The sequence below is a fragment of the Gigantopelta aegis genome, chromosome 15 (assembly GCF_016097555.1).
Source record: "Gigantopelta aegis isolate Gae_Host chromosome 15, Gae_host_genome, whole genome shotgun sequence".
NCBI lineage: Eukaryota > Metazoa > Mollusca > Gastropoda > Neomphalida > Peltospiridae > Gigantopelta > Gigantopelta aegis.
The window spans coordinates 1,134,648-1,206,736 of NC_054713.1; positions in this window are offsets into that span (position 1 = coordinate 1,134,648).

The following is a 72,089-nucleotide window of genomic DNA, read 5'->3' on the forward strand; positions in this document are numbered from 1 at the left end:
GTTTGATTTGTTTAACGACACCACCAGAACACTGGGATACGTCTAGCCCTGTTACAATGTGAGTCTAGTGTAGTGATCCTAATATTTATATTTAAGTTATAAATCTGAATGAAAAAGACCGTATATATATATATATATATATATATATATATATATATATATATATATGTGTGTGTGTGTGTATGTGTGTGTGTGTGTATGAGTATGTGTGTGTGTGTGTGTGTGTGTGTGGGTATGAGTATGTGTGTGTGTGTGTGTGTGTATGAGTATATGTGTGTATGAGTATGTGTGTGTGTGTGTGTATGAGTATGTGTGTATGTGTATGTGTATGTGTGTGTGTGTATACAAACACACGTTGTATTAAGCTTGAGATTATATGATACAGATGTGTTTCGGTATCGTCAATATCATATACATGTACCAGTATTATGAATAAAACTAATGTATTATGCTCACCAGAGGCTCATATAATTTTTGACATGTACTCTTAGAAAGGAAACCCGCTACATTTTTCCATTAGTTCCAAGGGATCTTTTATATGCACTATCCCATATACAGGATAGCACATACCACGGCCATTGATATCCAAGTCGTGATACATTTGCTGGAAGGAAAAATAGCCCAAAGGGTCCACTGATGGGGATCGATCCTAGATCGACCAGCCATCATGCGAGCGCTTTACCACTAGTATATGGCCACAAATCACAATTATTATTTAGGCTATATATTTCTATACAACGTCAGTGGCTATAACGATTTCATTAATATCAGTAGGTCCGTACATGTTTCTATGCAGCGCCAGTGGCTATAACGATTTCATTAATATCAGTAGGTCCGTACATGTTTCTATACAGCGTCAGTGGCTATAACGATTTCATTAATATCAGTAGGTCCGTACATGTTTCTATGCAGCGTCAGTGGCTATAACGATTTCATTAATATCAGTAGGTCCGTACATGTTTCTATGCAGCGTCAGTGGCTATAACGATTTCATTAATATCAGTAGGTCCGTACATGTTTCTATACAGCGTCAGTGGCTATAACGATTTCATTAATATCAGTAGGTCCGTACATGTTTCTATACAGCGTCAGTGGCTATAACGATTTCATTAATATCAGTAGGTCCGTACATGTTTCTATACAGCGTCAGTGGCTATAACGATTTCATTAATATCAGTAGGTCCGTACATGTTTCTATACAGCGTCAGTGGCTATAACGATTTCATCAATATCAGTAGGTCCGTACATGTTTCTATACAGCGTCAGTGGCTATAACGATTTCATTAATATCAGTAGGTCCGTACATGTTTCTATGCAGCGTTGCCTGCCGGGGTGGGACGTAGCCCAGTGGTAAAGCGCTCGCTTGATGCGCTATCGGTTTGGGATCGATCCCCGTCGGTGGGCCCATTGGGCTATTTCTCTTTCCAGCCAGTGCACCACGACAGGTATATCAAAGACCGTGTGTATGTGTTGTTATGTCTGTGGGATGGTGCGTGTAAAAAACCCTTGCTACTAATGGAAAAATGTAGCGGTTTTCCTTGCTAAGACTATATGTCAAAATTATCACGTTTGCCATCTAATAGCCGATGATTAATAAATCAATGCGCTCTAGTGGTGTCGTTAAGAAAAACAAACGTTTTAAAAACTTTGCCTACCAGGGGTCAACATACCCTGAAAAAGACAACCCCTGTTGTCCAGCTCTTTCTCCCAGGATATTGGTTTAAACAAACACACCCACTAAACCTAACCGGAGTACACCCGTTTTACAACCCCTGTTGTCCAGCTCTTTCTCCCAGGATATTGGTTTAAACAAACACACCCACTAAACCTAACCGGAGTACACCCGTTTTACAACCCCTGTTGTCCAGCTCTTTCTCCCAAGATATTGGTTTAAACAAACACACCCACTAAACCTAACCGGAGTACACCCGTTTTACAACCCCTGTTGTCCAGCTCTTTCTCCCAGGATATTGGTTTAAACAAACACACCCACTAAACCTAACCGGAGTACACCCGTTTTACACCAACAAGCACTGCTTCTGCATGGGCCGGAATTACCACAAAAAAGTCTTCAATGTCAACAAATGACGCGTTTGCTCTCTAAACTAAATGCTCTCCCCTGTCAACTTCAGTCTAATAGTTGCCACTTCAAAGCTGCAAGCTCTTGACTACAATCGACAGGTACCGGCCTCGATGGTGTCGTGGTCGAGCCATCGGAGTACCGGCTCCCACCCAGAGCGAGTTTTAACGACTCATTGGATAGGCGTCAGGTCACTACACCCTCTTCTCTCCCACTAACAACTAACCCACTGTCTTGGTTAGCAGACCAGATAGCTGAAGTGTGTACCCAAGACAGCGTGCTTGAACCTTAACTGGATATAAGTACGACAATAATTTGAAATAAAATCCTTCTCGGGTACTTACTATCATGACTCCGTTACAGGTAATTTTGGACTCCGTCTGTGCAGATATACTGACTATGATAAATATATACTAATATTAATAAAAGTGTTAAAACGAGAAACGAAAGGGTAGCGAGTTTTATATCCTATTTATTGCCCATAATCAATCATAATTTACATCATTAATGACGTCATAGTGTAATGTCGAAGTGTTAGTCCCACTTGACGTTCTAGTGGGACGTATCACTTTGATATGAACCAAGATAAGTTTTAACCATATGGGTAATAATGACATATTTGTAATCGTCGTGAACGTCTCGCTTTCTGTTACACACTTTAAACATTTGATATTGTTGTCTAGGTGACTTTCTGATGGAACGATTAACACATAGGCTATTGGATGCAACACATTTGGTTATTCTTAGAGAGGAAACCTTCCGCAGTTTTCCAGTAGTAGCAAGGGATCTTTTATATGCACTATCCCATAGACAGGATAGTTCATACCACGGCATTTGATATGCCAGTCGTGGTGCACTGACTGAAACGAAAAATACCCCAATTTGCCCACAGACAGGGATCGATCCCAGACCGACCGCGCATCAAGCGAGCGCTCTATGATTGTCGCGGAGTGTCGTAAACCTTGTAGGAAAAATAAGCCCTTCAATTTGAGGACGAAGTTTCTTTAACTGGCAAGGGTGAGGCAAGGGTGGAGCAAGGGTGGGGCAAGGGTGGGGCAAGGGTGGCGGCGTGTCACCTTCAAGTATTTTCAAACAAACCCAAAAGACACTTATTCCGTATTGGAAAATACTGATTTTATTTATGTTTTAATATCCTTTCTAAACAAAATAATTGCAGAAGCTTCCCCCGTCGACGTCTCGACAATCATAATGCCAGATGACAAGAGGATCGGGCCATCTGTGTGACGTCAGTCTGAAAAAACACATAAAATACAAAATCAACCCTGCGTTTACAATGACGTCACAGTAGTGGTTTATACACTTTAAGACAATCTGATTGGATGAACGGGGGTATCGTGTCATACTTAATAAACCAAAACCAAAATACATGTAATAATAATAATAAAAAAGAAATACAATAATAGAAAAAATATATATATAAAAATAGTAATAATAGTAATAATAATAATAATAATAATAAATAAAATGAAAGTAAGTACTTACGAACAATTCGTAATTTATTGCATGAAAATATCAACAGCTACAACAACATTAAAACAAAACAAGAAGAACCAGCACCCCAAATCACCAAAAAACAAGAAAAGAAGACGAATAAAGAAACAAAAACAAGCCTTTACCCAATGACAAAAACAAACACGAAACATCAAAAACAGTGATGATGATGGTGATGATAATGACGACGACGATGATGATGAAAACAACGAAATCGATATATGTAGACACACACAGTGTTTTAGTAGTCCTAAAGTCTCCCATAACTCCGTAGGAGTGGCTTGTGTTCTTTTATGGCTGTATTATTGTTTATGGAATTGTTGTTTTGTTTTTAAAATATGTGCACAAACTGAGACGTAAATAAAGACGTAAATAAAGTTTTTCTTAACTCCATAGGAATGGCTTGTGTACTGCTGCAGTATTGTATCATTATTGTTGAACTCTATTTTTTTTTCTCTCTCTTGTTTTTCAAAACTGTACACAAGGTGAGACGTAAATATAGAATTTGTCTGATCGTTAGCGACATACTTGCAGGAGTGGCTTGTATACTTTTATTGCTGTATTATTGTACATGCATTACTATTGTTGAACTCTTGTTTGTTTTTTAAATCTGTAAACAAAATGAGACGTAAATAAAGAATTTGTCTGATCTTTTAATAATTCTAAAGTCTTTCATAACTACATAGGAGTGGCTTATGTATTCTTATTGCTACATTATTGTATTGTTATTATTGTTGTTCTTTTATCTCTTTAAAAAAAAAATCTGTACACAGTGTGAGTTGTACATAAAGAATAATTTGTTTGTCTGTCTGTAAAATTGAAAAATACTACCATTATCGTCCTCCCGGTAGAGCGATGGGGAGAGCCCCGGCATTCACGAGACCGGCGGTCTGCACGAGGGGGACGGAAATGGGGACGGGGATAATCTCCTCCGTCGACGACGACGACGAACAGCCACAGTGGTGACAACCGCCACACTTCTTACAGCAGCAACACGCCTCCGACTGAGTTGCCATGGCGACTGAAAGAAAAATCATAGACATGATGTTTATATTATAATATTCTTGTTAGAGGACAGTGACGTAGTGGAGGGACGGAGGTGTGTGTGTGTGTGTGTGTGTGTGTGTGTGTGTGTGTGGGTGTGTGTGTGTATGTGTGTGTGTGTGTGTGCGTGTTTGCGTGTGCGTGTGTGTGTGTGTAATGGCTCCACAATCAAACCTTTTTTTAAAACTGCATTAAAGTTTATAAAATCACACACACACACACACGCACGCACGCGCGCGCGCACACACACACACACACACACACACACACACACATACACACACACACACACACACACATACACACACACACATATATACATACATAGTGTGGGTTTCCCTCCTCAATATGGGTTGAACCCCAAGAAAAATTCCTGGCTACGAACGAATTACCAATGACAAGTGAAAATTATGACGGACTTGAACTTTGTTGTCTGTGCTGACGACAGGTGCTACAGGAAGCAGAGTATGCCATTCTTTCGCGAACTCCTGGTATTATTATTGTTTCGACAGTGGTTCATGAGTGCCTTTCAACAGAACTGTTTAAATATCCAGTGAGCATTCGACAGTGAATGGTAGGTGCGTGTCGAGACAATATTTAAATGTCCAGCGAGCTCTGTCGTGTAGATATTTAAATAAATTTCTCTAACGAGCCTTTGAGAGTGGCATTCCTCACATAGACAAACGATGTCCAGAGAAGTGGCAGTCCTCTTAATAGTGAACATATCTAGAGGAGTGTAACAGTCTCGGGTGGCAGTCCTCCTTCATGTTAAGTAGGACGTACGTGTCCTTCATGGGAGTGGCAGTCCTCTTAATAATGAACATATCTAGAGGAGTCTAACCAGTCTTGGGTGGCAGTCCTCCTTCATATTAAGTAGGAAGTACGTGTCCTTCATGGGAGTGGCAGTCCTCCAAACGACAAAACGCCTAACACTGACTCATGGGGGACATTTTAATATTGTCAGAATTTCCTTTTGACTCTACCTTGTCTGATTTGGCTAGATTAATTAGCATTTTTAAATCACTGGATGATTGACATGGGTGGATGTCCTTATTATTTGCTCCTATATCATTTTTCAATATCTAACGGATTGGTATATAAAAATATCTATTTATGTAAATTGGGTATTAATTTTAATAAAAACCCGTTGTGCCTACTTTGGATTCAAGTTATAACTCAAATTTTATTAAACACTTCTGTTAACATTAAATGCTATCACTGTTTATAATCGACTTGCTGTGCTTTATTCTATAAAATACCATAAATAATTAGTACTACAAGTATTATGTAAACAAATAAATGAATAGATAAATAAAAAAATAACATTAGCAGCAACAACATACCAATAACCACCAACTGCTAAATAAATGAATAAAAGTAATTAAATAGATAAATAGATAGATAGATAGATAGACAGATAAGTACATTAACCCCCCCCCCCCAAAAAAAAAAACCCAAACAAAAACAAATTAATAACAGCAGCAACAACTTACCAATAACCACCAATGCGACATGATACTACTACTAGTACTACTACTACTACTACTACTACTACTACTACTACTACTACTACTACTACTACTACTACTACTACTACTAAATAAAATAAAAAAAGATAAACAAATAAATAAATAAACAAATAAACAAACAAAATAACCCCAGCATCAACAACATACCAATGACCACCAATGCAACAATTCCAACAAATTTCATGACTTTTCGTTTACGGAGAAATGCTCTAACTTTCAATATTAACACAGAACAACTATTCTTCAACAAGACGTCTCCTTCAGTTTATATACAGCCTACGATTTACGTTCACTGCACTGAGTTTCTATAAATGTCCAAGCCGGTTGTGAAAACTGCCTCATACCAACAGTGAATCGTAGTACATCACAGCGAATCACAGCGCATCACTTGGCTTTCTGCTACGACAAGGTTCACCATTTTCCCCCTTTCTATTCTTCCCCGCTGTTAAACGCAGCGTTTCTGATCCAAAACGGTGAGTATACACAGCATGAGTCTCGACTTTCGTTTTCACGTGAATCAGGAGAGGTCGTAACATAAATAAACAATTACCTAAATCTGTACACTCTATACCACATGCAACTGAGATGTTATATAGTATCCACGAAGGCGCTTCTCTTAGGCCAAACAAAATAAATGTCTGGTCTGGTCAGCGCGTGTCGATTTGGACCCTCGTGTGTCAACTTAAAAAAAATAAAATTCCCATGGTATGACGTCGATTTTTGCAGGGCATCTCTTGCTATGATGTAAAACCGCATTTGGAAGCAAAAATGCCATCGCCGCAACTTTGGCCTAACCAGAGGCCTCCTCCTCCTCCTCCTACTACTACTACAACTACAATTCTGCTGCTGCTAAAACTACTACTTCTACTACTACTACTACTACTACTACTACTCCTAGTACTACTTCTACTACTCCTCCTCCTCCTACTACTACTACTCCTAGTACTACTTCTACTACTACTCCTACTCCTCCTACTACTACTACAACTACAGTTCTGCTGCTGCTACAACAGCTACTACTTCTACTACTACTACTACTCCTACTACTACTTCTACTACTACTTCTACTACTACACTGCCTACTACTACTACTACTACTCCTACTACTATTACTACCACTACTACAACTACAGTTCTGCTGCTGCTACAACATATACTACTTCTACTACTACTACTACTCCTACTACTACTTCTACTACTACTACAGTGCCTACTACTTCTACTACTACTACTCCTACTACTACTTCTACTACTACACTGCCTACTACTACTACTCCTACTACTATCACTACCACTACTACTACTACAGTTCTGCTGTTGCTACAACAGCTACTTCTACTACTACTACTACTACTCCTACTACTACTACTACTCCTACTACTTCTACTACTACACTGCCTACTACTACTACTCCTACTACTATTACTACCACTACTATAACTACAGTTCTGCTGCTGCTACAACAGCTACTTCTACTACTACTACTCCTACTACTCCTACTACTATTACTACCCCTACCACTACTAGTGCTACTACTGCGCTGCTACTGCTACTACTATATTTATTACTACGGAGTAAATTCTGTACAAATTAAATCAATAAATGGGTAACAGACGTTTCTCCACATTTCAGTTCGCCCCACACCCCAGTTTAACCAACTATTTGCTAGTTCGCTCCCCACACTTTGCTACTTCGTCCCCAAATATTGATTAGATCGCCCCCAACTATTTGTCAGTTCGCCTGTAGCTATTGGTTAGTTCGCCCCAACTATTTGTTAGTTCGCCCCTAGCTATTTGTCAGTTCGCCCCTAGCTATTTGCCAGTTCACGCCTAGCTATTTGCCAGTTCACGCCTAGCTATTTGCCAGTTCACCTCTAGCTATTTGCCAGTTCACCCAACATTACACCAGTTGGAATCACTTGTACTAAAGATGTCGTGTATAAAACTGAAAATTACTTGGAGAGTTAAAGTTTGTTTTCTTTAACGACACCATTAGAGCAAATTGATTTATTAATAATCGGCTATTGGATGCCAAACATTTGGTAATTTTTACATATAGTCTTAGAGAGGAAACCCGCTATATTTCTCCTTTAGTATGAAGACATATTTTATATGCACCATCCCACAGACAGGATAGCACATACCACGGCCTTTGACATACTAGTCGTGGTGCATTGTCTGGAACGAGAAATCGTGGCACATTGGCTAGAACGAGAAATAGCCCAGTGGGCCACCGACGGGGATCGATCTTATACCGACCGCACATCAGGCGAACGTGATGGAGGATCCGGAGTGGATTACTACTTTAGTTTTTGTGGTGTTGATGTCCAGTTTTCAAGTGTTGCAGTAGTCCCTGTACGTGTTTAACTGTTGTTGAAGGTATTCGGCTCGTGTCGCCAGTGGGGCAGTGTCAACTGATATCAGGATAACAATCAAAATTGTCTACTCTTTTATACAAAATTATGTTAAATGACCACCTTACTAACAGAACAAACTATAACTGAATTACCACTTAGTACCCCAACAAATTTAGCATTTTTCATAATATAATAACTAATGACTTTAAACGCCTACAAACACCATCAAAACCAAAAATATTTAATAAAATATTACCATTATCTACTGTACCATATATATGATTAATAATCTATTCGTTTATAATACTTGGATACCCGTATATCTGTATTAAATATATATATATATATATATATATATATATATATATATATATATATATATATATATATATATATATATTCCTCCTATGCCGTTGTGCAAGGCCCGAGTATAAATAAAGTCTTGTCTTGTCAGCATATATCTTAGTGAGTATATTCAAACCACGATCGCAGTATATATCAATGCCATAAGAATAAATTGACACACCTTCACAGTTAGCTGATTTCGGGAAACCTCTAAATCATTTACATATAAAGACAATAGAAGTACAGACAGGATTACCCCGTCTTATTGTGAAATATTCTAAAGTTTCCATTAATATTGTTACGTAACAATTTGGACCACAGTCCAACTCTCCAGATTTTGTCGAAAGCATGTTTTAAGTAATTAAATGCACATTACAGTTTCTTCTTTCTTTGTAGTGGAGTGACCTTTCCTAAAGTCTGCTTAAGCACCAGTAAGCGTTTTGTTCAACATATATAGTCAGTCTATTATTTAAAACATTCGTAAATAAATTGCTCAAACACGAGAGCAGATTTACCGGTCTGTAATTTTTCACATTAATTTTGTCACCATTATATATATATATATATATATATATATGTATATGTATATGTATATGTATCTATGTATGTATGTATCTATATCTATCTATCTATCTATCTATCTATCTATCTATATATATATATATATATATATATATATATATATATATATATATATATATATATATGTATATGTATATGCATATGTATCTATGTATGTATGTATCTATATCTATCTATCTATCTATCTATCTATCTATCTATCTATCTATCTATCTATCTATCTATATATATATATATATATATATATATATATATATATATATATCTATATATATATATATATATCTATATATCTATATCTATATACATATACATATACATATACATATACATATACATATACATATACATATACATATACATATATATATTTCTATCTCTATATCTATATCTCTATCTCTATCTATTTAATATTTAAGGTTTATTATTTTAATATTAAACTAATTTATTTTAAAATTTTGTAACTGGTGTCAGCCGAGCACATTCTCTCGGAGTTAACAAAATCTTAATATTAAGAAAATTTAAAACTGTGGTATGAGACGAGCAGATGCTTTTTGAGGTTAAGGCTTATAGTTATCCTGAATGAATGTTTAACGACACCCCAGCACGAAAAATACATCGGCTATTGGATGTCAAACTATGGTAATTCAAAACATGAAATGATGATCAACATCAATATAAACATTCAAGAGTTATCCTCGTCAAATATAAAAAACCCTAAATAATTATAGTAGATTTTAATATATTCAGATATAATTCCAACATGGCCAGCTACTTTGTTTATGTATAGACTCTTGTCAGCTTTGACAACATAACTGGTAATTGGTGTGTTCAGTATTTTCGTGGAAAATCAATACGGTTTTATTCATATATTTTGTTCAGTTTTAGTTCTTCTTCAGCATTATGGATTTTAATCGTATGTTTATTTTTCGACTTGCTTCTTTTAACTCATAATTACTAGTGTCACTCTTTTCGAGGTGATTTAAATACTCACAATAGTATTGTAATACTATGACTATCGTAATACTACTACAATAGTATTTTAACTATCACAATACCATCGCAATTGTCAAATTGACCGCAGTAATGATCCGTAATAAAACCACGTGGTTGCAATTGTCAAACTGACCGCAGTAATGATCCGTAATAAAACCATGTGGATGCAATTGTCAAACTGACCGCAGTAATGATCCGTAATAAAACCATATGGATGCAATTGTCAAACTGACCGCAGTAATGATCCGTAATAAAACCATATGGATGCAATTGTCAAACTGACCGCAGTAATGATCCGTAATAAAACCACGTGGTTGCAATTGTCAAACTGACCGCAGCAATGATCCGTAATAAAACCACGCGGTCGCAATTGTCAAACTGACCGCAGTAATGATCCGTAATAAAACCACGTGGTTGCATCTGCCCGTGCATGAGGGCGAGATGTAGCTCAGTCAGTTGAACACTCGTCTGATTTGCTGGAGTTACAGGATCGAACCATGGACCGGTCTCTAGGGTCACCACGAGTATTAGAGTACTCGGGCATGGGTCGAGTCTAGCAAGACTCGAGTCCGTTCAACGATATAAGTTACATAATAATTATATGATCATGCGCTCGTTTCTCTTTTTATACTGGCCGTCTGTCCGTCCGTCACAACACTGCACGTATCAACCGGTTTGTAAATGCAATGCAATCGCATGATTTGGCATCCATGCTCAGCGCTGGAATTAAGATGCATAATATTATTTTACTTTATTTTTTAATCTCATCATCATCTAGTGTAAGTGTCGAGTACTCAATTCCAATATTTTGGACTCATGGAGGCCCAAACAGTCTCTAATTGCGTTTCCTCATGACAACCAGTTCCCTACAACTTGTATATTAAAGGTCGTGGTATGTGCTGTCACGTTCTACAAATGAAACAAAATGTACTGGGCGTCCTCTGAAGTCTACGATTAAAAATGACCAAGTATTAGACATCCAATAGCCTGTGATCAATACATAAGTGGTGCCGTTAAAGTAAACTACGTTTTCCCCTGTGAAACACGGACAAGAGTGAAAAAGACTAGCACTCGACAACAACATTTGAAGGTCGAGAAGTCAAATTCACATTATTTTAGATTCATGATTTCAACTTTTTAGTAATCAGTTTTTCCTGTATGTCGAGCAATTCAACCGCTTTTCGTTTGTACCACATATCACAACTTCTAAGATACATTATGGTATGCTCATTGTATGCGGATTTCAAACAACGCCATATTCGTGGGAGAGGATACCTTTTGCGAACACCTGGTATCACCAGTTTTGACAGTGATTCATGAATGTATGTTATAGCTATATTTATGTAATTAGTATGAACGTGGCAGTCCTCTTTGTGATGGCGTATTATCCCGCAGTGGATCTCTTTGGGAATGGATGTCCTCTTATAGACGAGGCACTAGACAGAAATTTAAGGAATCATTAACTATTTTGCCAAATACCCATTGGACTCTGGATTGTGCAGACATGCTGTCTTGATCGTGGATAACGGTTTTGTCTTTCAGATGTGATGGTGTTTACTACACCCACCACAACACAACGAGCTGAGGTCGTCAGCAACAACAATACAACAGAGCAGACACTTTTATGTATTTTAATATTTATTGAATGCCAATATATATACAATATCTGTACACCCTCTGGAAGATCTCCAGTGAATCTGAAAAAAAGTTACTCAGCGTTATAAATATATATATATATTAAAATAATATGTAAAATAGATTAAATCACAAATTAGCGTACATCAGGAATCTTATACATTTATACATTCACATATTTTTTAGAAAACAAATCGTAATGTAAAAACTGGCGACATGGTTTGTGCTAAAAGTGACCACAAAAACTGGCAACAAAATATTTTATATTTCACAAAAAAAGAAAAAAAGAAGTAGAAGAAAGACGAGAAACATGAAAACTGAATTGTAAACTGACGGCGTTCTGTATTGTGATTGGTTAATTACATTATTTTTCCGGTATCAAATAGACAATAACACCCGAAAAGCTAATGACGTCATTAAAGGTGACGCCATTAGCAATTGGAACAGGCGAAGGTGACGATTCAAGGGTCTACAGTTAGACTGTAGCCAGGTGTTTTTTTTTCTCAAGAAATACAAATATACAGTCAGTTCCGTAGAAAAACGATTCAGTTTACAATGGACATAACCATATTGAGTTTTTAGATTTACGGGTGTTATGGTCTATTTGATGCCCGCAAATGTTTCATATTTGATCTCACACTAACGCCTTCGGTCAAAAATAACATTTCCGGGATCAAATAGACAATATCACCTGCAAATAAAAAAACTCCATATGGTTATCTCCTAATTAAAAGTGAAAGAAACAAAGAGTCCGGGGAAGAAATAAAATTAAACATAATAAAAAGTGACAGAAGCAAAGAAATCAGAGAAGAAAAAAGAAAAAACAAAACAAAACAAAACCCCAGAAAAGAAAGAAAAACAAAAACAAGAAGGAAAATAAAACAACAACAGACCCCCTATAAATCAACACAAAAACAAAAAACAAACAACAACACCCCCCCCCCTACCCCCCCCCCCCCCCCCCCCCCCCCCCAAAAAAAAAAAAAAAAAACCCCACCCCTAACCACTTCAACCAAAGCAAGGTGAATGTTGGAATAAAGTGTTTGAAATACTAACACTATCGTCCTCCCGGTATACCGATGGGGAGAGCTCCGGCGTTCACGAGACCGGCGGCCTGCACGAGGGGGACGGAGATGGGGACGGGAATCACTTCCTCCGTCGACGACGACGACGAACAGCCGCAGTGGTGACAGCCGCCACACTTCTTACAGCAGCAGTGAGCGTCCGTCTGAGCGCTCAGAGCAACTACAACAGCGACAAGTCACAATTGAGGATGATGATGATGATGATGAAAATTATGACGACAATAATAGTAATGATAATAGTAATAACAATAGTAATGATAATAGTAATGATAATTTTTATATATACTACTACTACTACTACTACTACTACTACCACTACCACTACTACTACTACTACTACTACTACTACTACTACTACTACTACTACTACTACTACTTGTTATAATAGTAATAATAATATGAAGAAGAATATTATTGTTAATAATAATAATAATAATAATAATAATAATAATAATAATATTATATTATTATTATTTCTATTGCTGTTGCTATTGTTATTATTATTATTATTATTATTATTATTATTATTATTATTATTATCATCATCATCATTACTATTATTATTATTATTATTATTATTATTATTATTATTATTATCATTAGCATGTATATTATAAACTGGTCTTCAATTCTCCAAAGTTTAATGGGTTTTTTCATGTTAAATTTAATTCCTATTCGATTCTTCTTCTTGAAAACAAACCTAAACTCTAACATATTTCAAATATAATTCATCATCTAAAATGCCTGAAATTTAGTTATTTCTGTTTAGATATAAACATGAAAATCAAACTAGAATGAAGATCGAAATGCTACAGACAGGTTTGACTAAACTTACCAATGAGAACAACAGCAATAATACACGCAGACTTCATTGTGATGTGAAAAGTGTAGACTGTTTTGTGTTTTGTAAATTACAGTAGAACTTGTTACGAGTGAACTGATGATGGGATCAATTTCGTTTCGTTTTTATAGCACATGAATTTACACGAACCGGAAAACGGATTTCTAAATTTGAAACGGCACGCGGCGACAGGAACTAACGGCATGCGATTTTACCACAGAGGTGAGATAGTGCAACATCCGCACTTCCGTTACGATCTTGTCCGAATCCTTTTACAAGATGACATTGTGTTTCTAGAATGGAGACACAAACTGAGATCCCACTGGCTGTTTTGTAAACAGAACGCGAGACACTTCCTGTCAAAGTCTACAAAACGGGGTCATACTGAGATATCAAAAGCTTGGTTATTTGTGATTTGTTATTGTTGAAAAGTCTTCAAAAGATAAAACACTAACTATATTAATTTATTTACGTTTCACTTTGTTTAAACAAATACAAGGTTATGGAACATTTGGATAACATTTGTAAAACGTTAAAGTTTACTTTGTTTAACCGTAACGACACCACTAGAGCACATTGATTTATTATGAATATATTGTGGATGTCAAGACATTTGCTTAAACTGGTTTGGTGGGTAAATTTGTTTTCAATATCTTGCTTTGTTGCTTCATTTATATAAATAATCGAAAACGTGGTATAATATATCTACGTTCTGAACGCAAAACAACTCTTACATCATTTTCAAAAAAGCAAAACTAAAATAAAAAGCATTAACGTTTGTTAATCAATTACCATTAACATATATCTGATTATACATTTTATTTTCAAGAATGAAAGCAATTGTTGGAACAGCCCAGTAGGCCACTGCACCTGACTTGTTACTAGTTACTCTGTTTTACATACTACACGCAGGCTAAAAAGGAAACTGCACAAGCAATAGCATTTCATTGGCTGATCAAGCAGTTGTCTTCACCCCAGTGTCAAAGAAAGAACTATTTAACTTGAGCAATTTAATGATGATGAGTTGTTGATATGTTTTACACGAGTTTACGGATATCAGAGGGAATGGCAGTCCTCTTCAAGACGGACACTTGATAGAGGACCATGGAAGCAATCACAGCTCAATGATGATGAGTTGTTGATATGTTTTACACGAGTTTACGGATATCAGAGGGAATGGCAGTCCTCTTCAAGACGGACACTTGATAGAGGACCATGGAAGCAATCACAGCTTAATGATGATGAGTTGTTGATATGTTTTACACGAGTTTACGGATATCAGAGGGAATGGCAGTCCTCTTCAAGACGGACACTTGATAGAGGACCATGGAAGCAATCACAGCTTAATGATGATGAGTTGTTGATATGTTTTATACGAGTTTACGGATATCAGAGGGAATGGCAGTCCTCTTCAAGACGGACACTTGATAGAGGACCATGGAAGCAATCACAGCTTAATGATGATGAGTTGTTGATATGTTTTACACGAGTTTACGGATATCAGAGGGAATGGCAGTCCTCTTCAAGACGGACACTTGATAGAGGACCATGGAAGCAATCACAGCTTAATGATGATGAGTTGTTGATATGTTTTACACGAGTTTACGGATATCAGAGGGAATGGCAGTCCTCTTCAAGACGGACACTTGATAGAGGACCATGGAAGCAATCACAGCTTAATGATGATGAGTTGTTGATATGTTTTACACGAGTTTACGGATATCAGAGGGAATGGCAGTCCTCTTCAAGACGGACACTTGATAGAGGACCATGGAAGCAATCACAGCTTAATGATGATGAGTTGTTGATATGTTTTATACGAGTTTACGGATATCAGAGGGAATGGCAGTCCTCTTCAAGACGGACACTTGATAGAGGATCACGGAAGCAATCACAACTTAATGCTTAACATCCTTTCGACTCTGCATTGTACAGATATACGAATTTGATCATTTAATACGGTTTTGTCGTTCAAACACAGTAATGTTCTTTATACATGTTAATTCCATGTTGATGGTGTTGGGGTGTCGTTAAACATTCATTCATTCATTCATTCCATGTTGATGGTGCTGGGGTGTCGTTAAACATGCACTGATTGATTGATTGATTGATTCATTCATTCATTCATTCCATGTTGATGGTGCTGGGTGTCATTAAACTCATTCATTCATTCCATGTTGATGGTGCTGGGGTGTCGTTAAACATTCATTCATTCCATGTTAATGGTGCTGGGGTGTCGTTAAACATTCATTCATTCATTCATTCATTCCATGTTGATGGTGCTGGGGTGTCATTAAACATTCATTCATTCATTCATTCCATGTTGATGGTGCTGGGGTGTCATTAAACATTCATTCATTCATTCATTCATTCATTCATTCATTCCATGATGATGGTGCTGGGGTGTCGTTAAACATTCAATCATTCATTCCATGTTGATGGTGCTGGGGTGTCATTAAACATTCATTCATTCATTCATTCATTCATTCATTCATTCCATGTTGATGGTGCTGGGGTGTCATTAAACATTCATTCATTCATTCCATGTTGATGGTGCTGGGATGTCGTTAAACATTCATTCATTCATTCCATGTTGATGGTGCTGGGGTGTCGTTAAACATTCATGCATTCATTCCATGTTGATGGTGCTGGGGTGTCGTTAAACATTCATTCATTCATTCCATGTTGATGGTGCTGGGGTGTCGTTAAACATTCATTCATTCATTCCATGTTGATAGTGCTGGGGTGTCGTTAAACATTCATTCATTCATTCATTCATTCATTCCATGTTAATGGTGCTGGGGTGTCGTTAAACATTCATGCATTCATTCCATGTTAATGGTGCTGGGGTGTCGTTAAACATTCATTCATTCATTCCATGTTGATGGTGCTGGGGTGTCGTTAAACCTTCATTCATTCATTCCATGTTGATGGTGCTGGGGTGTCGTTAAACATTCATTCATTCATTCCATGTTGATGGTGCTGGGGTGTCGTTAAACATTCATTCATTCATTCCATGTTGATGGTGCTGGGGTGTCGTTAAACATTCATTCATTCATTCATTCATTCCATGTTGATGGTGCTGGGGTGTCGTTAAACATTCATTCATTCATTCCATGTTGATGGTGCTGGGGTGTCGTTAAACATTCATTCATTCATTCATTCCATGTTGATGGTGCTGGGGTGTCATTAAACATTCATTCATTCATTCCATGTTGATGGTGCTGGGGTGTCGTTAAACATTCATTCATTCATTCCATGTTGATGGTGCTGGGGTGTCGTTAAACATTCATTCATTCATTCCATGTTGATGGTGCTGGGGTGTCGTTAAACATTCATGCATTCATTCCATGTTAATGGTGCTGGGGTGTCGTTAAACATTCATTCATTCATTCATTCATTCCATGTTGATGGTGCTGGGGTGTCGTTAAACCTTCATTCATTCATTCCATGTTGATGGTGCTGGGGTGTCGTTAAACATTCATTCATTCATTCCATGTTGATGGTGCTGGGGTGTCGTTAAACATTCATTCATTCATTTCATGTTGATGGTGCTGGGGTGTCATTAAACATTCATTAATTCATTCCATGTTCATGGTGCTAGGGTGTCGTTAAACATTCATTCATTCATTCATTCATTCATTCATTCATTCATTCATTCATTCATTCATTCATTCATTCATTCATTCATTCATTCCATGTTGATGGTGCTGGGGTGTCGTTAAACATTCATTCATTCATTCCATGTTGATGGTGCTGGGGTGTCGTTAAACATTCATTCATTCATTCCATGTTGATGGTGCTGGGGTGTCGTTAAACATTCATTCATTCATTCCATGTTGATGGTGCTGGGGTGTCGTTAAACATTCATTCATGCATTCATTCCATGTTAATGGTGCTGGGGTGTCGTTAAACATTCATTCATTCATTCATTCATTCATTCATTCCATGTTGATGGTGCTGGGGTGTCGTTAAACATTCATTCATTCATTCATTCCATGATGATGGTGCTGGGGTGTCATTAAACATTCATTCATTCATTCATTCATTCATTCATTCATTCATTCCATGATGATGGTGCTGGGGTGTCGTTAAACATTCAATCATTCATTCCATGTTGATGGTGCTGGGGTGTCATTAAACATTCATTCATTCATTCATTCATTCATTCCATGTTGATGGTGCTGGGGTGTCATTAAACATTCATTCATTCATTCCATGTTGATGGTGCTGGGGTGTCGTTAAACATTCATTCATTCATTCCATGTTGATGGTGCTGGGGTGTCGTTAAACATTCATGCATTCATTCCATGTTAATGGTGCTGGGGTGTCGTTAAACATTCATGCATTCATTCCATGTTAATGGTGCTGGGGTGTCGTTAAACATTCATTCATTCATTCCATGTTGATGGTGCTGGGGTGTCGTTAAACCTTCATTCATTCATTCCATGTTGATGGTGCTGGGGTGTCGTTAAACATTCATTCATTCATTCCATGTTGATGGTGCTGGGGTGTCGTTAAACATTCATTCATTCATTCCATGTTGATGGTGCTGGGGTGTCGTTAAACATTCATTCATTCATTCATTCATTCCATGTTGATGGTGCTGGGGTGTCGTTAAACATTCATTCATTCATTCCATGTTGATGGTGCTGGGGTGTCGTTAAACATTCATTCATTCATTCATTCCATGTTGATGGTGCTGGGGTGTCATTAAACATTCATTCATTCATTCCATGTTGATGGTGCTGGGGTGTCGTTAAACATTCATTCATTCATTCATTCCATGTTGATGGTGCTGGGGTGTCATTAAACATTCATTCATTCATTCCATGTTGATGGTGCTGGGGTGTCGTTAAACATTCATTCATTCATTCCATGTTGATGGTGCTGGGGTGTCATTAAACATTCATGCATTCATTCCATGTTAATGGTGCTGGGGTGTCGTTAAACATTCATTCATTCATTCATTCATTCCATGTTGATGGTGCTGGGGTGTCGTTAAACATTCATTCATTCATTCATTCCATGTTGATGGTGCTGGGGTGTCGTTAAACATTCATTCATTCATTCATTCCATGTTGATGGTGCTGGGGTGTCGTTAAACATTCATTCATTCATTCATTCCATGTTGATGGTGCTGAGGTGTCGTTAAACATTCATTCATTCATTCATTCCATGTTGATACAAACGGTCTCTATGTTTGTAATTGGACGTAGCCCAGTGGTAAAGGTTTGGGATCGATTCCCGTCGGTGGGCCCATTGGGCCATTTCTCGTTCCAGTCAGTGCACCACGACTGGTATATCAAAGGCCGTGGTATGTGCTACCGTGTCTGTGGGATGGTGCATATAAAACATCCCTTTCTACTAATGGAAAAAAAATGTAGCAGGTTTCCTCCATAAGACTATATGTCAAACTTACCAAATGCTTGACATCCAACAGCCGATAATTATAAATCAATGTGCTCTAGTGGTGTCGTAAACAAAATTCTTCTATGTATTTAATTATAATGATATATACTACATACGGATATACACACTGCTGTCAGATTATCTAGCACCAACAACTTAATTTTATCATTTTATTTATTCATAAGCGTACGAGACAGGGGACAACTACTGCCCCCCCCCCCCCCCCCCCCCTCCGAGCTGGAGCAAGTCCTTGAATTCAGGCAAAAACGATAGAGATATTCGGGCAAATTAAGCTGGCCTAAAACCTTTCCAGCGTGGCTTTCCATCATTGTACCCACGCTATTAGTTGGTAGAGCGCTCCACACCGTGGATTTCCATCATTGTACCCACGCTATTAGTTGGTAGAGCGCTCCACACCGTGGACTTCCACCATTGTACCCACGCTATTAGTTGGTAGAGCGCTCAACACCGTGGATTTCCATCATTGTACCCACGCTATTAGTTGGTAGAGCGCTCCACACCGTGGATTTCCATCATTGTACCCACGCTATTAGTTGGTAGAGCGCTCCACACCGTGGATTTCCATCATTGTACCCACGCTATTAGTTGGTAGAGCGCTCCACACCGTGGATTTCCATCATTGTTCCCACGCTATTAGTTGGTAGAGCGCTCCACACCGTGGATTTCCATCATTGTACCCACGCTATTAGTTGGTAGAGCGCTCCACACCGTGGATTTCCATCATTGTACCCACGCTATTAGTTGGTAGAGCGCTCCACACCGTGGATTTCCATCATTGTACCCACGCTATTAGTTGGTAGAGCGCTCCACACCGTGGATTTCCATCATTGTACCCACGCTATTAGTTGGTAGAGCGCTCCACACCGTGGATTTCCATCATTGTTCCCACGCTATTAGTTGGTAGAGCGCTCCACACCGTGGATTTCCATCATTGTACCCACGCTATTAGTTGGTAGAGCGCTCCACACCGTGGATTTCCATCATTGTACCCACGCTATTAGTTGGTAGAGCGCTCCACACCGTGGATTTCCATCATTGTACCCACGCTATTAGTTGGTAGAGCGCTCAACACTTGCTGCTAATGAAACAAATGTTGTGGGTTCCTCTGACGATTACGTATTAGAATTACAAAACGTTTGACATCCAATAGCCGCCGATTTGTTAATCAAAGTGATCTAGTGGTGTCGTTAAATAAAATAAACAAACTTTGTCCCAATGAATAAATGAATTAATGAACGAATGAATGAATGAATGTACTAATAAATAAAATAAATCTGAAACGCTACTTAAAGTTTGTTTTGTTTAACGACACCACTGAAGTACATTGATTAATTAATCATCGGCTATTGGATGTCAACCATTTGATAATTCTGACTCGTAGTCATCAGAGGAAACCCGCTAAATGTTTCCTACTGCAGCAAGGGATCTTTTATATGCACGTTCCCACCGACAAGAAAGCACATACCACGGCGTTTGTCCAGTTGTGGTGCAATTTTTGGAACGAAAAAAAAATTCCTAATCAGCTGAATGGATCCACCGATGTGGTTCGATCCTGCGACGCAAGTACCTCAAGCAAGCACTCAACCGACTGAGCTAAACCCCGCCCCTGAAATGTCAACTACCTGTGAACACTGGCATCCCTCTTCAACGCGGTACCGGCCTCGGTGGCGTCGTGGTAGGCCATCGGTCTACAGGCTGGTAGGTACTGGGTTCGGATCCCAGTCGAGGCATGGGATTTTTAATCCAGATACCGACTCCAAACCCTGAGTGAGTGCTCCGCAAGGCTCAGTGGGTAGGTGTAAACCACTTGCACCGACCAGTGATCCACAACTGGTTCAACAAAGGCCATGGTTTGTGCTATCCTGCATGTGGGAAGCGCAAATAAAAGATCCCTTGCTGCTAATCGGAAGAGTAGCCCATGTAGTGGCGACAGCGGGTTTCCTCTCAAAATCTGTGTGGTCCTTAACCATATGTCTGACGCCATATAACCGTAAATAAAATGTGATGAGTGCGTCGTTAAATGAAACATTTCTTTCTTTCTTTCCCTCTTCAACGCGAGAGCAGCGCGCTAATTAAAGAAAGAAAGAAATGTTTTATTTAACGACGCACTCAACACATTTTATTTACGGTTATATGGCGTCAGACATATGGTTAAGGACCACACATATATTGAGAGAGGAAACCCGCTGTCGCCACTTCATGGGCTACGCTTTTCGATTAGCAGCAAGGGATCTTTATATATTCACCATCCCACAGACAGGGTAGTACATACCACGGCCTTTGATATACCAGTCGTGGTGCACTGGCTGGAACGAGAAATAACCCAATGGGTCCACCGACGGGGATCGATCCCAGACCGACCGCGCATCGAGCGAGCGCGTTACCACTGGGCTACGTCCCGCTCATCACTACTAATTAACGACCCAAGCACGACAGCCCTGGACACAAACACTCACCTCATTGGAGACTTCAGTTCAGGAGACGATTTTCCATTCAGATTTATTATCCGTGGGGGTCAGGAAGCAGGCGAGTGGTCAGACCGCTTGCGTGGAGTTGTTGGATCAAAACGTCTTGAATTCTCCAGTGGTTGTTTCCTATCCCAGCCATTCGGTCCACACCTAGTATATGTCACATGTTGTGACACTGCGATAGCTTTCTTTGAGAATACTGAAAACTGCATGAACGGGTTGTTTGCTGCTGTTCGAAAAGAGTAGCTTATGTGGCAGTAGCGAGCTTCAGTATCTTGTTTCATTGGTGTCGCCATCATTGTAATTTTAGCTTTTTCTTTCCTCTCTCCTGCACAAGACTAATTACAGAAAAAACATAAACATAAAGAAACACTTCTAAATGTAACCTATCTTCATATTGATAACTATACGGTGTGATGTGGTTGTCGCCCTTAATGCAAGACTTAACCGACTCCCCACAGTCTTTTCACTGTTTAATAACCTATCACACAGACAAGACACGTTTCTAACACTAGCCGTGTTCGCAGAGGGCGGGTCCACAAACAGCGAATGTCTGGAGGGGTGATGGGTGGGAAACAGTGGCGTTGATAGGGTGGAAAGATTCCTAACACGACATGGAACTTGGCAATATCTTTATATACACCACAGCACGACTTAATATTCAATTACTTTGTATATATTCCGAGGCGCTTTGATAGCACGACTTAATATTCAATTACTTTTTTTCTATATACACGGATGCGCTTTGATACAACATGAAGCCTTATGTGGCCATTTTGTTTTTCGTTGGTGAGTCTTTAGTTTAATAACTGCATGAAATGTTGTCTTGTTCTATGTTTGGATTTCATTTTGGTAAAATATTCACCAAAACCCCCACAAAAAACCCCAACAACAACAAAAAACCAACAAACAACAACAACAAAAAACCAACAAACAACAACAACAACAAAAAGCCCAACACATATTAAAAACTAGCACACAACACAAATAAATCACCGTCAGTATGTATTTGAATAATTTGCACCATTGCTGATCACAAATTAAATGTCTTTTGAAAGCAATCTTGCGATTTGAAAGTGGATTTTTTGCTTCTTTTATTATTTTTGTTTTAATTAGTCCAGTTTGGTTTCCTTCGTTTGTGTTGCATTTTTAAAATTCTTATTGTTTTAGCATTAACTATTTATCGCTATCGATAGAATGGACATCACCATCAGACCAGTGGTACAAGTTTACCCGATTTTACCTTGTTACCAGTATATTTTAAGATGTTTCTGGCTTTAGGTCAACTAAAATAAATATGTCAATGTTTCGGTCCATACAAAATGTGATTTTTAAACCTAAATCATGTAATGTTTATTCAGTGTTTATTAGTTATGGATAACATTTCGACTTTCGAATACTTTTTGGTGAGATTTTGTAGACAAATTACTTCTTTTTTCATTTTAGTGTTCTCTTTAGTTATTACTTTACAAAATACAGCCATACTTGTCACAGTGGCAGTATTTAATTTAATGTTATAAACGTTTAAAATATGTTGTTAGGGATCGCGGTTCACGTTTTTTTTTCTTGGCAGCTTTATATCTAGTGTACGGTTTCGTCAATACACAGAATAGGATATATCCAGGAATCTAGTTTAGACACGAAAATACATTTACCTACATTTACACACACCCACACACACACACACACACACACACACACACACACACACACACACACACCATCATATGCGGTCATGTGGGATAGAAAAAGTACACCCGAGATGGTAGAAATTCCCACCCAGGACGAGGCTTTCCGAGTCACAGGGTCCAAATTTCCACCACCGAGGGTATACTTTTTCTATCGCACATGACCGCATATGATGAGGTCTATTAATCCCGATTGCATGTCATCACAGTTATATTTATTGCAACGAGCTCTATCATGTGCTAGGTTTGATTCAGTAAGCTAGTCTAGGAGTGGCAGTCCTCTATTGAGCGGTGTGGGAAAGATGTAGTGTCCAGTAAAGGATCTCCTCGAGAGTAGCTGTCCTATAGACGAGACACTAGATAGAGATCCATGGAATCAACCACTATTTTGTCAAATACCCATTCGACTCTGCATTGTGCAGAGATACGGTTTTGATTACGTATTACGGTTTTATTTGTTCAGATTTCATTCATTATTTGTAAGTAGATCCAGCCAGTTGCCCACGACTGGTATATAAAAGGCCGTGATATGTGCTATCCTGTCTGGGATAAAAGATCTACTGATGGGGGAAAAGTAGCGGGTTTCCTCTCTAAGACTATGTCAAAATTACCAAATGCTTGGCATCCAATATCAGATGATTAATAAATCAATGAGTCTAGTGGTGTCATTAAACAAAACACTAACTTTTAACTTTAGGTACTTGGACGACTGCGTCTCAGTTTAAGGATTGTTTGTTGTGTTACAGCTGTACTGGCCGCCATTGTGAGCGCGCATCACGGACACCACGGGCATCACGGACATCACGGACACCACCATCATCATCACGGACACCACCATCACGGACATCATCATCATCATCATGGACACCACCATGGCCATCACCACCACGGCCACCATCATCATCATCATCGCCACCATCGCCACCATCGCCACCACCATCACCACCACCACCATCATCATCACGAAGAATGCTGCTGCTGCTGTTGCGAGAGCTGTGGTAGCGGTCACTCTGGTAGCTGCAGTAGCGGTCACTGTGGAAGCTGCTGCTGTTGTGATAGCTGTGGTAGCGGTCACTCTGGTAGCTGCAGTAGCGGTCACTGTGGAAGCTGCTGCTGTTGTGATAGCTGTGGTAGCGGTCACTCTGGTAGCTGCAGTAGCGGTCACTGTGGAAGCTGCTGCTGTTGTGGTAGCTGTGGTAGCGGTCACTCTGGCAGCTGCAGTAGCGGTAGCTGCAGTAGCGGTAGCTGCAGTAGCGGTAGCTGCTGCTGTGAAAGTTGCTGCAGCTGCTGTTGTGAATGTTGTGAAAGTTCCAGCGAAAGCTGCTGTGACTGCTGCTGCTGTGGAAGCGGCGGTCACGGTCACGATCACGGGCACGGTCACGGTCACGCCGAGTGTTGCAGCGGGGGACATGAAGAGAACTGCGGCGACTGCGAGTCTTGTTGTAGTGAATCCTGTCATGATTAACCCTCCGAGAAGAGTGGACTCGTCCAGCAGAACATCTCCGCAGAAAGGTTGAAATCTTATTCTTTTCAAAACATATTTTATTTTATTTTTAATTAATTAATTAATTTCATTGTTAATTACGTATGTATATTTTAAAAAGTATTTATTTAGTTTATTAATTATTTATTTTAATTTTTAAATAAATATTTGACTGATGGATCTGTCTGTCTGTCTGTTTAACTGTATATCTGTCTGTCTGTCTGTCTGTCTGTTTAACTGTATATCTGTCTGTCTGTCTGTCTAACTGTATATCTGTCTGTCTGTCTAACTATATATCTGTCTGTCTGTTGAACTGTATATCTGTCTGTCTGTCTGTTTAACTGTATATCTGTCTGTCTGTTTAACTGTATATTTATCTGTCTGTTTAACTGTATATCTGTCTGTCTGTCTGTCTAACTGTATATCTGTCTGTCTAACTGTATATCTGTCTGTCTGTCTAACTGTATATCTGTCTGTCTGTCTGTCTAACTGTATATCTGTCTGTCTGTCTGTCTAACTGTATATCTGTCTGTCTGTCTAATTGTACATATGTCTGTCTAACTGTATATCTGTATGTCTGTCTGTCTAACTGTATATCTGTATGTCTGTCTAACTGTACATATGTGTGTCTAACTGTATATCTGTCTGTCTGTTTAACTGTATGTCTGTCCGTCTGTCTAACTGTACATATGTCTGTCTAACTGTATATCTGTCTGTCTAACTGTATATCTGTCTGTCTGTTTGTCTGTCTGTTTAACTGTATATCTGTCTGTCTGTCTAACTGTATTAACTGTATATATGTATGTCTAACTGTATATATGTCTGTCTAACTGTATATCTGTCTGTTTAACTGTATATCTGTCTGGCTGTCTAACTGCATATATGTCCGTCTAACTGTATATATGTCTGTCTAACTGTATATCTGTCTGTTTGTCTGTTTTACTGTATATCTGTCTGTCTGTCTAACTGTATATATGTCTGTCTAACTGTATATCTGTCTGTCTAACTGCATATCTGTCTGTCTGTCTAACTGTATATCTGTCTGTCTGTCTAACTGTATTAACTGTATATATGTCTGTCTAACTATATATGTCTAACTGTATATATATGTCTGTCTAACTGTATATCTATCTGTCTAGCTGTATATCTGTCTGTCTGTCTAACTGCATATTTGTCTGTCTGTCTAACTGTATATATGTATGTCTTTCTAACTGTATTAAATGTATATATGTCTGTCTGACTGTATATATGTCTGTATGTCTATCTGTCTATGTATGTATGTATGTATATGTGTTTATCTATCTATCCATCCATCCTTCCATTCATTCATCCATCCATCCTTCCATCCATCCATCCATCCATCCATTCATCCATCCATCTATCTATCCAAATATCTAAATATCTCTTTATCTATATAACTATTAAGCAATTTATTTAGATATTTATTTATTTCGGAACTGTTTCAAGAAAGATGATGTAAACAATTGTTTACGTTTGGTTTCTTGTTCTTTTCTATGTTTTCTTTCTTTTTCTTCCCCTTGTTCTAAAACAAATTGAAAAACAATTATTTGCCTAATTTTACTTACTACATGTATTTTTTTTCGTTTCTATTTTTTATTTTTTTATTATTATTTTTTCTCAGGCGAGAACTGGACTAATTTCGTAAGATATCAACCTACGTTAACAGAGTACTGGCTTGTGATAGAGAGGCTAAACGATACCACGGATTTCGATACTGGAACATTGCGTTTGACACTGTATATAATTTTGTCATGTATCAATACGCATTGCCTGTGTACATTTAAGTTTTAAAATAAAATATTCAAAATATATTTCGCTTTGTTACACGTTTTCAGCCTAACATATACTGGTCTGATGTATGTTTTTGTTTCTGTTTTTAATTGGGAATATCATATATGAAAGGCAAAACCATTTGTGAAAGTCAAAGTCACCAAAACATTTAGCTAGAGTTTAGGTTGATACGAAAGGCATCTTACTATCAACAAAACTAACCCATGTGATAGTCACTTCTCTCTTTATGGCTGCCTGTATGTTTATTTTCATCTCTCTCTTTCTGTCACTCTTTGTCTGTATCTCTCTTGTTGTCACTCTCTGTCTCTCTCTGTTTAACTCTCTCTCTCTCTCTCTCTCTCTCTCTCTCTCTCTCTCTCTCTCTCTCTCTCTCTCTCTCTCTCTCTCTCTCTCTCTCTCTCTCTCTCTCGTAACAGAAATCGTCAAGAACACGCATACAGTCTGACAACTGGATTGTATTTGTCCAGGAAATCACGAAACAAAACAAAACTTTATAATTATATCTTCCTACGACTTGTTCACTCCACGACCGGGGAAGAGTCGGTTAGAAGGTTAAGCCCTACATTATAATACTGTTTACTCCCCTCTGGAGATCGCACTGACATTACAGTGGCGGTGTAATCAAGAACGGTTGACTCAGTATATTTCTTGCTTTATAACTAGTGTGCGCGCAACAGACGGTCAGCGTTAATGCATGCACGGCGGCCAGTCTAGCGAGATAATTTGAGTGGTCGGTTTGAAATTAGTGCGTGAGAAAATCAGAAGGGGACATAACCTCTCCACCCGGTGATGGAGCAGACAGCGTTTGTGGTACGAGTTGTGGTTCTTGAACCGGTGACGCTCTTGGAGTAAGTATTGGCGACATAATCTACACGCGCGTTATTTGTCTGTCTCTTTGTGTGTATGTTTGTCTCCGTGTCTGTCTACGTTCTGTCTACTTTCTGTCTGTCTCTCTGTCTGCCTGTCTGTCTGTCTGTCTGTCTGTCTGTCTAATATTTGTCGAACTGACTGCGTGACTCGTGTCTCGCTATCTTCTTTTCTTTCTGTATGTCTGCATCTCTATCTGCCAGTCTAGGGGCGGAACGTAGGCCACTGATAAAGGGCTCATTTGATGCGCCTTTTGTCTAGGATCGAATCCCGTCGGTTGGCCCGTTGAATTATTTCTCGTTCCAGCCAGTGCACCACGACTGGTATATCAAAGGCCGTGGTATGTACTGTCCTGTCTGTGTCTTTGTTAGCAATGTTAAAATGTAGCGGGTTTCCTCTCTTTAACTATCTGCCATCATTCCGCCTGGTTGCCTGTTCGTTATTATTATTATTAATTTTATTATTATTATTATTATTAGTAGTAGTAGTAGTAGTATTAGTAGTATTAGTAGTAGTAGTAGTATCAGCAGCAACAGCAGCAGCAGCAGCAGCAGTCGTAGTGGTAGTGGTAGTTGTAGTGGTAGTGGTAGTGGTAGTAGTGGTAGTGGTAGTGGTAGTGGGGGTAGTAACAGCAGCCGTCTAGTAACAGTAGTAAAACTAACAGTATCAGCAAAACAGAATAATTATGAAACAGAATGTCAAATCAGATAAATTAAAACCTATCCATTAGACACATTATTGAGAGGTTTACGGTAAACTGGTTACCGATATTTCAAATCGCGTAAATAGAAAACATCCCATTAGACGCATTATTGACCGGTTTACGATAAACTGGTTACCGATATTTCAAATCGCGTAAATAGAAAACATCCCATTAGACGCATTATTGAGAGGTTTACGGTAAACTGGTTACCGATATTTCAAATCGTGTAAATAGAAAACATCCCATTAGCGACAGCGTGCAACAGGGAAACGCTGCGGTGAAATAGTTCAGAGAGTGCTAGTCAATTGTGTACGCTGAGATACGCGCTGCGTCAAGTGAAGTGCGTTCAGTTTCACGCCACACACACACCAGGCTGGAGTAACAGAACAAATCTAACAGAACAACCACTACATGGGAAAACTAGGCTGTACGTTAGCATGTGTTCTTCTAGCGCGTAAGTGTACTTGCTTGCTTACTTGCTTAATAACATGGGACTATATTTTCGAAGCTATCTTAGCACTATGGTTTCGTAAAACCATCGTAAACTATGAGGTCACTTTAGAGTGTGCTGTAGTGCATCATAGCCTACGATGGTTCTACGATTTCGTAGCGCTAAAATAACTTCGGAAATCTCTAGCCTGGGACTATATTTTCGAAGCGATCTTAGAACTACGGTATCATAAAACCATCGTAAGCTATTGTGTCACAATGGCGTGTTGTGTAGTGACGTCATAGCCTACGATGGTTCTACGATTTCGTAGCGCTATGATAGCTTCGGAAACCCCTAGCCTGGCTTCAGATTTCCGAAGCCATCTTAGCATCACGATATCGTAAAACAGTCGTAGGCGTATGTCATAGTGACGCTATAGTCTACGACAGTTTTTACGTTATCGTAGCGCTTTTGTGAAGTGCTTTTTCCATTATTATGTTATTGTTTTTTTTTCTATTGCAATACTTTACATCTTAATGCAAATATGTCAAGTCTGTAGTGTTCTGTTGTAAAAGTATTAAATATATAGTGATCTGTTTCAAAACTGTCAACTTTATAGTATCCTGTTGTAAAAATGTAAAGTCTATCGTATCCTGTTGCAAAAATGTCAAGTATATAGTGTCCTGTTGTAAAAATGTCATGTCTATTTTGTCATGTTGTAAAAATGTTAAGTCTATCGTATCCTGTTGCAAAAACATATTAAGTCTAATGTATCATGTTGTAAAAATGTAAAGTATATATTATCCTGTTGCAAAAACATGTTAAGTCTAGAGTATCCTGTTGTAAAAATGTAAAGTCTATAGTATACTGTTGCAAAAACATGTTAAGTCTAGAGTATCCTGTTGTAAAAATGTAGTCTATAGTATCCTGTTGTACAAATGTAAAGTTTATAGTATCCTGTTGTACAAATGTAAAGTCTATAGTATCCTGTTGTACAAATGTAAAGTCTATAGTATCCTGTTGTACAAATGTAAAGTCTATAGTATCCTGTTGTAGAAATGTAAAGTCTATAGTATCCTGTTGTACAAATGTAGCCTACTGGAAAGTATTCCCCCAAAAGAAACACAACAAGGCTCGGAAGGGTTCGAGGGTTTATTCTCTCGATCACACCATACGCGTGGTTCTTCGCTGTGGGCGATGAACCGTATAGGATGATAACACTATTACATGCACGTGGGCTTCATCCTGTAAGTGCCAAAAGGAAGTCTGAAGATAACGAAAGGCTCAGGAAAAGGAAAAGGCAACTGCAAGTCGTAAGTATGTAACGTGTTGTGTCATTGTCCACACTCAGCGCTGCACGGACCTGACTCACGACCACGTGACACCAAATACACATAACCATTGGACAGAATCAACCAATGGCTCGTCCCTAGCCAGTATGGCGAGAAACAACCATAAAAGGCTTTGTCTAATGCACCAATACGATATTCTCAATGCAGATTGAGAATATCCTATAATAAAATAAATTGAATCCTAAAATAAATATTAATAGTAATAGATCAAATATGTTATTTATATACAAACGGCCAAATATTTAGTCCCCGTTACATACTCCCCCTAGTTGTGAAATGACGTCCTCGTCATTTAATGTCATATGACCCCAGTGAACTTGTAACAATCTGCAGTACTGCATTTACTGCTTCTATCGGCATCCGATCAAATAAGTTCATTGAAGCCATATCCGTGAGAATTTTTACTCTGTCCTTCCAGTCACATCCCAAAGACTTGATCATGGCAAAATCCCCATGTGTCATCCACTTTGGAGGCCGTCTCTCCCTAATGGATCGTCTTGGAACTGGAACTGGAACTGGACTCCTAATGTCTTCAGATTCAGACACCAAATCTGCAACCGGCTCAACCTCTGCCGTCTCATCCGCAACTGTCTCATGGTCTGAACTAGCTAGCTACTTCACCTACAAGGGATGTCTCATGATCATCCGTTGACGAAGTGCTGTCTATACCCATAACACCAACAGAGTCCCTGTCAGCAGCAGGTGCGGTGCTGGCATCTGTTGGTTCTGTGACTGTTGCCTCTGTAACCAGCACAACAGAATCGACTTGAAGATAGTCTTCATCATCCGACGGGGTTGCTCCGTCGTCCAATTCCGTTGGGGGTATCTTTTCAGCAGTAACCTCAGTTGGCTTTTGTCGCTGTCGTTGGGTTGGTCGTCTTGGTTTTGGTGTTGGCACATCTGGAACATCAATAGCTATGGGAAGAGATCCGATTGGTAACAGAAGGTTCCTGTGAAGTGTTCTACTTTTACCATGTCCATTTTCCTGCCGCACCACAAACACAGGGATATCCTTGTTTGGCTGATCTTGGATAAGGTAAGGTTCCTCTTCCCATCTGTCGGCAATCTTATGTTTACCATCGAATGCCAATCTTCTAACCAAAACTCTGTCGCCGGGTTGCAGGATGGAACCCCGAACTCTGACATCATATCCCTTCTTCTGATGTTGTCGACTGTGCTCTGCTGCCTTAGACGCTAACCTGTATGATTCTTGCAGTCTTTGTCGTAAAGCTGACGTGTAATCATGTAGATTCTTCTTGTCTTGCATTGGTTCCAGACCCAAGGCAACATCAACAGGCAACCGTGGATTCCTGCCAAACATCAGAAAGAATGGTGCATAACCAGTGGAATCATGTCTGGTACAGTTATAGGCATGCACTAAAGGGGCTACATGGTTCTTCCAGTCAACCTTCTTTTCTGGATCCAGGGTACCAAGCATATCCAGTAATGTCCTGTTGAACCGCTCTGTCATTCCATTACCCATTGGGTGATATGGCGTTGTCCTTGACTTTTGTATTCCTGCGATTGAACACATTTCTTTCAAAAGCTTGCTTTCAAAATTTGCACCCTGGTCTGAATGCAACCGCTGAGGAAATCCATAGTGTACAATAAAGTTATTAAATAACACTTCTGCAGTTGTTCTAGCAGTCTGATTCCTCGTAGGTATGGCTTGAGCGTATCGAGTGAAATGGTCTGTTATAACAAGGATATTTTGGAAGCCGCCCTTTGAAGTCTCCAATGTAAGAAAGTCCAGGCAAACTATCTCAAGAGGCTGACTAGTTGTGATGTTGACAAGTGGCGCCCGGCTGTTGGTTGGACCTTTTCGGCGAAGACATCTGTCACAGCTCTTAATCCACTCATCGACACTCTTGGACATGGCTGGCCAGTAAAATCTATCCTTTAACAGAGCAAGTGTCCTCTCACGGCCCATATGCCCAATGTCGTTGTGGAGCCCTTGCAATGCCATGGGTCGAAACTTGACTGGGAGTACTAACTGCATCTTCTCATCTCCATTAACCAGTGTAGATCGATATAAAACTCCCCTGTACAGTTTCAGATGGTCAAACTCCCGGTACAACGCTAGTGCTTCTGCTGAGCGAGGCAACCCTTGTAGAGATGGTTTTGTACCTTGTGTCAAGCTTCTCAGGAATGGTTCTAGGGTTATATCTCCAGTTTGGTGATGTCTCCAATCTCTCAAAGTCATGTTATTGATTGAATGTCCATTTTCATCCTCGTCATCAATTACATCCGAGGACATGCAAAGACTTTCAATATAACTGGGAGTCTGACATGCTGCTGCGATCGCCTTGATGGATTCAGAGGTAATACCTAGCTGCTTTTCCCCACTGTAGTTATTACCTGGGAGGCGAGAGAGCGCATCAGCATCTGCATTGCTTTTCCCTGTCCGGTACTGAATTGAAAAATCGTAAGACGCTAAGGAGGCTAACCATCTATGGCCTGTGGCATCTAGTTTAGCCGTGGTTAATACATAGGTGAGAGGATTGTTATCCGTAAACACAACAAACTTGTGGCCATATAAATAATCACTGAATTTCTCAGTAATTGCCCATTTCAGTGCCAAAAATTCTAGTTTGTGTGCTGCATAATTTCTCTCAGTCTTTGACACACCACGGCTTGCATAAGCTACCACCCTCTTCGTACCCTCTTGTTCCTGGTAGAGTACTGCCCCAAGACCAGAGCTGCTTGCATCTGTATGCAATTCAAATGGAAGAGAGTGGTCCGCATACGCCAAAATAGGTGGCGAGGTCAACGCCCGCTTCAACTGATCAAAAGCATTTTGTTGATCTGCTCCCCATACCCAATCCACCACAGCTGATCTTTTCTTCGATGACCTCTTCTGTTTAGTCCTGGTTGGTGGAAGTAGAATCGTAAGAGGCCGTGCTATCGTAGAGAAATTAGAAATATACTTACGATAGTACCCAAGAAATCCTAGGACCTGTCGCAACTGCTCTGGATTAGTAGGCTCTGGCCAGTTGACAATCTTTTCTATCTTTTCAGGATCTACCTTGACGCCATCCACGGACACAATGTGCCCTAGATATTTGACTTGATCCTGAAAGAAACTGCATTTCTTGGGTGCCAACTTGAGATTGTATTCCCGAAGACGGTTAAATACCAATTCCAGTCGATGAAGATGCTCTTCAAATGATGATGAAAATACAATAAGATCATCAATGAATATACAACACTTCTGCAGGTACAGATCTCCAAGACAATCTTCCATGAGTCTCTGGTACGTTGCAGGACTATTAGTCTGTCCAAAACCCATACGATTATACTCATAGAAGCCGAGTGGTCCTACTGTAAACGCTGTCCTGGCTTTATGTTCTTCAGCTATCTCCACCTGATGGTATCCACTCTTCATGTCAACAACACTGAAGAACTTCGAACCAGCCAGACAATCAAAAATCTCTTCTGTCCTAGGCAAAGCATACGAATCCTTTACGGTTTGTTGATTCAACTGCCGGTAATCAACGCACATCCGTAAAGAACCATCTTTCTTCTTTGCAATCACCACTGGTGATGCCCACGGGCTGTGAGATCTCCGGATGATTCCACACAACAAAAGCTGTCGTAAATGTTGTTTGATCTCTTCGTACATAGCCGGCGGAATGCGGCGATGTCGTTGCTTGAACGGGGTACTGTCAATAAGCTCAATTCTGTGCTGTACCTTAGTACAGTGCCCAATGTCGAACTCACTTGCAGAAAAGACATCTTGATACTTTAAAATCAAGTTGGTCCCCTCCTGCAACTGCTCCGGAGTTAGTCCTTGTGAAGGTAGAGTAATCTTCTGCAGCAACCACTCGTCATCTTCCTCCTTTTGTTCTACGTCTTCCAAAGTTACTTCTTGTATCTCACACAAGAGGCCCTTAGACGGAATAACAACGGTCTGAGTAGTTACATTGGACAATCTTACCTCCACTGGAGAATTGGATCTGTACTGGTACCTAAATACAACAGGCGATACCTCTAAGTCTGGATGATCACATTTCCCTGTTGTTGCCATCATCGCACATGTATCCCTGTAAGGAATCTTCTTATCCAGGTACCCAGGGATAGTAATGGTCGAATTAGGTGGAATAGTAATGCTATCTCTCTGTGCACTCCTAACCAGACCTAATCTACCCTTACACCGTGAAAGTGTCTTGTCCTGTAACACAATGCTCCTGAAAGCAAGGTACCAAGGTGTACGCAATTCCGCTACTTGTAGAAATCTATCACCATAAGTTTGGCGACATTCATCTAAAGCAGAGGTTAAAACATTTGTTCCCAATAAAATTGGAACACTAGCGTTGTAACTGCTATCCGGAACAACCAAAAACAAACAAAACCTAGGTGAATCAGTCAAACCCTGTAACACCACAGTCGTTTCAATATATCCTTTATATGGTAGTGACTGACCGTCCGCACATTCAATATTCAACAGATCAGTCAGAGGATGAATATCTGCTTCCTTGAGATAATTGGAATAAAAGGTTTCGCTGACTGTTGAAACAGTGGAACCTGTATCCAACAAAGCTGTACACAAATTACCACCAACAACAACGGAAACCTCATTCGCTTCACCAATGAGACCCTCTGGAATGGAAGAGAAAACCTTGGAGCATTTGCCTGTGCCAACTTTTGTTTGCTCCCCAACAAAAGTGGTCTTCAGTTTAAATCCAGAGGCTCATTTCTGCAACCTATGGCTATGTGTCCAACTTGTCCACATTTCCAACACTGTATCTCCTTTCGACGTTGTGGAGTTCTGCCTGAAGAAACTTGGGCATGGGTTCTTACACCCTTATAAGTCGAAGGTGTGGTGGGTGGCTGTCTATCAGGTGTGGGACCTCTGGTTGGCCTGTCATGTAACTGAGTCTCTAACTTGTCGAATCTTGAAGAAAGTTGGTACATCATGGCCTCAAGTTTCTTGATACCCTCCATTTCGGACGGTGGTGGAGGTGGAGCGAGCAAACTCCTCTTGACCGGAACAGGCTTCTTGGTGGGTTGCTTCGTCCCGATGAAATCCGAAACCATATGGTTCTGTTCAACTCGGCGCAGCTCCACTCTCAGTCTGTCAAAATTTTGGATCTTGTCAAAGATATGGCCACTACAATCCTTGATCCACTGTTGTAGTCCACCCCAAAATCTAGTTCGCAGCATGTGGTTGGCATTCATCTGATCTGCGTTGCCCTTAAAAGCTCTATAAAACAAATCCTCTACTCGACAACCCCAAGACGAAACATCTTCGCCATCTTGTTGCCGAGCGCTGTAAAACTCGCCAAGAAGTGCCTCACCCTCATCAACCGACCCATAAATACTTTGTAGTTTATGAACCAACTGACTAAGGCTAGCATCAGAACCTAGGCGCATTGCAACCTTAGCCGCATCGCCTTTAAGAGACCGCCTGACTGCCTGGGTAATTACCTCAGGAGAGTGCTTCTTGTCCCTCTTAAGACAATCTATCTCATAGACCCAAGTATCAAAAGAACTTTCTGCTTTGACACCAATGTCACCTGAGAAAAAAGAAATTCTGGGTGGTTGACTAATCTCAACCGTGCTAACAACTGGTTTCTGTTCTTTCGGTTCAGTTCCTCCTAGCGATTCAGCATAAGCTAAAGCCCAAGCTTTGAAGTCATCGGGGCTATCCATCTTGGGTTTGATTCCAAGTTTCTTAAAAGTGGAAAGCAAAGTTGGAACCTCTTCCATGGTAATATGGTCAGAAGTAGATGTATCATCTTCCAAACCACTGGCCTCAAACAGACCTCCAAATTGTGCCATCCTGAAAATCAATGAAATTTAACGTTATAAATGACACCTGCAAGAGAAACAAAATGCTTTCTTTTCCTCGAACAATGCCAAGGTATCGGTGCTGAAATTCAATCCAAACAATATAAAAATTATGAGCAAATAAATCACATTTAGGTAATAACAATACACATCACAATACATACAGGAAATACAGCATACATACAACAAGGGATTTATGCGAGTATCTATTCACTCTGTGCCACTTTCTGATAAAGAAAGTGTCAATTCCAAACAAGAACAAGGTGTATCACTGGTGATCACCTCTTGGTCAATTAAACAAACATCAAATACTCACACGTCAAACACCTTGAATCTGGCAACACACCCTGGGTGCACTACTATAAGACAGAACGCCTTAAAACTAGCACCCAGATTAAATACCTTGAAAGTAAACAACACCCAAAATATTTGTGCAACTACAACTCTAAGGCCAGGATGTCACTAACACAACCTGAAATAACCCATTCACATCTGCGCTGCTGTGTATGAGTGTGTGTGTATGTATGTGCGTCAAGAAAGAAAAGCTGAAAAGAAACAGTACTCAGCAAGACAGCAAAAGAAAACAAAATTTAGAATTGTGCAATGCAATGTGTATTAAATGCAAAACAATTACTAAAATTAATATCAGGTGCAACCTAACAATAATATAGTTATAATTAAACTATTTTAGTTCCTAACTATTATTGCATTACATTATTTCCAGTTATGGAGTCCCTATCTAATTTAATTTCTATTCAATACTACAGGATGCTTTTTGTCATTTAAAATGACACTAAACTAACATTCAAATAACCCACAGCAAGGATGAAGATCACAGAATGCTAAATTAAATAGTATGTCATCACATCAAGAATGGGGAAAACAAAAATTCAACAAAAAAATCAAATCAAAAAAAAAAAAAAAAAAAAAAATCACAAATAAACAAACATTACACTAAGTAAGGATGAAGGAAAAAAAAAATTCAGGAATAAAACACAATAACTAACATTACACCAAAAAAATTCAGGAACAAACCACAAATTAAAAGAAATAATTCAAAAAAAAAAAAAATTCAAAAAAAAAAAAAATTAAACACACAACTCACATTAAGTTATTAACTAAATTATTATTATTATTTTTTTTTTTTTTTTTTTTTTTTTTAAATTAAATTTAAAATAAATACATTCAAATTAAAGCAAACAAACACTCGCTAAAAAAAAAATTTTTTTTTTTATTAAATATTAAACGAGTGATATATTTACTTATTTACTAAACTTAGTATTATATAAATAAACCAGGTCACAGAAACCTATATAAAAAAAATATATTCACCAACTTTAAACCATGTCACAAGTTCGTTGAAATTATTCAACAACTTTGTAGCCAAAAAAAAAAAAAAAAAAAATATATATATATATATATATATATCGGTACAAAAGTATACCTCAAGTTACATTAGAATTTTTTTTTTTTTTTAAATCCAACAATAAACTAAGTACAATTAAGGAAAAAAAAACTACTGGCAAGTTTTGTTTACATCCGAGTACACATATGCAATAATAATGGACATGTAAGTACTCACATATACATCATGAAAAGAATATATGAAGTTCAGCAAACACAAACTGAAACTTTCAAACACTTGTTATGAAGTCATTGTTCACATCACTGTCACAAATACACAAAAGTATTTCCGTTCCTCCACTGTCCCTGTGTCCTTGGAAACAGGATGTGACGTCCGATGTTCAGGCGATGTGTCCCATTCATCAGTGTCCGAGAGAGCCTCGTGTCCCTACGTCGGCTCCATTGTAGCCTACTGGAAAGTATTCCCCCAAAAGAAACACAACAAGGCTCGGAAGGGTTCGAGGGTTTATTCTCTCGATCACACCATACGCGTGGTTCTTCGCTGTGGGCGATGAACCGTATAGGATGATAACACTATTACATGCACGTGGGCTTCATCCTGTAAGTGCCAAAAGGAAGTCTGAAGATAACGAAAGGCTCAGGAAAAGGAAAAGGCAACTGCAAGTCGTAAGTATGTAACGTGTTGTGTCATTGTCCACACTCAGCGCTGCACGGACCTGACTCACGACCACGTGACACCAAATACACATAACCATTGGACAGAATCAACCAATGGCTCGTCCCTAGCCAGTATGGCGAGAAACAACCATAAAAGGCTTTGTCTAATGCACCAATACGATATTCTCAATGCAGATTGAGAATATCCTATAATAAAATAAATTGAATCCTAAAATAAATATTAATAGTAATAGATCAAATATGTTATTTATATACAAACGGCCAAATATTTAGTCCCCGTTACACAAATGTAAAGTCTACAGTGCACGTAAAAGAGCTCTTGCTACCAATCATTATGAGTGTGTGAACAAAACAGGTTTCTTTTCTTTGTATCTGGATCTAGTGTAAACTCTCATACAGACTGGATGCGACGCATCCGGCTTAAAAAACCCAAAAACAAAACAAAACAAAAAACAAACAAACAAACAAACACAACACAAACAAACAAACAAACAAACACAACAAACAAACACACACAAACAAACACACACAAACAAACAAACAAACACACACAAACAAACAAACAAACAAACCCAACAACTAAAAAACCACAAAGAAACCCCAACAAACTAACACAACAAAAGAAATCGAGACATTAGTTTCAACGAGAGCGGCTATACTGGATGTGTGTGATGCGTACGTCTACAAAACGCACGTGGCCAGCCACAATGAAATATTCATATAATGTATATGTCCAACACGTAACTAAGCGACATCAGACGCACCAGACGCAATAGTCGTACCGCACGCACCACAATGAAATATTCATATAATGTATATGTCCAACACGTAACTAAGCGACATCAGACACAATAGTCTTACCGCACGAACGCACCGCATGTAGTCGATATGAGCCTTTAGACATAGCACTAGTTTAGTAATTAAAAAAAATAAAATTGTTTTGTATACCGACACCACTGGAGCACATTGATTTATTAATCATCGGCTATTGGATTTCAAACATTTGGTAATTTTGACACGTAGTCATAAGAGAAAACCCGCTACATTTCCCCGTTAGTAGCAAAGAAACCTTTCTATGCACCATCCCAAAAACAGGAGAGCACATACCAATGGCTTTCGATTTACCATTTATAGTGCACCGGCTGTAACGAGAAATAGCCCAATGGGCCCACCGACGGGGATCAATCCCAAAGAGACCGCGCATCAAGCGAGCGCTTTACCAATGGACTACGTCTCGCTCCTTTAGTAGTTCAGTAGTTTTAACACACACTAACATCAGTACTACAGGATTATATTACAGTTGATATGCTTTACCACTGCGCTACGTCTCTTTAGTAGTTCAGTAGTTTTAACACACACTATCATCAGTACTACAGGTTTATATTACAGTTGATATGCTTTACTAATGGACTACATCCCTTTAGTAGTTCAGTAGTTTTAACACACTAACATCAGTACTACAGGTTTATATTACAGTTGATATGCTTTACCACTGCTCTACGTCTCTTTAGTAGTTCAGTAGTTTTAACACACACACTAACATCAGTACTACAGGATTATATTACAGTTGATATGCTTTACCACTGCGCTACGTCTCTTTAGTAGTTCAGTAGTTTTAACACACACTAGCATCAGTACTACAGGTTTATATTACAGTTGATATGCTTTACCACTGCGCTACGTCTCTTTAGTAGTTCAGTAGTTTTAACACACACACTAACATCAGTACTACAGGAATATATTACAGTTGATATGCTTTACCACTGCGCTACGTCTCTTTAGTAGTTCAGTAGTTTTAACACACACTAGCATCAGTACTACAGGATTATATTACAGTTGATATGCTTTACCACTGCGCTACGTCTCTTTAGTAGTTCAGTAGTTTTAACACACACACTAACATCAGTACTACAGGATTATATTACAGTTGATATGCTTTACCACTGCGCTACGTCTCTTTAGTAGTTCAGTAGTTTTAACACACACTAACATCAGTACTACAGGATTATATTACAGTTGATATGCTTTACCACTGGACTACATCCCTTTAGTAGTTCAGTAGTTTTAACACACACTAACATCAGTACTACAGGTTTATATTACAGTTGATATGCTTTACCACTGCGCTACGTCTCTTTAGTAGTTCAGTAGTTTTAACACACACTAACATCAGTACTACAGGTTTATATTACAGTTGATATGCTTTACCACTGCGCTACGTCTCTTTAGTAGTTCAGTAGTTTTAACACACACTAACATCGGTACTACAGGTTTATATTACATTTGATATGCTTCACCACTGCGCTACGTCTCTTTAGTAGTTCAGTAGTTTGAACACACACTAACATCGGTACTACAGGTTTATATTACAGTTGATATGCTTTACCACTGCGCTACGTCTCTTTAGTAGTTCAGTAGTTTTAACACACACTAACATCAGTACTACAGGATTATATTACAGTTGATATGCTTTACCACTGCGCTACGTCTCTTTAGTAGTTCAGTAGTTTTAACACACACTAACATCGGTACTACAGGTTTATATTACAGTTGATATGCTTTACCACTGCGCTACGTCCATTTAGTAGTTCAGTAGTTTTAACACACACTAACATCGGTACTACAGGTTTATATTACAGTTGATATGCTTTACCACTGGGCTATGTCCCGCCCCTTTAGTAGTTCAGTAGTTTTAACACACACTAACATCGGTACTACAGGATTATATTACAGTTGATATGCTTTACCACTGGGCTACGTCTCTTTAGTAGTTCAGTAGTTTTAACACACACTAGCATCGGTACTACAGGTTTATATTACAGTTGATATGCTTTACCACTGCTCTACGTCCCGTCCCTTTAGTAGTTCAGTAGTTTTAACACATACTAACATCGGTACTACAGGTTTATATTACAGTTGATATGCTTTACCACTGCGCTACGTCCCGTCCCTTTAGTAGTTCAGTAGTTTTAACACATACTAACATCGGTACTACAGGTTTATATTACAGTTGATATGCTTTACCACTGCGCTACGTCCCGTCCCTTTAGTAGTTCAGTAGTTTTAACACATACTAACATCGGTACTACAGGTTTATATTACAGTTGATATGCTTTACCACTGCGCTACGTCCCGTCCCTTTAGTAGTTCAGTAGTTTTAACACATACTAACATCGGTACTACAGGTTTATATTACAGTTGATATGCTTTACCACTGCGCTACGTCCCGTCCCTTTAGTAGTTCAGTAGTTTTAACACATACTAACATCGGTACTACAGGTTTATATTACAGTTGATATGCTTTACCATTGGGCTACGTCCATTTAGTAGTTCAGTAGTTTTAACACACACTAACATCGGTACTACAGGTTTATATTACAGTTGATATGCTTTACCACTGCGCTACGTCCCGTCCCTTTAGTAGTTCAGTAGTTTTAACACACACTAACATCGGTACTACAGGATTATATTACAGTTGATATGCTTTACCACTGGGCTACGTCTCTTTAGTAGTTCAGTAGTTTTAACACACACTAGCATCGGTACTACAGGTTTATATTACAGTTGATATGCTTTACCACTGCGCTACGTCCCGTCCCTTTAGTAGTTCAGTAGTTTTAACACATACTAACATCGGTACTACAGGTTTATATTACAGTTGATATGCTTTACCACTGCGCTACGTCCCGTCCCTTTAGTAGTTCAGTAGTTTTAACACATACTAACATCGGTACTACAGGTTTATATTACAGTTGATATGCTTTACCACTGCGCTACGTCCCGTCCCTTTAGTAGTTCAGTAGTTTTAACACATACTAACATCGGTACTACAGGTTTATATTACAGTTGATATGCTTTACCACTGCGCTACGTCCCGTCCCTTTAGTAGTTCAGTAGTTTTAACACATACTAACATCGGTACTACAGGTTTATATTACAGTTGATATGCTTTACCACTGCGCTACGTCTCTTTAGTAGTTCAGTAGTTTTAACACACACTAACATCAGTACTACATGTTTATATTACAGTTGATATGCTTTACCACTGCGCTACGTCCCGTCCCTTTAGTAGTTCAGTAGTTTTAACACACAATAACATCAGTACTACATGTTTATATTACAGTTGATATGCTTTACCACTGCGCTACGTCCCGTCCCTTTAGTAGTTCAGTAGTTTTAACACACACTAACATCGGTACTACAGGTTTATATTACAGTTGATATGCTTTACCACTGGGCTACGTCCCGTCCCTTTAGTAGTTCAGTAGTTTTAACACATACTAACATCGGTACTACAGGTTTATATTACAGTTGATATGCTTTACCACTGGGCTACGTCCCGTCCCTTTAGTAGTTCAGTAGTTTTAACACACACTAACATCGGTACTACAGGTTTATATTACAGTTGATATGCTTTACCACTGCGCTACGTCCCGTCCCTTTAGTAGTTCAGTAGTTTTAACACACACTAACATCAGTACTACAGGATTATATTACAGTTGATATGCTTTACCACTGGGCTACGTCCCTTTAGTAGTTCAGTAGTTTTAACACACACTAACATCGGTACTACAGGTTTATATTACAGTTGATATGCTTTACCACTGGGCTACGTCCCTTTAGTAGTTCAGTAGTTTTAACACACACTAACATCGGTACTACAGGTTTATATTACAGTTGATATGCTTTACCACTGCGCTACGTCCATTTAGTAGTTCAGTAGTTTTAACACACACTAACATCGGTACTACAGGTTTATATTACAGTTGATATGCTTTACCACTGGGCTACGTCCCTTTAGTAGTTCAGTAGTTTTAACACACACTAACATCAGTACTACAGGATTATATTACAGTTGATATGCTTTACCACTGCGCTACGTCCATTTAGTAGTTCAGTAGTTTTAACACACACTAACATCGGTACTACAGGTTTATATTACAGTTGATATGCTTTACCACTGAGCTATGTCCCGCCCCTTTAGTAGTTCAGTAGTTTTAACACACACTAACATCAGTACTACAGGTTTATATTATAGTTGATATGCTTTACCACTGGGCTATGTCCCGCCCCTTTAGTAGTTCAGTAGTTTTAACACACACTAACATCAGTACTACAGGTTTATATTACAGTTGATATGCTTTACCACTGGGCTACGTCCCTTTAGTAGTTCAGTAGTTTTAACACACACTAACATCGGTACTACAGGTTTATATTACAGTTGATATGCTTTACCACTGCGCTACGTCTCTTTAGTAGTTCAGTAGTTTTAACACACACTAACATCGGTACTACAGGTTTATATTACAGTTGATATGCTTTACCACTGCGCTACGTCCATTTAGTAGTTCAGTAGTTTTAACACACACTAACATCGGTACTACAGGTTTATATTACAGTTGATATGCTTTACCACTGCGCTACGTCCCTTTAGTAGTTCAGTAGTTTTAACACACACTAACATCGGTACTACAGGTTTATATTACAGTTGATATGCTTTACCACTGCGCTACGTCTCTTTAGTAGTTCAGTAGTTTTAACACACACTAACATCGGTACTACAGGTTTATATTACAGTTGATATGCTTTACCACTGCGCTACGTCCATTTAGTAGTTCAGTAGTTTTAACACACACTAACATCAGTACTACAGGTTTATATTACAGTTGATATGCTTTACCACTGGGCTACGTCCCTTTAGTAGTTCAGTAGTTTTAACACACACTAACATCGGTACTACAGGTTTATATTACAGTTGATATGCTTTACCACTGGGCTATGTCCTGCCCCTTTAGTAGTTCAGTAGTTTTAACACACACTGACATCAGTACTACAGGTTTATATTACAGTTGATATGCTTTACCACTGGGCTATGTCCCGCCCCTTTAGTAGTTCAGTAGTTTTAACACACACTAACATCAGTACTACGGGTTTATATTACAGTTGATATGTTTACCACTGCGCTACGTCTCTTTAGTAGTTCAGTAGTTTTAACACACACTAGCATCAGTACTACAGGTTTATATTACAGTTGATATGCTTTACCACTGCGCTACGTCTCTTTAGTAGTTCAGTAGTTTTAACACACACTAGCATCAGTACTACAGGTTTATATTACAGTTGATATGCTTTACCAATGGACTACGTCTCGCTCCTTTAGTAGTTCAGTAGTTTTAACAATCACTAACATCAGTACTATAGGTTTATATTACAGTTGATATGCCTTACCACTGAGCTATGTCCCGCCCCTTTAGTAGTTCAGTAGTTTTAACACACACTAACATCAGTACTACATGTTTATATTACAGTTGATATGCCTTACCACTGGGCTATGTCCCGCCCCTTTAGTAGTTCAGTAGTTTTAACACACACTAACATCAGTACTACATGTTTATATTACAGTTGATATGCTTTACCACTGGGCTACGTCCCGTCTCTTTAGTAGTTCAGTAGTTTTAACACACATTAACATCAGTACTACAGGTTTATATTACAGTTGATATGCTTTACCACTGGTCTATGTCCCGCCCCTTTAGTAGTTCAGTAGTTTTAACACACACTAACATCAGTACTACAGGATTATATTACAGTTGATATGCTTTACCACTGCGCTACGTCTCTTTAGTAGTTCAGTAGTTTTAACACACACTAACATCAGTACTACAGGTTTATATTACAGTTGATATGCTTTACCACTGGGCTACGTCCCGTCTCTTTAGTAGTTCAGTAGTTTTAACACACACTAACATCAGTACTACAGGATTATATTACAGATGATATGCTTTACCACTGCGCTACGTCTCTTTAGTAGTTCAGTAGTTTTAACACACACTAACATCAGTACTACAGGTTTATATTACAGTTGATATGCTTTACCACTGGGCTATGTCCCGCCCCTTTAGTAGTTCAGTAGTTTTAACACACACTAACATCAGTACTACATGTTTATATTACAGTTGATATGCTTTACCACTGCGCTACGTCTCGTTAGTAGTTCAGTAGTTTTAACACACACTAACATCAGTACTACATGTTTATATTACAGTTGATATGCTTTACCACTGGGCTACGTCCCGTCTCTTTAGCAGTTCAGTAGTTTTAACACACACTAACATCAGTACTACAGGATTATATTACAGTTGATATGCTTTACCACTGCGCTACGTCTCTTTAGTAGTTCAGTAGTTTTAACACACACTAACATCAGTACTACAGGATTATATTACAGTTGATATGCTTTACCACTGCGCTACGTCTCTTTAGTAGTTCAGTAGTTTTAACACACACTAACATCAGTACTACAGGATTATATTACAGGTGATATGCTTTACCACTGGGCTACGTCCCTTTAGTAGTTCAGTAGTTTTAACACACACTAACATCGGTACTACAGGTTTATATTACAGTTGATATGCTTTACCACTGGGCTACGTCCCTTTAGTAGTTCAGTAGTTTTAACACACACTAACATCGGTACTACAGGTTTATATTACAGTTGATATGCTTTACCACTGGGCTACGTCCCTTTAGTAGTTCAGTAGTTTTAACACACACTAACATCGGTACTACAGGTTTATATTACAGTTGATATGCTTTAGCACTGCGCTACGTCCCTTTAGTAGTTCAGTAGTTTTAACACACACTAACATCGGTACTACAGGATTATATTACAGTTGATATGCTTTACCACTGGGCTACGTCCCTTTAGTAGTTCAGTAGTTTTAACACACACTAACATCGGTACTACAGGTTTATATTACAGTTGATATGCTTTACCACTGCGCTACGTCCATTTAGTAGTTCAGTAGTTTTAACACACACACTAACATCAGTACTACAGGATTATATTACAGTTGATATGCTTTACCACTGGGCTACGTCCCTTTAGTAGTTCAGTAGTTTTAACACACACTAACATCGGTACTACAGGTTTATATTACAGTTGATATGCTTTACCACTGCGCTACGTCCATTTAGTAGTTCAGTAGTTTTAACACACACTAACATCAGTACTACATGTTTATATTACAGTTGATATGCCTTACCACTGAGCTATGTCCCGCCCCTTTAGTAGTTCAGTAGTTTTAACACACACTAACATCAGTACTACAGGTTTATATTATAGTTGATATGCTTTACCACTGGGCTATGTCCCGCCCCTTTAGTAGTTCAGTAGTTTTAACACACACTAACATCAGTACTACAGGTTTATATTACAGTTGATATGCTTTACCACTGGGCTATGTCCCGCCCCTTTAGTAGTTCAGTAGTTTTAACACACACTAACATCAGTACTACAGGTTTATATTACAGTTGATATGCTTTACCACTGGGCTACGTCCCTTTAGTAGTTCAGTAGTTTTAACACACACTAACATCGGTACTACAGGTTTATATTACAGTTGATATGCTTTACCAGTGGGCTATGTCCTGCCCCTTTAGTAGTTCAGTAGTTTTAACACACACTAACATCAGTACTACAGGTTTATATTACAGTTGATATGCTTTACCACTGGGCTATGTCCCGCCCCTTTAGTAGTTCAGTAGTTTTAACACACACTAACATCAGTACTACGGGTTTATATTACAGTTGATATGTTTACCACTGCGCTACGTCTCTTTAGTAGTTCAGTAGTTTTAACACACACTAGCATCAGTACTACAGGTTTATATTACAGTTGATATGCTTTACCACTGCGCTACGTCTCTTTAGTAGTTCAGTAGTTTTAACACACACTAGCATCAGTACTACAGGTTTATATTACAGTTGATATGCTTTACCAATGGACTACGTCTCGCTCCTTTAGTAGTTCAGTAGTTTTAACACACACTAACATCAGTACTATAGGTTTATATTACAGTTGATATGCCTTACCACTGAGCTATGTCCCGCCCCTTTAGTAGTTCAGTAGTTTTAACACACACTAACATCAGTACTACATGTTTATATTACAGTTGATATGCCTTACCACTGGGCTATGTCCCGCCCCTTTAGTAGTTCAGTAGTTTTAACACACACTAACATCAGTACTACATGTTTATATTACAGTTGATATGCTTTACCACTGGGCTACGTCCCGTCTCTTTAGTAGTTCAGTAGTTTTAACACACATTAACATCAGTACTACAGGTTTATATTACAGTTGATATGCTTTACCACTGGGCTATGTCCCGCCCCTTTAGTAGTTCAGTAGTTTTAACACACACTAACATCAGTACTACAGGATTATATTACAGTTGATATGCTTTACCACTGCGCTACGTCTCTTTAGTAGTTCAGTAGTTTTAACACACACTAACATCAGTACTACAGGTTTATATTACAGTTGATATGCTTTACCACTGGGCTACGTCCCGTCTCTTTAGTAGTTCAGTAGTTTTAACACACACTAACATCAGTACTACAGGATTATATTACAGTTGATATGCTTTACCACTGCGCTACTTCTCTTTAGTAGTTCAGTAGTTTTAACACACACTAACATCAGTACTACAGGTTTATATTACAGTTGATATGCTTTACCACTGGGCTATGTCCCGCCCCTTTAGTAGTTCAGTAGTTTTAACACACACTAACATCAGTACTACATGTTTATATTACAGTTGATATGCTTTACCACTGCGCTACGTCTCGTTAGTAGTTCAGTAGTTTTAACACACACTAACATCAGTACTACAGGATTATATTACAGTTGATATGCTTTACCACTGCGCTACGTCTCTTTAGTAGTTCAGTAGTTTTAACACACACTAACATCAGTACTACAGGATTATATTACAGTTGATATGCTTTACCACTGCGCTACGTCTCTTTAGTAGTTCAGTAGTTTTAACACACACTAACATCAGTACTACAGGATTATATTACAGTTGATATGCTTTACCACTGGGCTACGTCCCTTTAGTAGTTCAGTAGTTTTAACACACACTAACATCGGTACTACAGGTTTATATTACAGTTGATATGCTTTACCACTGCGCTACGTCCCTTTAGTAGTTCAGTAGTTTTAACACACACACTAACATCGGTACTACAGGTTTATATTACAGTTGATATGCTTTACCAGTGGGCTACGTCCATTTAGTAGTTCAGTAGTTTTAACACACACTAACATCAGTACTACAGGATTATATTACAGTTGATATGCTTTACCACTGCGCTACGTCCCTTTAGTAGTTCAGTAGTTTTAACACACACTAGCATCAGTACTACAGGTTTATATTACAGTTGATATGCAATATTTGTACACACAGATTCATAATCTGTTTGCCCATTCTTTGTAGGTGGAATTAGAAAACTATTATGCTGCAAAAAGGTGTAAATATCTCAAGCTAACCACAGAAAGAGGAAATCGGGTACGTATTGAAAAAAACATTCGTTAAGAACAAAGATTGTTCAAGTTTGTTTTGTTTAACAACACCACTAGAGCATATTCATTAATTAATCATCGGCTATTGGATGTCAAACATTTGGCAATTCTGACTCTTGATAACATTTGGCAAGAGATCTTGATATTAACTTTCCCCCAAAACAGGAAAACACATACCACGACCTTTGACCAGTTGTGGTGTACTGATTGGAACCAGAAACAAAACCCAATCAGCTGAATGGATCCACCGACGAGCTTGGATCCTGCGACGCAAGGACATGAGGCGAGCGCTCAACCGACTGAGGTCAATCCCGCCCCTATAACGACACCACCATAGCACATCGTAGCCCAGTGGTAAAGTGCTTGCCCGATACGCGGTCGGTCTGGGATCGATCCCTGTCGGTGGGCCCATTGGGCTATTTCACGTCCAGCCAGTGCACCACGACTGGTATATCAAAGGCCTTGGTATGTACTACCCTGTCTGTGGGATGGTGCATATAAAAGATCCCTTACTGCTAATCGAAAAGAGTATCCCATGAAGTGGCGACAGCGGGTTTCCTCTCTCAATATCTGTGTGGTCCTTAACCATATGTCTGAAGCCATATAACCGTAAATAAAATGTGTTGAGTGCGTCATTAAATAAAACATTTCATTCTTCTACCATAGCACATTGATATATTAACCATCAGCTATTAGATGTCAAAGATTTGGTCATTTTTACATATAGTTTTAGAGTGGAAACCTGCTACAGTTTTGCATTAGTAGCAAGGGATATTTTATATGCACCATAACACATATATGATAGCACAAACCACGGTGACATACACAAGTTAGGGATCACACTTTTATACTAGGTTAAGAGTCACTGTTTTATACTATGTTAGGGTTCACTGTTTTATACTATGTTAGGGGTCACATTTTATTGTAGGTCAGGTCAGGGATGAGTGTTTAACGTGGACATTCAGAGCAAGCTGTTGTAGCGCACGCGTGTCCTGGGCACAGGTGCTGGCCTCGGTAGGTTAGGGGTCAGTCTTTTATAGTAGGTCAGGGGTCACTCTTTAAGTGGTTGAGTCTATTGATTAGTAGGTATCCAATGAGTCCGCCCAAACACGCCCGTTTCACTGAAGTAAAGTGGTTGAGTCTATTGATTAGTAAGTATCCACTGAGTCCGCCCAAACACGCCCGTTTCACTGAAGTAAAGTGGTTGAGTCTATTGATTAGTAGGTATCCGGTTCTACTATTACCTCAAAAATAGTAGTAGTTTATTTACTTTAAGCCGTGTGGCTTATAAGCATACAAGTATATACAATATTATAAGTCAGATATAAATAATCATCAGCATAAACATAAATAAGTGGATGTGTATTTGGAGGATGGACAGTTATACATGTTGCGATCTTAAATGTAGTGCATGTTTTAAATATTTTCCAAGGTTACAAAGTTGTTTTCTATTCTGAACAGACAGTAATTGTATTAATGTAAAAACAGCTGGTCTTAACCAGTAGTATTTGTTTTACATACAATAAGCGAATATGCAAATACAATGGACATATTAAAATAAAATGAAATTCATCTTCAATGTTATCCAGATTACACATACGACATTTTCTCTGTGATCGTTCAGTTCCACAATACCTTCCTTGTTCAATGAGTAATTGGTGCGATGAAACACGAAAGTTTGTGATAAGAGATGAATAACAAATAGGTAATGCTATCCTCAGATAATATTGTAAACAAAAAGTATCTGTTAAATACCTTAAAATATTACATTATGGTGAATTGTTCAACAATTTGTCTATTTCTTGAATACAGCGATCTGACAGGCGCATATTAACTCTTTTTATAAATATTACATGATTATCAGCTTGCTGATTAAACCATACATCTCCAAATCCTAAAGAAAATAATAAATGTTTTACATGGTGTAGCCAGTTAAAAGATTCCTGAATTTGTAATATATCATCATATATTGATTTCAAGATACAATTCTTCGTCTCTAAAAACTTCAACCAATATTTAACAATTCTTACTTTACGTACTACATGTAGAGGCAGTCTTCCTAATTATTTTAACACAGCTGCATTCGTTGTACGTTTTTTTTCACATTCAATATAATTTTAACACAGCTGCATTCGTTGTACGTTTTTTCACATTCAATATAATTTTACAAAAATCCATATGAACCTTTTCTACATCATGAGCTGGGTCAAAATCCCATACTTCACAACCATAATTGAACACACTAGATATACAAGTATCAAAAACATGTAACTGTGTTTCCTTATTAAGTGATAGATTATTACATAGTCTGAGGATATGATCTATGGTTTTTCTGCCTTGTAAGGCAGTTAATATTTGAATTTTTGTAAATTTACCATTGTAATTTAACGTTAATCCAAGATAATTAAAACTATCAACCACTTGGATTATATTGTCACTATAAGTCCATTTGTCTTTAATGGTAATTTCCCCCCTGTTTCTGAATACAACATTTTTTTTTCCACAAACACTCCCGTTTCACAGAGCGAATTCTTAAGGGCTCAATGGGTAAGTGTAAGGCCACTACACCACCTTCTCTCTTACTAAACACTAACCAACTAACAACTAACCGACTGTCCTGGACAGATAGCCCAGATAGCTGCGGTTGGTGCCCAGGACAGCGTGATTGAACCTTAATTGGACATAAGCACGGAAATAAGTTGAAATGAAATGAAACACTAAATTCTTGTGTCCGTAACCCAGCATGACTGCAGCGGAATCGAAGCTATACGATGACGTCGTTACAAAACTGACCACTCTCTTTTCAGACACGAGACTCAGATCCGCCTCCCTCGGACATCCCTAGACAGACAAGTATATAACATAGTTCATTGCTGAATAAACCATGCCATTAACTCTGGGTAGTTCCCAAGGTTCTTGTTTTGTTTTTCAGACACGTGGTCACATACTATTACTCTTCATCGTACGTGCTGGGTACAAGCTTTGTTTCATGTAAGTGTATGCAACTCTGAGTCCCGATCCACGTTATGCACTTACTGTGAACTTAGGGCTATGATCAATTCGTGGAACGGGGTCCTGGGCTCGTTCGGCGAAACTATCTAAAGCCCCAGTCACATATACACGAGTTTTGCCACGAATGGCCCCGAATGGCCACGACTTCAAAACTCGTGGTTATTCTTTGACATGCGTAGTGAGACCCTAGCGGCTTCCTGCTCATTCTTAGGTATTCTTGGAAGGTCTAGATAGGCATCCGGCAGTTTTAATCATGTTCGGGAGTTGGAAATGGGCAGAATTTTGAAAATAGCAATTAGTAAAAAAAAAAGTTAACAGAATTTAAAATAAATAAATAAATAAAAAGTTACAAGCCAAAAATAAAAAGAATTGACTGCAAAAACAACTTTTCATTGCATATAACGACAAACTATCAAACTATTAATGAATTGATGGATAATGTAATATGACATTAATGACTGGTGTTCATGAGATACATTCACATGGAAACATGGCCAGTTATCATCAGTAATCGAGTTGCATTCGTAATCAAAAAGTTCAACCCCCACCCCCTATATCAAGGTCAGTATCTGGTGTGTCCACCATTGGCCCGTGAGCATGCGTGAAGACGACGGGGAAAGGATTGGCACAAAGATCTCAAATAAGCCACAGGAATGTTCCTCTACTCCTCCTGCAACGCCTGTGCAAGCTCAGCGACGTTACGCGGTGGTGGCTGGCGGTGACGTACACGACGCCCTAACTCATCCCACATGTGTTCAATTGGGTTCAAATCCGGTGAAACGGCGGGCCAGTTCATAACGGTGATACCGGCTTTTTGTAGGAATGCCTGGGTAATCCTTGCAGTATGTGGACGGGCATTGTCTTGTTGAAACAGAAGGGGACCTCCTGGTCTTCGGTGACGGCGCAAAAGTGGTTGAAGAACTGGTCTTAGAATAACGTCAACATAACGCTGGACTGTAAGGGCATCGTGGACAATGATGAGATCACTCCTGAAATCACAGTTGATTGCCCCCCATACCATCAAACAACCACCGCCAAACCGATCACGTTCCCTCACACATCCGTCAGCGTACCGTTCATGGAGTCTCCTGTGCACACGTGCTCTTCCATCGGCAAAGGAGACAGAGAAACGGGACTCATCTGAGAAAACAATGCTACGGTAAAAGGCTGGTGGATGATTACCATTCTGGATAGCAAACTGTAGTCTCGCAACACGATGTCGCGGTGTCATGATGTTACCGTTGTACGGGCGTCTGCATCTGAGTCCAGCCGTTCTGAGTCGACGGATGACCGTCATCAGATGGATATGCCTTCCATGACGTCCTATCGTGTTGCTTACTGTCATCATCGCAGTTCTGAACCAGTCACGGAGGTGGTGTCGTCGAATCTGCCGATCTTGGCATGGGGTCTTCACGGGACGTTGACCAGGTCGAGGTCGATCATGGACACTCCCGGTCTGTTGATGGATTTTAACAAGTCGTCCAATAGTTGATGGATGGACTCTGAAGGTTCTAGCAACTTGGCTTTGCGAAGTGCCCCCTTGAACCATGCCCAACGCTCGCTTCCTTTGTTCTTCTCCGAGTCGTGGCATTCTTAATGTGACGAGGAATATGACACCGTTACGTGACTTTTATGTGTCCACATACTGGCATTTCACGTGCATTGCATGCAGCATGATTGAGCATGTGGTGAACGCATTTCACACCATTTTGTGTGTTTCTGCTATTGTATGTGTAAAGAGAACAAAACCAGGATTAAAACCCAGACAAAAGTACCAATCAATGGCTTCTTGTCATAAATTGTTATTTTAAGTCCAATAAATATATTTTTGATTAATCACAACAAAATATAGAAAAATACCTGTTTTGCGTTTTCATTGTGTGTCAGTATATAATTTGGAGCATTTTAGAAGGACAGTCCAAAAATAAATAAGAGAAAGAAGAGAGGCTCGGACTATTTAATAATATTTAAAAAGAAAGTAATTTCGACATAAAATTTTGAACGAATGTCTAAAAGTTTAAAGTCCGATTTATATGTCCACGTGAGTGACCTCGTTAAGGCCGTTAGGGTGCACATCTTGTAGGGACGAGATGGGTTGCATCCCGTCAAGAAAACCCCTAGATTGACAGTCATTAACGTTGAAGGTGTAGTGCTGTGCTAAAATGTAGATCTTGGGAAGCTGGATCCGTCTGAACGAGAGAGAGAGAGAGAGAGAGAGAGAGAGAGAGAGAGAGAGAGAGAGAGAGAGAGAGAGAGAGAGAGAGAGAGAGAGAGAGAGAGAGAGAGAGAGAGAGAGAGAGAGCGAGAGAGAGAGAGAGTATCAGACGGGTATAGTCCAGTCGTCATGGTTTGGTACAGTGGCCCGACTCCGGAGGATACGACATGGTATCACTATAAAGCAAAGTAAAGTCTAGAAAAGAGTAGTAGGAGCCGACCCCGCTTCCTATTTCTTGTTAGAGTGGGGCGGTCAATCTTCCAGTGCTGCTAGGACAGGCTCGGACATGTAGAGACTAAACGCAAACAACCGTGGCGTTCTGCAGAATAGCCGTCATACGAGTCACGAAAAAAACAAGTCGACATAGTGAGCCGGAGAAATGACGTGGAGGCAAGGAATCTCGCTAAAAAAGAATCCAACCTGGTGGTGCAGGCTGTCGAAACGAGAAGCGTTCCAGCGTTCAATCAGTTCCAATGGCCGCATACATTCCAGTAGAAAACTTCATTTCACTGACAAAAACAACGAAATGAAGGATCCCCAAGTCGAGCACACGAAAACACGTGCAGTGTGCACAAGCGAAACAAACACGTGTTACCGCGTCGAGCTCCAGACTGGGAATGGTTGAGTGAAGGATCACTAAGAATCGGCGGACGTCGGAGTAAATTGGGAGGCAGTCGTGAGGAGTCCTAGTACAGTCGTAGTAATTCATGGCGCAGTCCGGATAAATCGTGATGAGTCGTATTGTATTCGTTAAGGTAACGTCGTGGAGGCGTACTACGTCGTAGCAATTCGTAATGAATCGGCTTCAAGAACGTAGTGCAGTCTCAGTATTAACTTACAGTAGTCGTGAGTAGTCGTAGAGAAGTCGTGAGTAGTCGTAGAGAGGTCGTGAGTGAAGCCGATTCATGCCGATTTTGGCTACAATTCAGGATCAACTGTGGCAGGATAAGATCGGGGACATTCGTCGCCATTCGGAGCAAAACGCGTGTATATGCGACTGGGGCTTTATCATTACCATCGTCTACCCCGATTACTCTGCGTTCGAAAGCTAGACAGACATTAGGATGGTCATGGTCGCTATCTCAGTCACAAATAACTTTATAGCAAAAACACGGAATTGCTGCCCACCCCTAGGTAGGCAAAGATTTCCGCTCCAATAAAACAATAACCCTATGTTTGACGTTAAATAACATTACATTGATCATTTTCAAATTCACTGATAACAAATATTTGACATATTCATTATTAATACACACGATACAGAAAATCCAGACAGCACCTACCTATTTAACCGGACTGATGAAAGTGTTCGGTGGCATAACCGTGACTGCCAGAACCCAACTGCATATTTGTAGCCCAATACGGGCTCCAACCCAGAGCGAGTTCTTAAGGGCTCAATGGGTAGGTGTAAGGCCATATCTTTATACCAATCGCGTGAAACTCACGGGCCAACAGTACCGTGACCTCATCCTTATACCGATCACGTGAGACTCATTTGTCAAAAGTAGCTTGACGTCATCCTTATACCGATCACGTGAGACTCACGGACCAACAGTACCGTGACCTCATCCTTATACCGATCACGTGAGACTCACGGGCCAACAGTACCGTGACCTCATCCTTGTACCGATCATGTGAGACTCACGGGCCAACAGTAGCGTGACCTCATCCTTATACCGATCACGTGAGACTCACGGGTCAACAGTAGCGTGACGTCATCCTTATATCGATCACGTGAGACTCACGGGCCAACAGTAGCCAACATCCTTATACGGGGCGGGACGTAGCCCAGGGGTAAAGCGCTTGCTCGATGCGCGGTCGGTCTGGGATCAATCCCAGTCGTTGGGCCCATTGGGCTATTTCTCGTTTCAGCCAGTACACGACGACTGGTATATGAAAGTCCGAAGTATGTATTACTACTCTTTCTGTGGGATGGTACATATAAAAGAACCCTTGATTCTAATCGAAAAGAGTAGTCCATGAAGCGGGTTTCCTCTCTCAATATTTGTGTGGTCCTTAACCATATGTCGGACGCCATATGACCGTAAATGAAATGTGTTGAGTGCTTCGTTAAATAAAACATTTCTTTCTTTCCTTTTTTCATCGTTATACCTATCGTTGCGACCTTCACTCGTGATTACCGTAGTTGTGATCCCCCAAAATGCCAAATTACTACCACCCTAACTCCCTTCTCTAAAGAGAACTTCACAGCCTCATTATGACCCCAGCAGTAGCAAACTATCAACACACTACCATGGCCAGCTCTGTGCCCAGACCTGTCGTCCATGGAACACATTTAGGACCTCAATAGATGACGTTACCATAACCGTGAACGTCACCGGACCAATTTGGCAGAGTTAGGCGCCTCACTTCAGGAAGAATGGGATGGGATCACCTAAAATGATGCTGGACGTTTGATCAGAAAAATCTCACGTCGGATTCGTACATGTTTGATGAACTATGAGGTTTTACCAGGTATTAGTGCATGAAAGAATAACACCATGTTCACAGTAACGGCCCTTGTAGCATATCTATATGACGTCACATCCGGGAATACCTCACTCGCCTGATACACGAGTGGTGGTGTTTAGACAATTCCGACAAATATTAAAACTTATTCCCTGCTTATTTTGAACAGTATATTATTACACCATTGTACAGATCATACACTACACAGAATAACACCAGTTTTAGCAAATTAGTTCATTTATTTAATTTATCCACATCAATTAAATATCAAAGATATAAAAAGTAATACTAAAAGTGAAAACAAAATACCGTAAATAACAGTGTAACTAGAACTGAGTTGTAGACTATACGACCTCTTATAGGTCACATGGTTATACACAACACGAAACAATGAATAAATACCGTAAATAACAGTGTAACTAGAACTCAGTTGTAGACTATACGACCTCTTATAGGTCACATGGTTATACACTACACGAAACAATGAATAAATACCGTAAATAACAGTGTAACTAGAACTCAGTTGTAGACTATACGACCTCTTATAGGTCACATGGTTATACACTACACGAAACAATGAATAAATACCGTAAATAACAGTGTAACTAGAACTCAGTTGTAGACTACCCAACCTCTTATAGGTCACATGGTTATACACAACACGAAACAATGAATAAATACCGTAAACAACAGTGTAACTAGAACTCAGTTGTAGACTATACGACCTCTTATAGGTCACATGGTTATACATAACACGAAACAATGAATAAATGCGTTAACGCCAGGGTCCAGGCGTCGGGCTGGTATCACCGTTCAAGTACACACCAGGGTCCAGGCGTCGGGCTGGTATCACCGTTCAAGTACACACCAGGGTCCAGGCGTCGGGCTGGTATCACCGTTCAAGTACACACCAGGGTCCAGGCGTCGGGCTGGTATCACCGTTCAAGTACACGCCATGGTCAGGGCGTCGGGCTGGTATCACCGTTCAAGTACACACCAGGGTCCAGGCGTCGGGCTGGTATCACTGTTCAAGTACACACCAGGGTCCAGGCGTCGGGCTGGTATCACCGTTCAAGTGCACGCCAGGGTCCAGGCGTCGGACTGGTATCACCGTTCAAGTACACACCAGGGTCCAGGCGTCGGGCTGGTATCACCGTTCAAGTACACGCCAGGGTCCAGGCGTCGGGCTGGTATCACCGTTCAAGTACACACCAGGGTCCAGGCGTCGGGCTGGTATCACCGTTCAAGTGCACGCCAGGGTCCAGGCGTCGGGCTGATATCACTGTTCCTGTTCACGCCAGGGTCCAGGCGTCGGGCTCGTATCACTGTTCAAGTACACACCAGGGTCCAGGCGTCGGGCTGGTATCACTGTTCAAGTACACACCAGGGTCCAGGCGTCGGGCTGGTATCACTGTTCAAGTACACACCAGGGTCCAGGCGTCGGGCTGGTATCACCGTTCCTGTTCACGCCAGGGTCCAGGCGTCGGGCTGGTATCACCGTTCCTGTTCACGCCAGGGTCCAGGTGTCGGGCTGGTATCGCCGTTCCTGTTCACGCCAGGGTCCAGGCGTCGGGCTGATATCACTGTTCCTGTTCACGGCCCTAGTGCTTGTAGTTAATTTATGCGTCACAGACAAGTCAATTTCAGGTTATCTTGTTGATCACAGATTCGTCGATTTCGGTCATTCTTCAATGGATGGTATGGCACTGGTGACCGTGTCATCACTTATAGTCCATCACTTATACATCACCTATGTATTTAATTTGTTATCAGCGCGTGTTATGAAAAATAATGAATGATATCCTAACCGACGGGTGTGTAATACATATATTTTGTCAGTAACTGATTAATATTATATTATATTATAATATTATATTTATATTATATATCACAGAACATCTGATCATTTAGTGTGAAAAGGAAAACAACTGTTATATATGTGACAGCAAGTTTAACTTTGTCACGTGACATGCTAGAATTTGTGATACAAACAGAATGAACATTTCTTAAAAATGTAGCTGGTGTAAATATTATGATGAGAGTAATCTCGGGTTTTCATATCAGAAATAATAAACCTGGAATCTGTCCTCGTTCAACATATGTACGGCGGAGTTCTCTCGAACTGTGTTTAGATTTGTGTGAGTTAAAAAACGAGCACACAAAGGAGCCGTGTTGTACTGTAGATCTGCCTGACGACCCATACCGTGAGTCAAGTCCCTTAATGTTAACAACCAGATTGTATTTCTCATCTTTGATCAGCTGTATGGGACGAGCAAACTCTACATCATATGGTGATGTCACAGTTACGACTGTCTTTGCTATTGATGACTCTTTGATTAGTTTATCTTTTGTCGCGTTGGTTAGGAAGGATATGACGTCATAGTATGCAGTAGTACGGTTACAGGCACCAAGAAGCTGAAATCCTCGCAGTGACGCATTTTGGTTTACACAGAACATGATTGCATCGTCACGATCACCTGGACACGGCCAGCCCGACCACTTGTAGTCCTGTAATCTGTCCATTCTTACAGGTTGTGTGTGAATCTCTGTGGTTGTCTGTTCTCTCTGTATCACACCAGTCCGCTTGTTGGCGTTAAACAGGGAAACATTTTCATCTGGACACAGTGCATACACTAAAATCTTATTTTGTTCACAACTGTTCAACAGTTTAGTAGGTAGGACGTTTTTCACGAAATATTTCTGTTCCAGTAATGGGTAGCGCACGTGCGTTATGACTTCTCCAAGTACTTCTCGTCTGGTTTCCGGACTTAAATCTTTGTTTTGTTTCCTGCATACACTCTCACTCCAGACTACAGCAGCTTCAAAAACGGATTTTTCATCTGCCTTCAGTTTGTCCGCTTTTACGATCTTAACCAAGCATTCGTGGCAAAGAGAGGTAACTCCAGCTGATTTCAGAGCGGCATCACCATTTGATAAAATATAACTGTACGCTTTCTCCATCAGCTGAATTTCGTCATAAAGATGGGCTAGCTCCATTACAGAGCAAGCGTTGTCTGCCGTCATCGATGACGACAAATACGTCAGACTCAGCTGTTCCAGGGTACTGACGTCATACTTCTTGGATACATACAGCAAGCCGATTACATTGTCGCCATCGATCGTGACGTCATCTGTATATAGAAACCTGTGAATTTAAAAACAAAACATAATATAATTTCCTTCAATAACTGACTTGTGTCTATTTAGTAACCATTAAGAATAGAGTGGAAGATGTATATAGTATACACAGTTGTCTTTTTGTTTTTATTTTTTATACAGTAAAATGGATTGAATTTAAAAATGATACTGACAACAACATAACATTTAACATTATATAACAATTACATAACATTTAACACTACATAACAATAACCTAACATTTGACATCACATAACAATAAAACTAATTTATTCTTTCAAACAAAACCGTATTTTACAAAAAAAACAAACAACAAAACATTGGATTTATTGACAACAATAAATAACAAACTACACAATGAGAAGTGGTAGTGGTAGTAGTAGTAGTAGTGGTAGTGGTAGTAGTAGTAGTAGTGGTAGTGGTAGTAGTAGTAGTAGTATTAGTATTAGTGGTAGTGGTAGTGGTAGTGGTAGTGGTAGTGGTAGTGGTAGTAGTAGTATTAGTATTAGTATTTAATAGTGGTAGTGCTGGTGATAGTAGTAGTAGTAGTAGTGGTAGTGGTAGTGATAGTGGTAGTAGTAGTAGTAGTAGTGGTGGTAGTAGTAGTGGTAGTAGTAGTAGTAGTAGTAGTAGTAATAGTAGTAGTAGTAGTGGTAGTAGTAGTAGTAGTGGTGGTGGTGGTGGTAGTAGTGGTAGTGTTACTAGTAGTGGTGGTAGTAGTACTAGTAGTAGTAGTAGTGGTGGTGGTGGTAGTAGCAGTGGTAGTAGTAGTAGTAGTGGTGGTAGTAGTAGTGGTAGTAATAGTAGTAGTAGTGGTAGTAGTAGTAATAATGTTGGTGATAGTAGTTGTGATGGTAGTAGTGGTAGTGGTACTAGTAGTGGTGGTAGTAGTACTAGTGGGTAGTAGTGGTGGTGGTGGTAGTGGTGGTGGTGGTAGTAGTGGTGGTAGTAGTGGTGGTAGTAGTACTAGTGGGTAGTAGTGGTGGTGGTGGTAGTAGTGGTGGTAGTAGTAGTAGTGGTAGTAGTAGTGGTGGTGGTAGTAGTAGTAGTGGTAGTAGTACTAGTAGTAGTAGTGGTGGTAGTAGTAGTGGTGGTGGTGGTAGTAGTAGTAGTGGTAGTAGTACTAGTAGTAGTAGTAGTGGTGGTAGTAGTAGTAGTAGTAGTGGTGGTAGTAGTAGTGGTAGTAGTAGTGGTAGTAGTAGTGGTAGTAGTAGTGGTAGTAGTAGTAGTGGTGGTGGTGGTGGTAGTAGTAGTGGTGGTAGTAGTGGTAGTGGTACTAGTAGTGGTGGTAGTAGTAGTAGTACTACTAGTAGTAGTGGTGGTGGTGGTAGTTGTAGTAGTATTAGTGGTGGTGGTGATAGTAGTAGTAGCTGTTGTAGTAGTTTTTCCTGGTGACACAAAAACCTCCATCCCCACCTCGTCCATCCGATAACCTGTGGCTGACAGAGAAGTGACGTCACGCAGTAACACGACCAATCATTAATTTCTGAACAGTTAGATTTTTCTGTCATGGACGGAAGAATTGCTTGCTCTGAACGTGCACGTACCACCCATAAGTCAAGACATGGATTTTCAACATAGTTGATGTTATATGAATCAACTTTTTACTTACTTTAGAAACTCTTAAAATATCTCAGCTTCCACATCGGGTATGGCGATGTTATCTTGGTTAGCCATTGGTCCTTGCAGCATTGCATCGAAAACGCAGCTGCGCAGACTCAGTATGAGTTTGTGCGCTTGCACGCTCTTTCGTGTCTGCCCCACTATGAAAGTGACGTCAACGTGTATCTTTTGTTGAAGTGAATGTTTCAGGCATTCGGTGACAGACTTCCCTCTCTGCCAGCTATCTACGAAACCTGACTTAGTCTGGCGAGGTGATTTCTTTGTGGCCATGTTGTCTCTGAAAATATACATTTTTATTTGTTTAGAATCTGTGAGTTTATGTATGTGTGTGTGTCTATGTGTGTGTGTGTCTATGTGTGTGTGAGTCTGTATATGTGTGTGTGTGTTTGTCTGCGTGTGTGTGTGTGTGTGTGTGTATGTGTGTGTGTGTGTGTTTGTGTGTCTATGTGTGTATGTGTGTCTGTGTGTGTGTGTGTGTGTATGTGTGTGTCTGTGTGTGTGTTAGTGTGTCTGTGTGTGTGTTAGTGTGTGTATGTGTGTCTGTGTGTGTATGCTGTATATGTGTGTGTTTGTGTGTGTGTGTGTGTTTGCATGTCTGTGTGTTTGTGTGTCTATGTGTGTTTGCATGTCTGTGTGTTTGTGTGTCTATGTGTGCGTGTGTTTGTGTATGTGTGTGTGTGTCTATGTGTTTGTGTGTGTGTGTGTGCGCGCGCGCGTGTGTTTGCGTGTACATGAATACATCATCTCTTCATATAAATAAATACTTGTAGTAAATTTAAAATATTCTTCATAACAGATAATAAAATGTGTACTTTTAGAAAACATCTCTATTTTATTTCTCACGTGTGTTAATTGTAATTGTTTGTGGTTGTTGTTGTCAGGACGTTGAATGTGGATCTTATATATACAAATTAAATAATTATTTAAATCACAGTTGTTTCGTTTTGCTATTGAGATCTCCAATCTAAAGAACAAAATATTAAACTGTTGGAATAAATGTCTGAGTTCTCCATCATATGATATCTACATTTAACATATAATATCTTACAATTTCAGTACAAATCAAAGTATGTGATATTTTTCTGATGAGTACTTTAAGAATTTGATAACTTTGTAAATTAGATGTAAGTTAATCGGTCACGATACTAGGTTTATTGACATTTAAGCAAACGTATAATTGATGTTACGCACTATAGTAGTGTCGGAAATAACGTATAATTGACGTTACGCACTATAGTAGTGTCGGAAGTAACATATAATTGACGTTACGCACTATAGTAGTGTCGGAAATAACGTATGATTGACGTTACGCACTATAGTAGTGTCGGAAATAGGATAAAAATGATTTTTGTCAATTATTTCTTTCATATTAAACTGACAAGTAAATATGTTGTAAATACCTATTTAATGATATTCTACGTAATTTAGCATTGACTTGTTTGGACTCACATTGATGTACAAGGTGGTGTTTACTTTTGAAATTAAAAGAAAGGTTAGTAAACAGGTGATTTGTGAACTTTACTGGAACAAACTATAACACATGTTGATCGATGTGTCTATTTCATTTATCCTAAAACAATCTTTTAATTTACAACTGCAAATTAACTAATTATTTTGAATTGCAGCATAAATTATTAATTATGACAAACATATTTATTGAACATAAATTCAATATAACAAAGATTCTCCAATAAATTCAATATTAGTACATTAGAATTTGTAAATTTACACAATCTTACAACCACTTAAAGGTGCGATATCATAGTTATATGTGAGCATCTGTTTGTGACAAAGATTCTCCAATACACAATCTTACAACCACTTAAAGGTGCGATATCATAGTTATATGTGAGCATCTGTTTGTGTCAAAGATTCTCCAATACACAATCTTACAACCACTTAAAGGTGCGATATCATAGTTATGTGTTAGCATCTGTTTGTGACAAAGATTCTCCAATACACAATCTTACAACCACTTAAAGGTGCGATATCATAGTTATATGTGAGCATCTGTTTGTGACAAAGATTCTCCAATACACAATCTTACAACCACTTAAAGGTGCGATATCATAGTTATGTGTTAGCATCTGTTTGTGACAAAGATTCTCCAATACACAATCTTACAACCACTTAAAGGTGCGATATCATAGTTATATGTGAGCATCTGTTTGTGACAAAGATTCTCCAATACACAATCTTACAACCACTTAAAGGTGCGATATCATAGTTATGTGTTAGCATCTGTTTGTGACAAAGATTCTCCAATACACAATCTTACAACCACTTAAAGGTGCGATATCATAGTTATGTGTTAGCATCTGTTTGTGACAAAGATTCTCCAATACACAATATTACAACCACTTAAAGATGCGATATCATAGTTATATGTGAGCATCTGTTTGTGACAAAGATTCTCCAATACACAATCTTACAACCACTTAAAGGTGCGATATCATAGTTATATGTGAGCATCTGTTTGTGACAAAGATTCTCCAATACAAAATGTATTTCCTACTAGCAGATCAAATTATTTACTATTATCATTTGTGGGCATATAGTTAAAGGTGTCATCAAAATTGTATAAAACATAATAAGTTGCAATAGTTGTCACTGTGCAACATTGAGATAGCACCTTTAATACCGGTATAATAGACCACAAATTCAGAATAGAATGGTTCTTGGCAGTTTTGCTCAAAAGCTACTTGCATGTTTTGGAGAGGGATAGGGGTAAACCATCATCGGAAACAGTCTCTCACATATTGTAATGTCAATTTCACGTAGACCAAAATGTGTTATAGTCTGTTCCAATAAAGGACACAAATCACGTGTTTACTGACATCTTTCTTTTAATTTCAAGAGTAAACACCACCTTGTACATTAATGAGAGTCCAAACATGTAAATGCTAAATTACGTAGAATATCATTAAATATCTATTTACAAAATATTTACTTGTCCGTTTAATATGTAAGAAATAATCGACGAAAATCATTCTTATTCTATTTCCGATAGTACTTTAGTTTATTTTGATGTAAGGACATCTGAAATGATGTCATTTGAGTTTGACGTCCTTTCCATTAAACAAGACACCGCGCCACATATCCTTACGTCATTTGAATATCTAGTAATGGCGGACTGGAATTAAAGTTGCATGTATAGTTTACAAAACACGTTGTATTAGGCTTGAGATTATAAGATAAAGAGATCATTACCCTCGTGTGTTTCGGTATCGTCAATATCATATATTAGGAATACAAATAATGTATTATGCTGGCCAAAGGCTCACATAATAAAATTTGTATTCCTAAAATATGATATTGATGATACCGAAAAACACTCTGGTGATAACCTCTATGTATATAGGAAATATTCTACGTAGTTCATTTCCTTCCCACAAGCTAGATTTAAAATTTAGATATTTTATTCAAAATCCTACACTATCATAAAATTACTTAAAATTAATGTTTGAAAGTTTGTTTTAAGAATCAGTTTGAAGACTCGTTGAGTGGTTTAGCTTGCGTCTATACTAGATAGAATTTGCTTCCACGAAATGCGTGCTTGAAAACTTAATGGAAGCAAACCAAATATTACCCACACCCGAATACAAAATATATTTTATATATGCCAGCTTGTACGCAGTAAAATACGGTAAATTCGGCCCCAAGTGTTTCCCTGGGGTTACCGCCCTCCTCACAAGTCCCCCCCCCCCCGTTATTCCTCCCTAAAAGTATAGAGCTTTGTATTCGATCAACAGGGCTCAACAATTTTTGGTATCTTTTAATTCAAGGGCGATAACTCTGCAAATTGGGTAAATCGCCATGAAAGTTAGACTTCATATATAAATCTATATACAAATGATAAAAGCTATATACAGAATTTCATCTTGATCTCTCCAGGAAATGTAAAAGACCAGAAAACTAATTTTAACATTTTCTAAGGTCAAGTGTTACAACTCCTTTCAAAATGGGTGCATCGTAATGAAAGTCAAACTTGATTTGTAACTACATGATGAAGCTATACACAAAATTTCATCTCAATATCTCTTTGGAAAATATTTCGAAAATCCGAGGTAACCGAAAGTCGGTTCACATGGAGATATTTGGACAATCGTGTTTCATTCAGTTACGGGTATTATAGGATCCCCGTGACAAGCAATGAAAACATTTTATTTTTATCGTTTCGACAATTATCTCCGACTGAAAAAAACTACTTATTTGGCGCCAAATTTGTCACGTGATTAGAACGGTCATTCTGTCTTTTGTGTCCACTAACTCGTGTCTGATGATGACGATAACTAGTTTAACGTGCCCATATACCACTAGGGTTTCGAACACGCCCATCCCGTGTCCGACTTCCGATAAGATCGGTGGCCTGACTCGGGATGGGGGGGGGGGGGGGGGGGGGGATTGAAAATGGGCAGAATTTTGAAAATAGCAATTAGTAAAAAAGTTAATAGAATAAATAAAAAACAAATAAAAAGGTTACAAGCCAAAAATAAAAAGAATTGACTGCTCGGCCGAATATTTATATACTTTGGAGCATTTTAGAAGGACAGTACAAAATTAAATAAGAGAAAGAAGAGAGGATCGGACTATTTAATAATATTTAAAAAAAGAAGTAATTTCGACATAAAATTTTGAACGCAGATCTAAACGTTTAAAGTCCGATCGATATGTCCACGCGAGTGGCCTCGTTAAGGCCGTTTGGGTGCACAGCTTAAAGGGACGAGATGGGTTGCATCCCGTCAAGAAAACCCCTAGATTGACAGTCGATAGACGTTGAAGGTGTAGTGCTGTGCTGAAATACAGGTCTTGAGAAGCCGGATCCGTCTGATATTTTAACCTCACTTGCAGATTTAATTGTTCCTAACGGATGATTTTTACTTACTGTCAATAATTTTGTTTATTCAGCATTTCTTTATAAAATGTTAGAAACTTTTATATTTTTTATTATTTATTTATTTATTTTTTTGTGAGTTTTTTTTTTTTTTTTTTTTTTTTTTTTGGAGGGGGAGGGGGGTTGGGGGGATATCACCGCTTATAAAAACGGAAGTAGTAGTGTTCATTATTAAAATCATTTAACTTGGGTGCCAAATAATATATACACCGCCTTTACAAAAACGAAACTAATTTTTATAAGCTGACAATATCAATGTGATCGATTCACTCGATGAAGATGGAAATAAAAAGAACAGAAAAAGGTTATCACACAGTAGGGGATCGCTTAAAAAAATTCTTTATTATTTTTCAAATATCTTAAAATCTTTATTAAAATAATAATATTAAAACTTTGATCAGTTTAGCAAAACGAATACCCGTGAATGTCAGACCGACACTGTTTTAACTGAACTATGTTTTAACAGTACACAACAAATAAGGCAGCTTATACATCGTACCAACTTTTCAGTACCAGATACCGAGGGACAAAATAAGGGATAGGTTTTTTCACAAAGTCGACCAACATACAACGATATACGGTAACCAATCGTGCCTTTTTTTTTTTTTTTTTTTTTTTTTTTCTTTTCTTTTCAGTGTGTGTGTGTGTGGTTGTTTTGTTTTGTTTTAAATGGTGTGGTGGGGTGGGTTTCTTTCTGTAGTGTGTGTATTAGTGATTAATATGTGGATTTTGTTTTTTAATCAACTCAAAATGATCGATGTAAAAGTATTTGACGTCAAACATAGGATTGTTGTGGTATTAGAGCGGAAATCTTTGACAACTTTTTGGTTGTCGGCAATTGCCAAAAAAAATACATAGCTTGGTCTCTGACTGTAATGAGAGCGTATTTATGTCCAAATGTCCGTCTAGCTCTCTTACAGTCAGAGTACTCGGGCTATACCACAAACAGCTAGCCTTCTGAGTACGTGTTTTTTTTCCCCTTTATTATCTTAGTTTGGATCGACGTAAGCGAAAAAGAAAAAAAAAATTGAAATAAGAATATTTTTTTAAATATTTCTGTGAATTTAAATAAAATTGTTTCGAAAATTAAAAAATTGGAGCGATTTTTTTTTTTTTTTTTTCGACAATTTTCGATTTTTTAGCAATTTTCCACGGCCATTTTCCTAACCATAGAAAGCACAAACTTCAGTTAAAATTACTATGTTGTAGACGTATCTTACACGTATCTCATTCAAAATAACAATTTAAAGTGGTTGTGTTTTGAATATTTTGGCGAAAACGCGATATTTGACATTTTGTGCGAAATTCATGAAACATGCCCTCAGCCCTCCTAAACTGACAAATTTTATTACGTTGTATTATTGCAAGGAAGTAAAGATATGCATGTACTACTATACTATAAATTTTGTTTTTAAAAAATCGTATGTTTTTTCTACATTATTTTCGTTTGGATCGACATAATATAGGCTAAAAAGAAAAACAGTTTTGGAAATTTAAAAAAACTATTTTTTTCTTTTAATTTAAATTAAATTATATAAAAAAAATAAAAATAATAACAGCGGTTGCAAAATGAAGTACTAGAAGGCGTTGGAACTGTCAGAGTAGGAGTTGGTGTGTGTGTGTGTGTGTGGGGGGGGGTATCGATAGCTACAGACACTCAGTAATGGGGGCACGGGGGGGGGGGGGGGGGCTATATGGGCCGGAGTCGGATACCCCAGAAGTGTGCAATGTAGTCAACTAGTAATGCATATAGTTGGTGAAATTGTTGGCCCAAGATTGGAACAAGTATGACTCACATTTCTATCCTTGAATGTGATTGGTCAGTGCAGGAATAAGCGATATCCAACTGCTACAAGCGTTCCATGTACATGGGGTTCTAGATTTTTTTATTTTTTAAAAAAATTCACTTGCCATGGGACCAATGGATTTGAAAATTTACTTGCCCAATTTTAACTGTTTATAAAACACACAACCCCATTAAATTGAAATAATTAACTTTTTAATATACATTTTGCATACTAAGATCATGTTAAATCAGTTTGTCAATTTACACAACATACTCATAGGGCATATTTTATGGTATGTTTAGAAAAACATGCAAACAATTTTCATCAGTTTAGAATAAAGTTACTTATTAATATTTAAAAATAATTGTTTCCACTAATACCACCTAAATTATTAAAACTATCCATGTTGCCTATTAGAACAATTAACAGCATTAAAAACAAATTAATATTTTATCACTTATAAATGTGTATATATTTATTTACTTATAAATGGGAATTCCTCACCCACCCCCACCCAAAAAACCCCAAAAAACCCTGAAAAAGAAACAAGAACCTTTATTAGCATAAACTGTACATGTATTATAGGTTAAGACATACAATTCCACACCACACACCACACAACAAATTAGTAATTTTTCAGTGTAGATACTTTGTTAAAATAATCTATTCAATGATATTGTGTATTTAATTATATTTATTTTATTTTTTTTATTATTATTTTTTTTTCAATTTATTTGATATTTTATAAATTAAATTAATAATTTCTACTTTTAAAGTTTTGCAAACGTAAATGGTGGCTTGCAAACTTTAAACTAATAAAACACTGGTTATCTTTTGGCACTCTATTAATATTAGTATTAGAGGAACAAATATTTGGATTCCAGTGCAAGAAAAACAACAAAATGGCGGCGATACGATGAACTTTTGTTTTTTTAAATGTTTACATTTTATAACTTTAATAAAGTTACATCGGTAGGTATATTGATGTCGTGGATGAGTCAAAGATTACTGGTGATCAGCTATTTGTCAGTGAAATATTGCATGTGACAGCAAATCGAAAAAAGTGACTTTTAGATGTTTCTTTTGTTTTCGTACGATAGTATGTGTTCAAGAAAATATGAACTGGAGTCTGAGCAACTGTGGTGAAAATAGACGTTGGAAATGAGGGTAGTAAACGTCACATGCGACGCGCGACGCCTTGTTTTGCAACCGCTGAAATAGGAGCGAAAAAACTATTTTTTAGAAGTAAAATTATTGCTGAAAACGTAGGTGCCGATTGTCGTGACGCGAACTGTAGTGCAGTGTGTGCAAGAGTCAGGTGAACTATAATTCTTTCAGCTTGCATGTCAATCTGAAAGAAAGAAACAAACACACAGTTGTAAACTGAAATAAAGAAAATAAAACATTATGTACAGATTAAAATGCCCCTGTTACACAAACACTCAACTCCGAGTGTCAACGTGCAGCAGTATTGTATTGTACAGCACAGGTAACTATTGTATGATTACACCCCTTCTTTGTAATGGTCGAGTCCGGCTCGGTCAGATAACTAGTCTATATATTTAAAAACTGTTAGGTAACCGATCAGGTAACCCACGTGTTACGCAAATATAATTCACGTAACAGAACAGCTGGTTACCTAGGTATAAAAACCATGTGAACCGACTTTCGGTTACCTCAGATTTTCGAAATATTTTCCAAAGAGATATTGAGATGAAATTTTGTGTATAGAGTCATCATGTAGTTACAAATCAAGTTTGACTTTCATTTACCCACTTTGCAGAGTTATCGCCCTTGAAGTAAAAGATACCAAAAATTGCTGAGCCCTGTTGATCGAATACAAAGCTCTATACGAGGGGCGAATAACGGGGGGGGGGGGGGGGGGGGGTACTTGTGAGGAGGGCGGTAATCCCAGGTAAACACTTGAGACCGAATTTACCGTATTTTACTGCGTACAAGCTGGCACATATAAAATATATTTTGTATTCGGGTGTGGATAATATTTGGTTTGCTTCCATTAAGTTTTCAAGCAAATTCTATCTAGTACAGGCGCAATGTAAACCACTCAACGAGTATTCAAACTGATTTTTAAAACAAACTTTCAAACATTAATTTTATGTAATTTTATGATAATGTAGGATTTTGAATAAAGTATTTAAATTTTAAATCTAGCTTGCGGGAAGGAAATGAACTACGTGGAATATTTCCTATATACATAGAGTTTATCACCAGAGTGTTTTTCGGTATCATCAATATCATATTTTAGGAATACAAATTTTATTATGTGAGCCTCTGGCCAGCATAATACATTATTTGTATTCCTAATATATGATATTGACGATACCGAAACACACGAGGGTAATAATCTCTTTATCTTATAATCTGAAGCTTAATACAACGTGTTTTTGTAAACTGTCATGCAACTTTAATTACAGTCCGCCATTACTAGATATTCAAATGAGGTAAGGATATGTGGCGCGGTGTCTTGTTTAATGGAAAGGACGTCAAACTCAAATGACGTCATTTCAGATGTCCTTACATCAAAATAAACTAAAGTACTATCGGAAATAGAATAAGAATGATTTTCGTCGATTATTTCTTACATATTAAACTGATAAGTAAATATTTTGTAAATATCTATTTAATGATAGTCTACCTAATTTAACATGTACTTTATGGAGGCTCTCATTGATGTATAAGGTGGTGTTTACTCTTGAAATTAAAAGAAAGATGTCAGCAAACAGGTGATTTGTGCCCTTTATTGGAACAGACTATAACACATTTTGGTCAACGTGAAATTCACGTTACAATATGTGAGAGACTGTTTCCAATGATGGTTTACCCCTATCCCTCTCCAAAACATGCAAGTAACTTTTGAGCAAAACTGCCAAGAACCATTCTATTCTGAATTTGTGATCTATTATACCGGTATTAAAGGTACTATCTCAATGTTGCACAGTGACAACTATTGCACTTTATTATGTTTATACAATGTTGATGATACCTTTAACTATATGCCCATAAATGATAATAGTAAATAATTTTATCTGCTAGTAGGAAATACATTTTGTATTGGAGAATCTTTGTCACAAACAGATGCTCACATATAACTATGATATCGCACCTTTAAGTGGTTGTAAGATTGTGTATTGGAGAATCTTTGTCACAAACAGATGCTCATATATAACTATGATATCGCACCTTTAAGTGGTTGTAAGATTGTGTATTGGAGAATCTTTGTCACAAACAGATGCTAACATATAACTATGATATCGCATCTTTAAGTGGTTGTAAGATCACAGTGTGTAGAGAAGTGGATTGCTAGACATTCATATAGACACACAGTTTGTACAGAAGTGGATTTTTGGACATTCAGATAAACACATACATTGTACAGAAGTGGATTGCTGGACATTCAGATAGACACAGTTTGTACAGAAGTGGATTGCTGGACATTGAGACAGTCACTCAGTTTGTACTGAAGTGGATTGCAGGACATTGAGACAGATTCAACCAATGAAAACAGAAATCAGACCACGAAATAAAACGATCATTAGCACTGGGATACTACAGCTATTTAGTGGGATACGGCGACCTGCACCCCCTTCCTCCTCCTACCCCGCGGCGAAATCTCTATCATTAGCACTGGTATACTACAGCTATTTAGTGGGATACGGCGACCTGCACCCCCTTCCTCCTCCTACCCCGCGGCGAAATCTCTATCATTAGCACTGGTATACTACAGCTATTTAGTGGGATACGGCGACCTGCATCCCCTTCCTCCTCCTACCCCGCGGCGAAATCTCTATCATTAGCACTGGTATACTACAGCTATTTAGTGGGATACGGCGACCTGCACCCCCTTCCTCCTCCTACCCCGCGGCGAAATCTCTATCATTAGCACTGGTATACTACAGCTATTTAGTGGGATACGGCGACCTGCACCCCTCCTCCTACTCCGCGGTGAAATCTCTATCATTAGCACTGGGATACTACAGCTATTTAGTGGGATACGGCGACCTGCACCCCCTTCCTCCTCCTACCCCGCGGCGAAATCTCTATCATTAGCACTGGTATACTACAGCTATTTAGTGGGATACGGCGACCTGCACCCCCTTCCTCCTCCTACCCCGCGGCTAAATCTCTATCATTAGCACTGGGATACTACAGCTATTTAGTGGGATACGGCGACCTGCACCCCCTTCCTCCTCCTACCCCGCGGCTAAATCTCTATCATTAGCACTGGGATACTACAGCTATTTAGTGGGATACGGCGACCTGCACCCCCTTCCTCCTCCTACCCCGCGGCTAAATCTCTATCATTAGCACTGGGATACTACAGCTATTTAGTGGGATACGGCGACCTGCACCCCCTTCCTCCTCCTACCCCGCGGCGAAATCTCTATCATTAGCACTGGTATACTACAGCTATTTAGTGGGATACGGCGACCTGCACCCCTCCTCCTACTCCGCGGTGAAATCTCTATCATTAGCACTGGGATACTAC